Here is a 50,675-nt window from a genome sequence, read left to right as displayed (position 1 = left end):
CGATACAACCTCTCTGAAAATGCAAAACTATCACATGATTCCACCCGTTAAGTGGTTAACAACCTGTCTGACCCCTCACTCTTCTTTTTAGCAATGTCACCATGTTTCTAAACCTCAATAGTCAACTTGGTGAATATAATGTTAATATAACTGAGAGAAAGTTTGGCAAAGTCCAAGCAAACAAAGTAGTAAACTGGATTTATATTGGCCCTGGAGTCAAATTCTCTTTAGCCATAAAGAAGCGTTTGATCTTGTAGGTTATCCAGGGACATGGAAGTCACTAAATTGGAAGATTTCAAAGTGTTACATCAAACAAAACTAGCGTGTGTCACTAGTAGAAAAAAATAGTACCCAAAAAAATATCCTTTTAATGACTGAAGTAATGGATTTGGCTTTTATTTTAAAACTGTATTCAGCTATATTACATTGTAATCACACACATTTACATATTTTTAAATCATTTTGAAGATTCAGCAGAAACAAAATATCCTGCCTTAAACTAGTTCACGTCTGTAAAAAGCTGCATCATCCCCTCCAGGTTTTATTAAAAGCGGCCTGTTGCCGTGGCAGCTCTTCATCTGGACTTTTAATTACAGCTGCCCCATCAGATCAGGCAGTATAATTCTCCTAAACGCCAGCACAGAGTGCCAAAATGTGTATGTGTCATCCTTCCTCTGTCGTCACAGTTGTACCAGAACAGTCTGAGATGTTTGACAGATTTACAGTCTTCACTGCGACCCTGACGTCATCCAATACAAAATCACAATTACTTTTGCTCCATTGACTGCAGTTATTTTGTTAGGTGTAGACTTTTAAAATGGTGGATAATCTTAATGGGAAATCTATTCTTAGTTCAATATTCAGTATCTGTACTTTTTATTTCAGTCTCTCTCTATCTTTATTTTGAGCTCACGTTCATCAGTAATAGCTGAGAGTTGCTGCGTGGATTCTTGGCCTTGTGATGCCTCAGCTTTCCCCTTCCAGCTCATTGCGATGGCTGAGATGTTGACAGCAGGGCACAGTAATGAATATCAACCCCACACTGCATGTAGTCCTTGTAAATTAAATGTAGTTTCGTCATAGAAGCACCCACACTGTTTATTTTCAGTTGTTCACTGGAAAGAAACTCCACAACGATAAACAGAAAACAAAACACTCTAACCGATTTTCCACTATATACAAAATATATCTAATTTTAGGCAAAAGTGAGACCTGGATCTGGAGAAGGCGTATGACCATGTTCCGCAGGTGATACTGTGGGAGGTGCTGCGGGAGTATGGGGTGAGGGGGTCACTTCTGAGGGCCATCCAATCCCTGTACACCCAAAGCAAGAGTTGTGTCCGGATACTCGGCAGTAAGTCGGTCTCGTTCCCAGTGAATGTTGGCCTGCGCCAGGGCTGCGCTTTATCACCAATCCTATTTGTGATTTTCATGGACAGATATCGTGGCGGAGTTGTGGAGGAGAGGGGTTGCAGTTCGGTGACCTGAGGATCTCATCGCTGCTCTTTGCAGATGATGTGGTCGTGATGGTGTCATCGGTCTGTGACCTTCAGCAGTCAATGGATCGGTTCGCAGCCGAGTGTGAAGCGGTTGGGATGAGGATCAGCACCTCAAAATCTGAGGCCATGGCTCTCAGCAGGAAACCGGTGGATTACCTACTCCAGGTAGGGAATGAGCCCTTACCCCAATTGAAGGAGTTCAAGTACCTCAGGGTCTTGTTTGCGAGTGAGGGGACGATGCAGCGAGAGATTGGCCGGAGAATCGGAGCAGCGGGGGCGGTATTGCATTCGCTTACCGCACTGTTGTGACGTGTTGCTGAGCCAGAAGGCAAAGCTCTCGAGCTACCGGTCGATTTTCATTCCTACCCTCACCTATGGACATGAAGGCTGGGTCATGACCGAAAGAACGAGATTGCGGGTACAAGCGGCCGAAATGGGTCGAAATGCGTCTCCCTTAGAGATAGGGTGAGAAGTTCAGCCATCCGGGAGAGACTCGGAGTAGAGCCACTGCTCCTTTGCATTGAAAGGAGCCAGTTGAGGTGGTTCGGGCATCTAGTATGGAACCACCTGGGCGCCTCCCTAGGGAGGTGTTCCAGGCACGTCCAGCTGGGAGGAGACCCCGGGGAAGACCCAGGACTCGGTGAAGAGATTATATCTCCTCACTGGCCTGGGAACACCTCGGGATCCCTCAGTCGGAGCTGGCGGATGTGGCCCGGAGAAGGGAAGTTTGGGGTTCCTTACTGGAGCTGCTGCCCCCGCGACCCAACCCCGGATAAGCGGTAGACGATGGATGGATGGATGGATGGATGGATGGATGAATAATTAAAGCATTAAGTCACTAACATTCATTAGGACTTGTAGTAATGATGGGGGCTGGACTTTTTGGTCAAAATCAATATCATGTACAAGCCATAAAATAAAATAAAGAATTCCACTTTGGCTCCCCCGGTGGTAGTATCAAAAGGTTAGCTGTTGATTTTTATAAATGACCCTTAAAGGTTCAATGTGTAATTCCGATCCATTCTATTCTAATGTATTCTTTATATTGTGTATTGCATTTAGTCCTGTGTAATGCCTGTCGGTCAGTCAGTGAGCAAGAATACCAAAATTCAACCCAACTGCTGAAACTGAGAACCAAAAAACACTGCTGTCTTATAATCGTCACATGGGGCTTGTCCATCTGCACTAATGTTTACCTGGGGCTTCTCTCGTCTTCCCGGTGGCAGCGCAGCCAGGAGAGCAGCCCATCGGGGGAGGAGAGAGGTCAGCAGCCGCCTCCGTCAGACGTCAGTCAGCGGTCAAAGAGACTTGAGCTCAGCCAGAACAAGCCTGGACCTGTGTAACAGCAGCAACAGGGAGTCTGCAGTTCCCCGGTGTTGTGACTGAACTCCAGCTAACTGCTAACTAAAGCTACGCTGTTTCCCGGGGCTGCCGACAGCTAGACACTTAGAGAAACAGCCTCCTAGCAGCTGTGAGGACGAGAGGAGATGTCGGGTGGCTTTCTTGTTTCTATAAAAAAACGGTTTAACCCTGAAAACGGGGCAAGAAATAAGCAATGCAGTAACATAATCTTGACTTTTTATAAAGTTAACTGTCACTTTAAAAGTTGTATCGACACCTAACTGAAAAGATTAGAAAATACTTTTTCAATAAATTACCAAGAAGTGAGGTGCTGATATTGGGCAGTCTTTCTTGGCAGAAGTTGCAGGCTTTACAAAAGAACAGTAAGAGTTAAGGCTTGAAAGCAATCATACTTTCTGTGTCTGGTTTTAGAGTCACAGTCTAACAATGGAATACAATTGTCCAAGAAGGAATGAGTCATTTCACTTTCAGTTTAAGGTTTCAGAGCCAAAAGTAAATGTATTGTGGGGAGGTGGAAATATTGCAGGTAAAAACAGTCACATGATGAGTCTGCAAGCACACGTTATATTCTCAGACAAACATCACCATGACAACGTCACCTCGCCAAGAATATTTGCAAATGCAGCACTTTACTCTGATCACAGTAAAATTGGTGATTCAGATTTAGTCATTTAAAGTCAGTGAAGAGATGGAGAGCATGTGGGTGTATTGGGCATGGAAGAGAAAAAAAAGTGATGGAGGTAAAGAAGAAAGAAGGATGGGAGTTAAGAGATGATGGAAGAAACAAAGACAGAGAGGGAGGATAAAACCCAAGCAACCAGGGATGCTTTCCAAATAAAACTTGCCAAAGAGAGTGAAGGAATGGAGGGATGAAGAGGATGAGGGGGGAGGAGGGTAAAGTCTATGAGTCATGCTGAGAGATGAGGACAACGAATTCAAGCAGAGAAGATTTATGGGAAATATGAGCTTCTGTAGGAATAAAACACTTGAGATGGAGAGAAAGAGGGAGGGAGGGGTCTATTAGTATTCTGGCTGAGAGTGGAGATGAAAGACAAGAAAGAGAAGAGAGTTAGAGGAGAAGAGGTAAGGTGAGAACAGAGAGAGAAAGAAGCTGGAAACAGAGGGAGCTGACAAGAAGGAGAAATGTTATGTATATGCATATGAAGACAAACACGTAGCTTACTATTTATAGCTTTGAATGTTTGTGTGTGTGCATGAATGCATAATTGTACAGCTGGTTGTGTGTGTGTTTGTGAGGAGACGTATGAGGACAAAAGAAAAAGATGAAAGGCTCTTCAGTGGACAATAGTTGTTAAATTGCTTTTTAGTTTAGTTTCAGTAAAACAAAGAGGGAAACCTCATGAAGAATGACGATTTAATCTCTGTGTTGAAGCAGTGTCCAGTTTGTTTTTGTCCTTTCTTTATCCTGCAGGCCAGTTGTCCTCATAAGGATAGAAGCCTTTATAGGACTGAGGTAAGACTGGTTTCATTCCTATTATTTTTTCTTTTCAACAAATCTTACAAAAACACCAAAACCAACAATGTGTTTCTAACTTCCTGACTGTGGCTTTCAGCTCCAAGTCCATTAGTTCCTCCTGAGGATGTAAATCTTTAAAACGCCTCACGCATATACAGTTTAACATTTAAAAATAGACTCAGCAGGTCACTGATTAGTCACTGTAGTTGTATTTAACAAACAGGAGGAAAGTGCATTTGTTGGGGACTATTTTCAGCAGCAGATTAATCCACATTTGGTGCTCTAGTGAGTATTTGGCTCAGCAGGACAGTGGATGTCAGATTGAGTCAAAATAAACTTCAGAGTGTGTGTTAATGGTAATGGAGGAACATATCACACAGTGCAACATTAAGGTTCATTGATGGATTTTACAATAGAGGTTGCTTTCAGTTTGATTTGGCCTCTATTAGCTTATTGCACTGTGTGGTTGAGTTTTACCACTTATAACCAAAGCATAAACGACCTCCTCAGCACACAGACACAGTTAGAGACTAGCTGCTGAACATAGTGGAGCATTTAGTAGCTAAAGAGCCAGATATGTGTCTCAGCAGTTGGTGGAGACCAAAGCAGAGCTAAAAGGGAACCAATATTAGACTTACATTCATCAGGTGGTCAGAAACGAGGCTCAAAATTCATGATGACTGTCAGATTTTGTTCATTTTCAAACACAGATTTTAAAAAGTGACAAGGAGGACTAAATGTTATATTTCAAACAATGGTGGAAAACGTTATGCACTCAATACTTTATTTTGTAGCTGTATTACAATTACTCTTTATTCAAATAAACTAGCTGACAACCTTTAACTGAGAATCAAGTCAAATAGAGAAAGAAGTGTAGAAAATTATAAATATTGGCACAAAGAAAGTAACTATTTAAAGTAACTGATTTATTATCATGATTTTAACACAAAAGTAATCTAACTTGCTTAACTTGGTACAAAATAATATATTAACCCCAATCAGCCTCCTAACCGTCTCTTCCTTTTGGTTAATTTAGTTATTAATCATCACAGAATGACTTACTGACAACTAAACTCAAACAGTGACCTCTGGCTGCCATGTGGCAGCTTTAAGGTTAGCTTTAGGATTAGCTTCAGGTTATGTGGTGTTGAGCGTCCTCAGAAGTATCTCTGTGCAGATGCGTGTGTGGATGGCGGCCGGATCAGGACGATGTGACGGCAGCAGTGCGGCCGTCCACTGGGTAATCCTGTCCTTGGCAGTCGTAGAGGAGGGCTGACTTCTTACTGCTCGCCTGGTAGGGGCGGGGCAGAGGCACAGAGTTACATTACATAACACAATACATATACTGTGTTACAGCCACATCTGATAATGGAAACATACAATATTAATAAGGCTATGAAGTTAGCTCACTTTGAAAAGCAGAAGCTCAAAGTCTTGTAAATAATGTTTACTGTTATCCAGTGGTTTAACCTCTGTACCTGCTGCAGTGATGTAGATGTTTAATCCAGGGTGTGACAGTACTCTGTGACATCACTGTTGCAAAAGGTGAAAATATTTACCCTTTGACGTTTAGTTGGGATCATATGAAGATGGATGTGGTCCCAGCAAGAGGGTCGAGGGGGCCATTAGACATTTATCCCCAGGCCCGATTTGGCATTGTGGTTGGTGTGATCCCATCGCAAGATGGTCTCTAGTTGTATCGTTTGTTTATTCTCTAAGTGAAGCTAAATAGTGCTGATGTGTGACAATCCTACACTGAATTAAACATGTCACCAGGTGTCTTTGTTGTTCAATCCTTTAATTTAAAGGTTTGATAAACTTTATTGATACCATGCAGGAGATTCAGCAGTTACAAGAAATACTATATACAATACTAAGTATGATACACAATGAAGTATCTATACTATACATGTTATGTAATATCAAAAATAAAAAGACCCAGCAGATAAGTAATGACAAAAAATATATATTTATAAAACTGCAGCAGACTAAGGAACAGATGGGATGATGAGTCAATAGTAAATCATATACAGCCGCTAATATTGAGAAAATATTGCATCTCCCACCTTTATTGACAACCAAGCAGGTCTGTAGTCAAGCCAATTTAATCGCGTCCGAGTCAATACCGAGTCCAGAGCATATCGCGTCCTGTTCAAGACCATAATAGGAAATAATATTTTTCCAATGATAATCCTCTGCTCTCCTACGTAACGCACGCACACGGCTTGGATAATAGCTCATTTTGGTTAATGCAGACAAAATAGTAGATAACAGACTAGTTGTAACAAAAGGTATAAATAGTAACTGTAGCGTTGTTAATAGTAGATTACTGGCCCATAGTACCACAGGTCCAAGACAACTCCAGGACTTCAAAAAAGAGGAATTGGATCCGAGACCAGACTCAGATACTACAGCCCTGCCACCAGGATGGCGGTTCAGAGCGCTACTCCTTTGACCCGCCAGTTATCAGCAAAGCTTCAGCAGATGCAGAAGAGGCAATGAGAGTGACAGGATAGGGATGGGGATGAGAGAGAGGAAGGAGGTTTTGGTTGCACGCTTTGTTTCTTTATTCTTTAAACACAAAAGAGTGGGTTTAGTTTTAAATTACTCTTCAGTATTGTGAGTTTGCAGGACAGAATATTTCTCTATTAATTATGAAAACGTCCACCGTTCATCACCATAAAGGCTGTTGCTTTAGTTCAACCTTCACACAAAACACATGACACATGAGCGCTGCGTTTTCTCGTCACGAGTCATTGGAGCATCATGACATGAATGATGATTTTCACACACACAGATCACACAGTCACATACTAACACACACACACACACACAGACACTGGGGGCTTCACAGAGCTCACAGTAAATGCCATAACGATTGATCCCACACTTGAGTCCAGCTGAATCGATACTCTTTGTTTTCTGCTCGCTGCTCGGATCCCCGCTGCTGTCTAAAGGCCTCTGAAGCCTCATTTAGGCTGCACGTCAGGCTTCTGGTATCAAAACAAACGACTCCAGTTCACTGCCTCTGAGCAGAGCAGGAAAACACAGCTATGTATTGTACACTGAGAGCATTATCTGGTCAGAAAAAAAGCTACATTATTTGTCCTGTTCTCTAGCTGCGTCATAAGAGGGTTTCATCTACAGCAATGGTTTCCAATCTGGGGGTCCCGAACCCCACTGGGGTTACCAAAGCTTCACGGGGGTTTGTGAGGCCTTCTTGATTTTATGGGGTTTTTGGTTTACTTAAAATACTGCCATAAAAAGCATACTGATAAAAATAGAATATATGAAGAATTTTCCATATCTGCTACAGAGGATTTATTTCTCATGTTGTCCTCTCAGAGGCTGAAGCAGCGATCAGAGCGACGGCAGTAGACCTCAGACCAGCCTCTCTGTCGTTGGAGGAGACAGCAGATAAGCTGTGGAGGTGACAAGCTCCTCGTCGCCTCAGCAGAAAACTCTGACAGAGCCTGAGACAGCACAAAGCCCAGGTGACACGTACAGAGTGGCAGTTAGAAGTTACCAGTGTGTCTGTGTGTCAGTGTGTGTGTATCGTATTTTAGGGAGATGATTTAAATGAGATGCTTTGACTCTTCGTCTGTAGTATGGAGGTCTGCAAGGTGTTTTGTCTTTATTTGTCCCTCTGCAGAAATAATACATTAGTAACAATTATATTTATGTGGATAAAATAAATGTTCTTCTTTAACACTTGCAAATGACATAATATTAAGCATGCATTATTATTGCTTTTCTTCAATTTAAAAATAGTCCGATATTCTGGAGAAAGATTTGAACTCAAAAAAAAGATTTAGCGTCCCTCTCACTCCACTGCTTTTCTCTTTATACTTATTTGGCATTTCTCCTGTGCTGGCTGGAATAGTGTTGTGTGAGCCACTTTGTTTCCCCATTTACAGAGCCAGTGCTGTGTATCAACAACAGATTTGTTTACAATGGACACACAGAATGGACAGCTAGTCGCTGAACTTGAAAAAAAGTGTATTGAACTAGAAACGCTGATTCCACCTTTAGGTCATTTCTGTTTCAGAGTCTAAAAAGCCTTATTTTCTGTGAATATTTTGACATTTTAGTCTACATCTCATAAGAAATAATAAAAAGAAAAGAATCAAGAAAAATTAACCTGAGCACACTTGAGCCAGTTAATAAGACCCAATTAAGAAGCTCCAGAAAAAGCTGACAAGTAAACCTTTTCAGTCAATATTTTTCTAACGTCTATCTTTATCTATAACTGACCATTCAGTAGAACTGCAAACAGACACCTGAGTAGAGGCAGTCCGGTTATACTCTCTGCTTACTAACATCCTTGGTATGTTACACCTGGTGAATTTCAGTAGCTTTCATAACGAAAATCCAGACAAAAGAACTTCCCTTTTTCTGAAAGACATTTTTCCCCACAGAGTGCCACCCTCCCTATCTTCTGCATCAGTCGGTAAGAAGCTTTTCCCCTTCTCTTTTTACCGTGTTGAATTCATTCATGAAGAAAAGGCAGAATTAAATTGTTTGATAACCTCATGTAACCTAACATAACCTTAAAAAAGGTCAGCCTCTTAAATTAAAAAGGGACTTAATTAATAAAAATGATGAATGAGTCGACGGAAGACAAATAAATCAATGAAAGAAGAAAGGAAGATTTAAAAAGTTGTCATGACAAAACAGTGGAAAGAAATGTGAACTGTCACTCCACGGAAAAGGTGAAGACCCAAATGCAGAATGCAAGACGATTTTAACAATAACGAGAGCTTTATTTAACAAAGCTTACAAAATAAAACAAGGTAACAAGAAAAACTGAAACCACAAACCTGGGACGCACGCGGAAACATGGGTCTAACATGAATGACGATCTGACAAGGACTAATGAGACAGACAGGGATATACACACAGAAACTAATAAAGGGAACGAGACACAGCTGGAGGAGAAGGCAAGGATACAAGGGCAGGGTGAATGGACACAGGAGGATCAAATCAACAATCACAAAGGGAGGGAAAACACACAGACAGGAAATACAACTAGACATGACACAAGGGGAGTGAACCTTACAAAATAAAACAGGAAACACAAAGCCAGAATCGTGACAAGAACGTTTTATATGAGAGAACAAGAACAAAATGTTCCAGTGTAGATGGGTTTTTTAATTATACGTTTATTTAAAAAACAACTAATAACTTTTTTATCCAAGTACAACATCCCTTTAAATATCATTCTGTGTATTTTTTTAAACATTGATTCAAATACACAATTCTTGCAGTCTGAACTACTAAACAACTCAGTGACTCAGCCCACCTCAGCCTACCTCAGCAGCATCTCATTTACCTCTCCTCACCTGGTTTCCTGCCAGTTATCCCAGCATCCTCTCTGCAGGGCTGATTAGAGGCCCCTTCCTGTAACAGAGGACGAGACAAGGACAACACCCTCTCCGTCTGCCAGGAAAGCTCTTAGATTCAGTCGCTGTGGCCGAGGGAAAGGCAGAGGCAGCAGCTGGATGAAGACGGATGGTCTAATCCTGCGAGGAGAAGGTGGGTTAAAATGGCGGCCTGTGAGGTGACAGTCACACGGGACATGATTTAATGAGATAATCACAAACCGCTGTAGTTATATTCTTTTTTTGCTCAAGTCGAGCATGTTTGTATGACCTTTGGAGCATTTCTTGCTTTACACCAAATACTTTCTAAGTGCCACCAAAGAAATGATGTCAACAGCTTTACAGTTTATTAGGAGTGAGAACACAATCCGAACGGACCTCTGGAAATGATACCAGAGAGAAGAAAATGGTTGTTTACCTGTTTTGCTGAAGCAGATTCTCGTTTGTTTTCACGTTTTTCATAAATTGCTTTGAAAGCCAGTGAGGAAAGATTATGGCACACAACTCACTAGTACACCACATTTTATTCACCTCACCAAACCTGTTTTGCTATCTCGCCTTCTTGCTTTGTCTGGTTGAATAAGTTTATTTATTTATTTACTAAAGTAATAGTAGCAAATACCACACTACAAATACAGTCACAGGTCAAAGTACAGAAGTGTTACCAGAAGAATGTACTGAATACTTGTTGCAGTGACTGGTTTTGTTCGGTCGTTTGAGTCAATTTTGTTACACATTCTGTTTCTAAAAGCCAAGGATAAGCTTCCATGCTCAAACTGTGTGTCACACACCACTCCAAGTTATTGGGGGTGCAACCCACAAACAGTCTGACCTGGTCCCTTCACACCCCCTCACTGGTGAAAAAGGCACAGCAGCGCCTGCACTTTCTGCGCAGGTTGAAAAGAGCACAGCTCCCCCCTCCCATCCTCACCACGTTCTACAGAGGCACCATAGAGAGCATACTGACCAGTTGCATCTCTACCTGGTCTGGAAACTGCAACACCTCAGACTGGAAGTCTCTGCAGAGAGTGGTGAGGACAGCGGAGAGGATCATCGGGACGTCTCTTCCTTCCATCAGAGACACTGCTAATAAACGCTGCCTCACCAGAGCCCAGAACATTATAAAAGACCCCCACTCACCCCCACCACGGCCTGTTCTCCCTGCTGCCCTCTGGCAAGAGGTTCCGCAGCATAAAGAGCAGAACTACCAGATTCTGCAACAGTTTCTTTTCCCAAACCGTCAGACTGTTGAACCAGAAATAACTTTTCTCCTGAGCAATGTGAACTCCACTCTAATACTCCTAAATGTATATATTTTATACAGTGTATATATGTTATTTATATAAAGTACATTTATATTTTAAGTACACATTTTATATTTCTGCATCAGCACCACGACACTTTTGAATATTTATTCAGTCACTTTTACAGTAAAAGCCAGTACAAACGAAATTTCATTTGAATTGTACATTGTATAGCTCGAAATGACAATAAAGTTTTTTGATTGATTGATTGATGTTCCCTGATGTCTTCACCGGAGGGCGCCACACGGCAGTGAGACAGTACACAGTGCGCTGTACTCCACTTCTTTAACTGGACTGTAAGGATTTCTTTCTCACTGAAGGCAAAGTTTAAGTGTCAAGTTTTGCTCTTTTTATATAATTTCTTCTCCTGACAGTTCATTGATCTCTTCTTCTTACACCTCTGCTCTCTCTCATATCTGTCCCTGGACGTCTTCTCTCTTCATCCTCCTTTGTGAGATCAGTCCACTCACTGCGTCTTTAGTCAGTTTGTCTGACATGTACACACTGAAGAAGAAGTTTGACCAGTCAACACACATGTCAGCTATGAAGTCAAATAAAATCTTTGGTGGAGAAGGAATATTTATTTTGCTTTGAGTATGTATAAAATATCATTTCTGCATCAGATTATACCTTTCATTTTCTTGAGGCCATATCCACACTGGAACTGGAGCAAGTTAAGAGTCTGATAATGAGAATTGCAAAGCAAACTTGTATTTATTTAAGTCACAGATGATTAGTTTCAACTCAAAAGCATATCTTATTGCATTTCAAAAGTGCCACTTCCTTTAAGACGGAGAAGTGATTAGAAGATGCTAAACAGCCTCGTCCTGGTGGCTCAGCAGGTTTTATCGCCCCCTCCCTTCATCTGCTTCTTGACCTTTGTGGTGCATCTTTCTTTTTCCTTTCTCCCACATCCACTGTCACATCAACTGTTTAATGAAGAAGAAACTATAAATGTCATCAGCTTAAAATGAAATTATAAAAGGTCATCTCTATAAACAGTTTGAGCCTCCTGCGGCGAATCAATCATTTCAGAACGAGAATGGTGAAGAAAAAACACAATATGAATAAAGTTCAGTTGATTTCCTACTTTGTGGCTGCAGCTTTTTGTTTTATATGATCCTTGTGGAATTTTATAAGTACTAGTTATACTAGTATACTAGTATGAGGTTAACCTGCTTGAAATAGATCTGCTGGAAGTAAACCTCACAAACAGCATTGTGTCATAGGTATGGTTTTCTGTTTATTTATTTAAGTGTCCTGCACCTATTGTCTTTGATTTACACAACGGAAATGTTCTATTATGAAGGATACAGCGTACAGTACTAACTCAACATGTGACCTTCAGACAACCAAAATCAATCAGGATTTGGCCGGTATCACTCAAGTCATTTATACATTTGCAGAGACTATGCCATCTTGAATTCTAGCAAATGTCAATAAATGGTTTTCAAGTCATTCAGAGTGGACAGATCTCAATCAGAATCTAAGCAGTAGATCATTTGATCATGTGATCATTTTCAGTAGCCATACCGTGTCTTCTGACCGTCAGAGGTTTCATAGTATTACTAAACCAAGACACTGCTCACAAGACTATAAGAATATAATGAATGATATGATAAAGAATACCTCCAAAACCAATTAAAGATGGATGAAAAAAGAAAAAGCCTTCATCTGTACCTTCACCAGGTACCTTGAAAGGTGTTATATGGTGTTGTAAAAATGATACACATTTATTGATTGAGGAAATCAATAAATTGTGTCACAATCATAAATGAACTACTGGTTCTTTAAATTAATTCAGTTTTCTGCGAAGGTCCAAGGTCCAATACCACAGAATTTGACAAACGGGTCACTTTCTAGGAAAAGTACAGCGGCACAGTGTCACAGGATATACATTCAAACTTGGTGAAAGGTTTTATCTTAACTGAAAACTGACAACCAACAGTAAGAAATACCAGCCTCGGGTAATGGAAGAGCTCTGACTTCATTAGGAAAAGTCATAAAAATGTCAAAGCCAGAAGCCAACATGTTCACACAATCTGAGCAGCAGAAAGACAAATATCAGACGGGCGAGGGCGAGACTTGAATTAGTAACCAGCTGTGTAACCACAGGGGTTGTCATAGCAACCCTGTTCCATTTGTTGTTCTGACAGAGCGTGGTTGTTGGTGATCATGGGAATTATCAGTGCGGCTGGAGTGCACCCATGACCAATGACAAAACATTTCTCGAGCTAGATCTTATATAAACCGCAGGTATGTACACCATCACATTACACCGTCACATGCATGTGCACACAATAGATGCACATTTATCTAATGTTGTGGATTAAGGTTACAAACATTCAAACTACCCTCTAACCTTTGACCCCGATGTCTGGTTCAATGTGTCTTCCTGCCCCTCGACATATTAACACTATATGAAGAAAGCTCAGGTTGGTGCATGACAAGGCTAGATGTCATATTTATAGCCTGACCTTTCCTTCACTCTGCACCGGCTGACTTAAAGAACTGTATGTTCATCAGCCCGAGCATTGTGAGAACTCAAAATGTTTCAGTTTTGGATCCCACGTATGACTCATGTTGCTTTTCGACAGAGGTGTAGACGTAACTCTTAGACTCAGGTCTAATTTACAGGACAAATCTGGAAATATTCTATAATTTTCCCAACAATTATTGTGTGAATATCAAAGCCTGATATATCGTTTTCCTCTGTGCCATAGTGCTCAATTGTTGTCCAAAAACTATTAAAAGAACATCAATGAGCTACACTGTTGCACTGGGTGGTATGTTCCTTCATTACCATGAACTCACACACTGAAGTTTATTTTGACTCATTCCCACATCCACTGTCCTGCTGCCCCAAATGCTCACTAGAGCACCAAATGTGGATTAATCCACCGCAGTAAATAGTCCCCAACAAATGCACTCTTTCCTTCTGTTTGTTTGATAAAAAACTACAGTGTACTACTGTTTTAGGAAATGACTGTGCATTTTGTTTTAAACAAAGTAAACTATATAGTTTTGTTTGTAAAGATGTATGTCTTCAGTAGGAGCCAATGGGCTTGGAACTGAGAGCCACAGACAGGAAGTCATAAAGATTAAGAGACATACTAACACATTGATGGTTTTCGTCTCACATGGGAAATCATAGAAACGCAGCTTGTAAATGTAATTATTAGACCTATTGAAAAAGTGTAATCTCAGCAATATAAAAAATGTTAATAACACAGGAGAAAACTATTTTTAGATGTGATGTCATTTTAACAGTCAGCATCAAGGACGTTTCCTCAGAGAAAAAGAACTTGAGACTTGAAATTTGACTGACATATGTTTCATGATGGACTTTGGTTGCGTTGAGTTCTGCGTTGGCAAAGGGAGAACATGCCAGTAAGTAAAGTAGGTGAAAATGGCTTGGGATCTTTAACTAAATGTTGTGTGTAATAGTGACATTTTGTTCTGTCATTTGTTTTGGTGCTCGGGCCAGTCATGTTGCCTAATAAACTGCCCTGCACACACCATCAATAATAGACTGGACAGATGTTGCTCCTTTGTGTTTGAACAGCGCGTCGACAGAATATAATGAATGTGAGTTATGATCTGTGAGAATCTGGCCTGCAGATTGATTATCCAAGAATAGACTTAGACAGTCTGTCTGTGAACGATACACAGGAGAGTTCAGAGAGACAGGCGCTCTCAATCAACAGACACATCACAACATTTGTCTTTATTTGGTTTTGTTGAAATAAAATGAATGATATACTTGTTTATGAAATCATTTTGTAGATGATTATTCAAACCAAACCAAGTGTAACTACGCATGGATTTGGTGATTCATGAGACAAGGATATAGGTTAAAACTAGGCTAAATGTTTTTGTCTTATATATTCTGTTGTAATATAATATTTATCCACATTTAGCCCAATTTCACCCTCAACAATCACCTCGCTTGTTGTAAATTGGGAAAGTGTGCTTTTTTGTCAGGACTCAAAAGAGGTAAAGTATGATCTCATAATAGAGTATTGTGTTCAGTCTTATTCTTTTGTGTCACTTCAGAACTGTTTTCTACTGCTGCATGAGCAAAAAATTAATACGCTGATTGTGATTAAATGCAGCTTATTGCAAACCAGGGGAGCCAAGTTTCTGCTCTCACTGCTTCTTGATTACAACACACAGAGACTGAGCTCCGTCAAACACACCCAGCAAAAAACAATTGCCAGAAAGTGAAATATTTATTCACTTTATATCACTCATCTTTTCAAAGTCTATTGATTTGTGTACGAAGGAAAAAGGAAAAGTAGAAACTGCAGCTGTTGAAGTAATTATTTAATCATTATCACCAACTCTGGTCAATCCCGAGCCAATATAATACATTGAACAAACTGTTTTATTGCTGTGGGACTAAATAATGTACATCCTTATTTTTTTGTGATGCTTTCTTGTACATTCTATAGCTGTTATTAGACTGTTTGATACAAATATTAAAAGGAGCTACATGACCTACAGTGGGATAACATTATAATGACTGAAGCAGCTCAAAGCTTACATTGACCCGGACATGACATTTCCTCTCCACCTCTGTGCCTGCTGTGGTTCACATAGCAGTGGGCTCCACAGCATCACATGACCAACAGTGTCAAACAGTGACCAGTAAACCAGGACCAGTAAAAAGTTCAGCTGCACTGAAAGCATCTGACTTTAAATCTTTGTGAAGTAATTAATGTACAAAGTGTTGTGTTGTCAATAACTTTTATTTCTTAATCAATGGTGCTAAAACTAATTGGTTGCTTGTAGCAGCTAAATGGGGAGTTTGTGAGAATAATGCAGCTACAGTGATAGATGTGTGTTGTGAAATAAAGCCCAAATAATATAAATATAATATGATCAAATAAATTAATAAGTACATACATTACTAAATAATAATTAGACAAATAGGGCAGAGCCAGTTATGTGATTGGTTGTCCACTCATTTAAACCGAAGCATAACCTTTATGGGTATTATTGTTTCATTCATGTTATTTATTTACTTACTTTTTTTTTACAAATAGCAAATATATGTTTAGGATCATTTAGAAGAAAGTGTCATTATTACATAGTACTTTATATACAATATCTATAGAAAGATTGCTAACATCAGCCACCTGAGGCTGTAACAGCAACATAATATTTAACAAGGTGAGGTTTGAATTCATCACTTTACTTTTTAAATGAATTAGAAATCTCAAACCACCACCGAGGAACAGTGTGATACTTAGCTTTTGTCGCTTAGCAACTCCATTGTTTACCCTCTGCACTGGAACTACTTTCTTGTCGGAGGTTTGATCTTTTTCAGAAAATAGGCCATTAAAAACACATAATGTCGAAAAAGGAAATTAAGCAGTCAGATTGATTTTACTGGAACTCGGATAAATGTGTGTCTTTTGAATATAGAAAGTGCAGAAACACCTGTGAACCTCTTTTCTCCTGGTTTAAATAATCTCTGACAAGCAGCTGCACGCGACCTTGAAATTCTGAAAGGGGCGTGCCCGGCGTCGCGTGGCGGGGATAAAAATCGGTGGCACCTAAACTCGTCCCCTGCTCTCTCTTCTCCCCCTGAGGACACACCGTCTGAGGCGCATTCACAAACGGTACATTTATATATTCTCCTTTTCACTTCGACTAAAGTTGTCAAAATGTTTGAATTGTGCGCGTTAAACTCTGATTATTATTTTTTTTTACGACAAACTGTCAATAAACTGAGTTTTTTTGAGTCCTTATGGTCTGTTGACCTGATCTCCGTCTTCTAAGTGATTTGCTTGCTGCTTTTAAAGTTTTAAATCGGTTAAAATGTCTACGTGTTTAGTCTAATTTTGTAAGTTTGGACATGCGTTTTCTGTATTCCTTTTTGCAGCTTCATACCTTTCCATGGTGCCCCTTTTTGTGTCGTTTATATACATTACATGTGTCTTAACCGTGTATGTTCCCTTTCAGTGAGGACTAAGACCATATCAGACAAAATGGTGAAGATTGGAATCAATGGGTGAGTTGGTGCTTTTTATTTAGATTCTAGTCACTCAGAAAAACTCATCTACAGTTTTTGCCTTTGTGTGTGTGTAGTGCTGTCCTCTGGCATGGGTTAGTCTTCAGGACAGACTTGGATTAGTTTTCATTAGGCGATCTAGTGCATAAGAATCACTGATTATGCAAAGCTCTCCAAAGGGCAGTAGATTGTGTATGGCACTGGAAAACTTTAAATGGGATGTAGAAGACTCAGATCCGTAAGCAGTATGTGCAAACCAATAAGGTGGCTTTTATTAATACACATGAATGAAATGGGAGGAAATACAACTTTCAATACATTTAACTTTTCTTGGTAGGAGTATTTGAGGGGCAATGAGCTTCTAGGCCGCATGTATAAAAATAAAAACACTGTCTGCTGCATCCAAAATCCACAAGTTTACCCTCTTCCATGTCTGAAGAACCGTGACACTATGGTATCCTGTAGGCCCATTGGGTGGGGACTTGGAGGTGTCTGTGCTGACAGAACCTGACAGAAACACAACCTCTCTGGTTATCTGGACTTTTTTAAAGCCACTTTTCCAGTTCAGAAGAATGTGATAAGAGGGCAAGCGTAGAACATTTTTCACTAATATTATAAGCATCGGGTAGCTGAGTGTATATTTCTTAATAATAAAATGTTTTCCCCTTTTATTTGAGACTCTTTCTTTGTCTAAATGCTGTTTGTGATGGACAGGACCCTTCTATTCTCTGGCTATTTATAGTACAGTGGTGTTGTGTTGTCACGGTTGGCATCCCCTCTTCTTCCACACCCGCATTCAGACCCTCAATCCCCTTCTGTCTATCGCTGCCCTCCTCAGCTGTCACATTCCTTTTCATTCTCCCCTCGTCTATTTTTAACCCTCTAACCTTTCTGCTGAAGTTCAGAGATCATCCGGCCGGCGGTTTCTAGGCGCTGCTCACACCAGGAGATCACCAGTGAAACGTTTCCTCCTCCTCTGTGAAGCAGCTGCTGTCGAGCTGCAGGGAGATTTAGCTCCGTGATTCTGGCCTCACCCCAAAGCCCACACTGGGCCTCAGAAACAGAAGATGGGCTCTGGTCCATTTTGGCCTTCTGGCTGCTTGGTGGCTTCCCAAAACAAACATTGTGAAACTCTAATGTCCACTGACACTCATGTCATTCTTCCTGTAAAGGAAGGCAGAAATGTAGACAATGAGGTTTTATCACTGACAAACTCGTTTGCATGTTCTCCCATTAATCGCCCCCTGCAAAGATATGCAAGAAAACTGCTGCTGCGCATGAGCAAGGCAGAACAGTAGTTGGTCCTCTGACCTCTGACCTGTGGCTGTCCACTGCTACTAAATGGTCTGCATGGTTTAAAAATAGTTTAAAGCATTTATATAGTGTCAGTAATTCACCAGATTTATTTTTCTACTTTTTGAAATGCCTAAATCTTGAGACTAGACTCGAGTGCAAACCTCAGATAATTCTCCAAATCAAAAAAAGCATTAACTTAATTAACTTTAAAAAATGAAAATACAATCACTGACCTTCCATCGTCAGTTTTAACCTCCAGGTGCACTTTGACATTTCTATCTTAGATGGAGACAAGGGCTCTTATTTAGGTGTGTGATTGTCTGTCACAGGGTTTAGTTTCAAACGGTCCCATGGTAACTTGCAGTAGGTATATAATGTGAGTGCTGGAGATGTGATGTTACATAACGGGACTCAGTCAGCGCTGAACATGAACAGATTGTATACCACACAGTGGAGCCCCCCCCCTCACTGCTTCAACCTGCTGTCCGCTTGATTATTATACATAGAAACTTCCTGCTTCACCAAAAAGTCCTATAAGCTGTTATTGTTATGGCAACACAGAGGGCTGCAGCTATCGCTTTATATTAGTATTCAATCTGATAAAGAACGCTTACTCAGCGTTAAAGAATTTGCATGATCTTTAGTAATGGAGTTACTTGAGTCTCCGCAGGAAATGTTTTGACTCTAGCGACGCAATGATTTCTGGGACATTTACAAGTCATGCTGGCAGTTTCACACAATCTGAATAATTGCAGTTGTGTAGAAGTCATTTACACACGTACAGTGTTGACTGAGGTTAGTTCAACCTGCCTGGTTCAGTACTTATTTTCACTGAAAAGTACTTTCTGCGAGACTACAGCAGCCTCGTCTGTGCTCTGAAAGGTTGTACATTATGTTCATAATAGATTTCTGTTGTATGGACAAACTAATGTCACCATCAGAGCTTTGTTATGTGGCAACTCTTCTCTCTGTACTTCTGACTGAATTCATTTATTTGCATGAAAGCGCTCAGGCATAGTCAGTCAGACCGTTGCAAAGAAGCAAAACCAAATGAGCTTTTAGGATCATCTCCTTTTCAAAGACATAATTAAAAGTTGGAGGATGTATTAACAATGCAGAGTTGAGAACTGTGTAATTTCTTCCTTAACTGACCTTTAAAACATCACCTGCCTTAGGCTAATGCTAAAGTCACTTCAGTCTATACAATATTCTCTTAATCCATAGTGGGCAGTTCTCCTGCAGTACATTTTATTTTCCTGTGGTTAATGTGTGACCTTCTTTAAAAGTCAATCTGTGTCTGGGAGGTAACATCGCCCTTGTCCACACGTCTGCTTCCTCCTGTAAGTTGAAGGATGTTGGAGATTTCTCCTCTGATGATCACTCATTATCAGAGCGCTACTGTCTCATCTTCCAGTGAAGTGGTTAAAATAAGTGTCCTAACGGCTCCGTCTGCTCCGCTCTCCAGTGTCAGGCCTCTCGCTGTTTGACCTGCTGTGACTGCAGCCATATTAGGCGTAAACAGGCTTTCGGCTGCCGGTGCCAACCATTGTTATCTTCAGTCAAGGTTGGCGGGCCTTGTAGGGCCTGCTGTCCTTCGCTGTGACTGTCTTATTAGCTGGCTTTCAGTGCCACCTGCTGGCAAGAGAGGGACAATGTGGCGTGAGGTGTATGAAGCAGTGTTGCACAAAAGCTGCTCTAAAATAAAAGGTTTTTAAATGATTTAGTTTTTACTTGATACTTTGTTCTTTAATCCATGTTGGATGTCTGGTTGTCTCTGAATTCTCTAAACTGTAAAATAAAATGGTGTTTACACACTGCCCCCGCTGTGATTTTGCTGACTACATCCTTCTGAAATTCAGATTTGGACGTATTGGTCGTCTGGTGACCCGCGCCGCCGCCTCAGGAGGCAAGGTCGAGGTGGTGGCCATCAACGACCCCTTCATCGATCTGGACTACATGGTGAGAGGACTGCCGGTTTTGTTTTTCCAAATGCTTAAAGATCATTTTATAATTCTCAAAGTTAATTTTGGTCATGTTTAGTGAAATATGGGCGCGCATGATCCTGTAAACTAATGGCACGTTAAAGGCGGTCAAGTTTAGTAAGATTAGTCTGCAAATACATCTTTGGGTAATGAGGAGTTGCAAAATGATTGGTTTTAAAGCTTTAAGCGAGCTAAAGGTTTGAAAGCCGACATGTTGCAGCTACACAATGATTTAAAGACCCTATTTGTTTTTTATTCTAATGGGTATTTTACTGTGAGATGCAGGTGCTAATACTTTTGTTTTTAAATGTTCCTCTCATCCCATCTTCCCCTCCTGCAGGTTTACATGTTCAAGTACGACTCCACTCACGGTGTGTGGAAGCACGGAGAGGTGAAGGCCGAGGGCGGCAAGCTGGTCATCGGCAACATGAGCATCATGGTCTTCCACGAGTATGCACACTTTTAGATTTACATTTTTTAACACGGCATATTATCAGCTTAACCTTTGAGTCTGTTTCAGCGCAGACTAACCTCTTGTGTGTTGTGTGATGTATTTAAACAGGAGGGACCCCGCCAACATCAAGTGGAGCGACGCGGGAGCTGACTATGTTGTGGAGTCCACCGGCGTGTTTACCACCATCGAAAAAGCCTCTGTAAGTTTAACAACTGCCAGGGAGATGATAAGAATGGATAGTTTCAGCAAAAAAACATGAAATGGTTGTTCAAAAAGATTATTGAAGTAAATATTCACATGTTTGTCAGTAACAGAAGTCTGTATAAACTTCTCTGTATTTAATCTATTTTCAGATTTTATGTTCTTTTAATATAATTTGTGCTCCATTACTGCAAACTGTAGGTGAAATATTACCCTGAAAAGATATAATGTAGTATATTGTTTTATTCTGGGGCATTAATGGAGCTACAAATGACTTGTATAGAAATAATGACTCATTTTAAAGCTCCGTCATGTCGGTCTCATTTGACATTAATTTCCCGACCTTTGACCTCTGTGTCCCTCTAGGCTCACCTGAAGGGCGGTGCTAAGAGGGTGGTGATCTCCGCTCCCAGCGCTGACGCTCCAATGTTCGTCATGGGCGTCAACCACGAGAAGTACGACAACTCCATGACGGTGGTCAGGTGAGTCGCCGCCGATTCCAAATCTAATCGGTTACTTTTCCGATACAGTAGATTGGTTTACTTTGTCTGTTTTTAAAGTTGTAGTCTGTTTTAGTTTATGCTTTATTACCTTTTATAGTTTTAACAGATTGATAATCAGAAGTGAGAAGTCCTGTCGGTGTGACGCAGCAGGTTAAGTGTTAGCAAACTTGGCAACAACACATGTGAACATTTGGATGCTTTTCAATGCTCTGCCAATGACAAACCAAGATCATCTCTTAACATATACTGAGTGTCTGCACTTCTGGTATAAGTAATGCCTTAACTTTGCATAGGTAACATATAGTCCCTTGTCTCCATAGCAACGCTTCCTGCACAACAAACTGCCTGGCTCCCCTCGCCAAGGTCATCAACGATAACTTTGGCATCGTTGAGGGTCTCATGGTAAACAACTCAGACATTTTAATAATTAAGATTACTACATTAGAGCATTTAAGGATAAATGGAAAAGAGCTTGAACGTTTGAAAATTGAAGTAATTTATCGATTCCTTTTATGAATAACTTTCTAATTGTATTGACGTCACTAACAAATGTTGACTACAATTTATCAGAGGGATTCCCTGTGATGACATTACTTTGTCTGACCAGCAGCCATAAAGCGAAGGGAAAAACAAACATTTATGAAGATGAAACTAGCAAATGTGTTTCTTACTTGACTAAAATGCTCTGATATGGTAGAATAGTTTGTTGCTACAACAGCATTGCCTAATTCATAGGATGTAATCTAAACAATTTTATTCAACACATAAATCACAAATCTGTCTCCTAATGCTGCCCTCTGCTGCCTCTCCTCCAGAGCACAATCCACGCCATCACCGCCACACAGAAGACCGTTGATGGTCCCTCTGGTAAACTGTGGAGGGACGGACGTGGTGCCTCCCAGAACATCATCCCCGCCTCCACCGGAGCTGCCAAGGCCGTGAGCAAGGTCGTCCCCGAGCTGAACGGGTACGATTCACATGATTTCTATTTAGGGCTGTGACCAGGGTTATTGTGAAGTGGAAAATATGTTGTAAGATGAAACTATTAAGAGAAAAGTACAGATAAGGCCATGTAAAAAAAGCTATAGAATATCACTACTGAAAAATGGAGACTGCATACATTTTCGGCAACTCTCGTGACATTGAAGCACAGAAATTGAACGGACTTGACATTCCAGAAGAATTGCTCCACATGACTTTAATATTGCAGTCGATCAAATGCTATCTAACCAAGCTCTTCAGCTCCGGTCTGATAACCACTGGGGTCAGTATGATTGAGAGAGGAGTGTGGTAGTAAAAGAGTACTCGAGTTGATTCTCTAATCAAAATATTTCAACCTTACGGCCTTTTCTACAGTTCTCCAACCATACATTTCATATGTATATGTAGCTACATACTTCTGAGACATTATGGATGGCCCTAACAAAAACCTGAATAACTGAAACTAGCAAAGTCACTCTGAAAACTAACTCAACTCTAAACTGAAATTAGGTGAAAACTAATTGAAATTATAAAAGTATCAGAACCTTTTGACTTGAGTAAGCAGATCCACATTCAGCCAGAGGACATTGTGTCACCAAGCAGTGCTGTTTACCAGCTGAGCTTGACCTCTGAGCTTTATGGAGGAGATGATTGAGAAGAGATCAAGGGGAATAAAACGCAACTAAAATCATCTAACGAATGCGTTTTGATGTTTGTACTCCGTATCTGATTGTTGACTGTCTTCTTACAGAAAACTGACCGGTATGGCTTTCCGTGTCCCCACCCCCAACGTCTCCGTCGTTGATCTGACCGTCCGTCTGGAGAAACCCGTAAGTATCACCTAACCTTTTATAATGTATAAAAGCTTCACTCTGGAACCAATATACAGCTGATGATTAACCTTTTGTTTTACTGTAAATGTGGGGTTGATGGGGAAGAAAATCTTGCGCTCGACCTTCCACTGAATCAAGACTTATCTTTTACTCGTAGCCGTCCGTCGTTTTGAGACATAACACTGTTATTGGTGGTGATGGTCTAGTGGTACGGCTTCCAAAGACAACACCAGAGTTCAATACCAGGCTGCCACCATTGTGCCCCTGAGCAAGGCACTTAACCCCGAGTTGCTCCAGGGAGACTGTCCCTGTAGTCAGCTCACTGTAAGTCGCTCTGGATAAGAGCGTCTGCTGAATGACCTGTAATGTTATTTAGACTCGCACTTTATAATAAACACTTAAAATCTAGCTGCCACTTTTAAAACCCACATTGAACCCTCAGTTTAAATGAGTTGATGCGTCTCGTCCTTCAGGCAAAGTACGACGACATCAAGAAGGTGATCAAGGCCGCTGCTGAGGGACCCATGAAGGGAATTCTGGGATACACCGAGGACCAGGTACAGAAAACAAATGTCTACATTTTATCTACATTGTATGAACAAGTGTCAGATATTATATTTATGCGAGTTTGTGTAAAGCCATACACGAGCCACTAGATGTCAGCAAATCTATAATAACATGGCAGATCAAGGTGTCCGTGCAACTTAAACTGATGAAGTATCTCTAAAGTTAAAAACAAATCCACTGAATTTATAATCTAAAAAGCCAAATATGCAGATATTTGCACATTCAATCATTCATGCCTGTGTTGCTGCAGGTCCTGCCTGCTGCCCCTCATGTGTCCAGAATCACAAATGACATCCTGCAGCTTTATCTAGTTTCTTACAGTCTATGTGAACAGCTCTATATTTACTGCACCGCTGCATGTACAAACAGTTGCGTCTGCCTCTTTCTGCTCAGGTTGTGTCTACAGACTTCAACAGCGATCCTCGCTCCTCCATCTTTGACGCCAGCGCCGGCATTGCACTCAACGACCACTTTGTCAAGCTGGTTTCATGGTGAGCGAACAGTTTGCAGCGTAGCAGGTTCATTAATGTCTCTGAACACTGATCAGCTGAGGATGCCCTGTGTGAATTAAAGTGTGTGTGTGTGTGTGTATACAGGGAGAAGTTCTTATTAACTGCACAGGTGTTCTGCTGAGTGAGTACTCGGGTCATCTGGTAGCTTTGTCGCCACAAAGAAATTTTCCATGTCAACAAAAGAAGATGCTTTTTTTCATCCTTTGGGAAATGTGCTCTTCATGTTGTATCTTTACAAGGACGAGCATTTAAACAGCCCATTTTTATCATGCAAAACAACAATCTATCTATAATCCATGCTCATCTCTGATGGGACATATTTTTCCAATCAGTAATATCCCATATTTCCCACTCTCTGTAACCTCAATCTCTGTTCCCGGTTTGTCTGCAGGTACGACAACGAGTTCGGCTACAGCAACCGTGTGTGCGACCTGGTCCTGCACATGTTCTCCAAGGAGTAAAGTCTTGACTCATCGTTCCTTCCCATGATTCCCTCATACTTCACTGATGCTGTAAATGTATGCTGTGCCATCTGCCCCCAGGAGCAAACCGCTTCTGACAAACTGCTACGTCTAGATGATTATGATAATAACACGTTTGTATATGATCACCTCTGCTCTGTCCAGCAGTGAAGGCTGCACTAAGCAGTGTTTGTAGAAACTGAAATGTATTGTACTGAATGGGCTTGTTGCACACTGGCTCCTTTGCACTTGACATGATAATAAAGTCCTCAGTTTGTGGAAAGATATGCAGTGTTATGATTTTATTTTGTACTCCCTGTGATTTAGTGTGTGTATACCTGCCTATCTCTAGATAATGGGTCTGCTATTCATTGAATTGAATGTGTTCCTGGTGTCTACCCATATGCTGGTACATAAGCTTTCAAATAAAGGTAAATAGTGTTGTCTTAAACGACACACAAAATCTTAATTACTCAGGTTTGACTTTGTCTGAATACCCCAAAATAAAGACGGGTGACAAATATTCAAACGGTGAGCAGTTCCAGCTAGAACCTGTTAACGCTGTTAAATTAGTCCTGCCCAGACAAGTGACATTGAGTCTGGTGCGGCATATGAAATTAATTTCTGGGAGAACAGCCAACATCTAGTTGGGCAGTTACTTTGTCCAATATCAGACTGAAACCAAGAGGAAGGATGGAAGTTAGGAGGATGCTGTACAGGAGGTGTAGTTTTCTCAGGAGACATGTCACTCCTCATTGTATCTAAATCATGTCTCTTGATTACCTTTTTTTTAAAGATGGATAATGACACTCACCCCTCAAACTATGAGAGACTCCCTACTTTGTGGTTCACTTTTAATTCAAATCATTAGGGGAGAAAATATCACCCAACATTCAGTCATCTGATTTGCTGAATCAGTTGCGGGTGTCATACAGCGAGGCTCAGCTTTATTGTCATACAGGATTTCACAATGAAATGCAGTTGCAGCCCGCTGACATGCTTCAGATATTGAACATTTTAGAATAGAATAACACAAGATGGAACAAAGTGTGTGTGTGTGTGTGTATATGTATATATATCTTTTTTTTATGTATTTGTGCATTTACAGTAATCTAGTCAAAACACTTAATTTAAACAGTGGGCTATTAAAATATATTTTCCAGCCAGGATTTTCCAGCTGTTCTATTAGACTTGCCAAGACAAGTGACATTTAGTTTTGTGCAGAATATGAAATTGGTTTGAGGTTTCACCCAGAGAAGATGGCGGTGGTAAGTGGAGCGTTTCCGGTGTACATAGGGAGACACGAACCCCACTAAAGTCTGACCCCTGAAATAACTATTGCCACAATTGTGTCCAATATGTTTATAAGTGAGCACATTTCTTTGACTTTCGGAAACCATTGGTTGTTAACTATTAGTTAATGTTTTGGACGTCAGCCGGTCACTGTGATTAACTCATGGATTAACTGGGTAAAGTAAAGTTAGCGTCAGCTAAATTATGCTACCTAGGAGGGAGGAGGCAATTAGTTAGCTGTTAGTTCATTAGCTGTAATTGACCACTGTGAGTATGAAACCGTTTGGGAAAACAGGGTAGACATTTGTCTGTTAGCTCTTATTTTTGAAAGGTGCACTTAACTGCATTTTAAAATACTTATTTTTTACGAGTATGTAACATTACCATCCATAAAATTAATCCAGGAAGTTTTAAAACCCTCATATTTGGGTGACTTTAGCACAGGTGCACCTTTACTCTGGTCACTACGGTAGCTGAGACAGACCGCACGGTGCTCACTGCTCCTCTGTTACAGTCAGTACGGTCTGTGAACGCTGCAGTCAGTCACTTGTGTTTATCGCTGAGCTCTGCCGCACCGCTGCTCGACACTCTGCTCGGACTCATTTCACCTTATTATCTGGTGCAAAACTTAGTACTTCCTCCTCTGCCAGACAGGTACGGTGCCTATATTTTCGTTAAAGCTGCAAAATATCTCATTAGCGCTTTATTCTAAGCCTTAGAATATACATTTTGTGATAGTGCGCGTCCCCACTGTCTCGACTAGAATTTTAGTCCTGCGTAAAAGTAAACTCAGTCATCTCATTTTGCTGCAACGTGTCCGAGAGTTTTTGTACTTTATATAATATTTATTCCTCAAAGTGTATCGATATAGATTAACTGTAATATTATGCTAGCAGTTTGTTATTTTGCTGCGACTTTAGGCCTGTAAAGCATCCTTTACGTAAAGCATCCGCATTATCTGACTTAAACCCACAGCTCCTCTGCTTAAAGGTGAGCATCTGGTGAAACCAGGTGGGGGGGTCTAAAAAAAACAAGGCAGCTGGGCCTGATTGCAGTTTGGGACTATAATTGGAGTATAGACGGAATTATTTACCGAGTTGAAAATAAACTGCAGAAGTCTGGGTTCATGCCGGATTTTGAGCACTTCAGATTTTCCTATTCGAGCATGAATCCGGTCCTGGGGGAGAGTGGCTTCCTGGCCCCGCAGCAGCAGCACTACCAGATGACGGGCCAAAACGACTCCGCCATCATGGAGCCTGGCTACTTCCTGGGGGACCACGGCGGGTTCGGTCCTGATGGTTTGTCCGGGTTGGACCTGGGCGCCCTGCCGCCGTCGGGCCTCGCCTACCTGCACCTGAGCAACCCTCTGCACCGCGTGCCCCCTGCGGCCGCGGCGCTGCGCAATGACCTGGGATCCAACATCAGCGTCCTGAAGACTTTGAACCTGCGCTTCCGCTGCTTTTTGGCCAAAGTGCATGAGCTGGAGCGCAGGAACAAGGTGTTGGAGAAGCAGCTGCAGCAGGCTCTTGATGATAACTGCGGAGGGGATGGACACCAGAAGCCGCTGACTAAAGAGATGGGGGTCCAGACTGGATTTATTGGGCCTATTCCAGCCAGACCGGGCCTCATCCCCCTCCACAACGTCCACAACTCTGCCTACCTGCCCGGCGGCCTCCTCTCTCCAACTCTGAACCCTCCTCCTATTTTTGAGAACAAACACCTGCTGGGGAACAACCTCAACCCGAGCACAGTCTCCACCGATTCAAACTCCAACCTCACCACCTCCGATTTCTCCGTCAGCCCGGCCCGGAGTCCCACCGACCCGTTCAAAACTATCACCAACATCAACGAGAAATACGCCTCTCATGCCGGGACGAACACCAACAACATCCCCACTCCTCCCTCGCGCTTCCTCCCCGGGACGATCTGGTCCTTCAACCACAACCGTCGGTTTGGCACCGGGAGGGAATCATGCGTCACAGGCCCCGGGGTCTCCTGGACGCAGCCGGACGGTGTCGGTGTCCAGATCGACACCATCACACCGGAGATCAGGGCCCTGTACAACGTGCTGGCCAAGGTGAAGCGAGAAAGAGACGAGTACAAGAGAAGGTAAGGTTTTTTTTATATACATGTTTATCATAGTTTTAGTTTTTTTTACTTTCATGTGGATGATTTCTAAAGCATCGTGAAGTCACTGTGTTTCCTGCTGAGGTTCATTAGTTGTTGTGAGCAACTGTTTAAGGCCTTAATGTGCCATTGTTGGTCTATTTGGAGGCAATTATCACAATAAGAAGAAGATTTGACCCATATTGATCACTATAAGGCAAAATCAAATACAAATTAAATGCAATAAAAAAAATCAGTGTGGTAATCATTAATAACACAATGTGATCATATTGTCACGATACAATTCTACTGAGACTATAATATTGAAATATTGGCCAGCTTTATGATGACCTACCACACATATTCAGAGACGCAGCAAACTGTTATCCCATGTCATGTTTCACAGACATTTTCACCATGACATGCAGTCACTGATATTTATTAAGGTCCGTATGTAAAAGGAAACCGATATCCTGGTCGAGCCCTACTTTGTATTATGTGCTCAGTCAAATACGTGTGAGATTTGAGTTTTCCACAGGAAAAGGTAACAACGTGTCAGATTGCACTATGAGGATTGTTTTACATAATATTATTCTGGATGGTCTGTGGCACAGAGGATAAAGACGATAGAAATGTAGGTTTAAGATGTCGTAAAAGATGAACTCATTACGCAGGACATGTTCCGGCCTCCCAACAGAGCTCCTCCACTGCAATGACTCAAACCTGCAGTGAAACTAAGAAGTATTGACCTCTGTTGGATGTCTCTGTCGGGCTGTTAGTCTGTAACGTCAGGTATTTATCTCCAACAGGAAATATTCAAGCGTCACAGCAGCAAAAGAACGTATAAAACATATGTATAGTATAAATAGGCTAAAAACTATATACCATACATTAGAGATGGGATGATAAAAATACTCAATAAGTTGATCGTGGGGAATTTCCATACATTCATAAGAAACCTGAATATCCTGAAATAAGTGACTTGAAAAAGCTGTCATGTCTCTATCATGGTAGAGAAGTGAAACATACAGGAACAATAATGTAAGAAAGAACACACTGGTGACTGATGTTGATCCTTTATTAATACAGGGAGAAGTTATGATTGTTTACTTTGCACTGAAAAGGATGTTCACTTAAAGGTGTCCTATCTGTGTTGCAATGAAAGTATTTGTTTCTTAGAAAATGTAAGGTCCAGAGATTCCACTACGTTTCAGTGCCATTTTTGAGTTGAGTTTTAAGCATATTTTGATTTATCAGGATAGTATTGTGAACCACAAATAATTTGTCCAGGATAATCTAACATGAAATCCGTCCTATGACTAGCGCATATACTCTGTTCAGGGAGTGCCATAACTTGTATAGTTATCATACAGTACAGTATGGTGTATGTACTACTTTACTATATAGTACTTATTTTTCATGCTTCACATTGTAAAGATGGTGAAACTATACACTCAGTTACCAGTGACAGTGTTTTATTGAGACGTACCAAGCTTTAGCTCCTGCTGCACAATGTATTTTAGCATTGAAGGGTTTATCCATCGATCTCTCTGAAAAGTAGGGTTTAGTGATTTTGAATTTGTCCCCCCACAAGGATTTTGTCAAACAGTTTTATGCTGAGGTAGCGATCACTTTCGCTGCTTGTATTGAGTCATCGAGGGCAATGCTGCAAAATGCTGAGCACGCTTTATGGCAAGCTTCACAGGATTCTTTTTTTTTTTCACAGTACGTGACATTCATTTATTATTATTATATATATATATATATATATATATATATATATATATATATATATATATATATATATATATATATATATATATATATATTTTTTTTTTTTTACAGCAGGATCTTACATGATAGGTATGAAAGAACAGCATATAAAAGAAACAAAAGCCTTGTTTGTGCAGAGCGGGATGTTATAAATGAATGATTTGTGTTAATTTGCAGCGTTGGTGTTGCTTTGAAGCAGATGTATTAGTCTATGACATATAAACCTCTATTTTGTCTGTGAAGGGCTTTGCTCACACCCGAACACTTTAACACATTCTGCTGCTTTATGCTAAAAAGCACCGACCTCACTACTTTGCGTCAGCCTGCTGAGGCAGGATGCCACTGCAGGACAAACGTTCAGTCACTTCGATTTCAGAACCAGCAGGAACTCACACTCTGGCCTGTGTGTTGCTGTTCTTATCGTTTAAATATAAGTGCTGCACTAAACTACATTCAAGTTTTACATGTTTGAAAGTGATCTTGAAATGGAAAATATATTTCATCCAATTAAGCAGTATTTTCAGAGCATCCTGCATCCTCAATGGGATTTCTTCTCAGGACTGGAATGATTCATAAGCATTAAAGAGATGTACATCAGTGAAGGAGAAACAGGACGTTTGATTTGATGGGAAGTGAGGAGGGATGAGACTTTATTTGAATGCTTGTAGTTTTTATTTCACTTTGCAAAGACTGGCAACACTGAAGAATGTTCCCTTTAGAAAATGTCCTTTCTGTTTCCTTAACCTCTGCACCTGATGAAGAGACAATTTGGGCTCAGTGGCAGCTAAGGCTCATGGGTATTATAGTATTTAAAGCCATCCATGTACTACACTGAACATTTGAACTGAGAGCCATAATCTGAACCTGTGATATTCTTGAATTGTCCAGGAGCCTCCCGTGTTTCTATGCAGGGCTGTATCCAGGATTACACAAGATGCCGCTCTACACCCTCAGACAATTTGGACCAGAAACCAAAACAGCCTTCTCTAAACTGCCAGCGTATAATTCTGATGGACAATTGCAAAAGTCTTGTATTTCTCTTTTTCTGCTGGAAAAGTAATCAAATTTAAACTCATTCCCCCAGTTATTAATCATAGGATGTAAACTTCCTTAAAGTTTCTAAAAACTGCAAATTCATAATAATAATAATAATAATAATAATAATAATCATAATAATAATACTGGGAGAGACGACCACAATGCCCTTGACTGTAGCTAGAGCTGTGTTTCTTTGTATTTATATAGTTCCCAGAACCACTAGCTGCTCCCACATCACAACTCTATTGGAGACATTCTCTGCTTGTTTGTCTGAAGAACTGTCTGGGGAAACACAAGCTGTTGTTTTCCTGTCTCATGATTTCTCTCACACTGCTGGCTCCCATCTTTCCCTCCTTTCTTTCTCGGTCCTCTTCATTTTGTCTCTCACTGCCTTTACCTCCTCCTCTCAGCTGGGTTTTGTCCTGGTACCTGCAATGCAGCACTGGCCTGTGACCGCCAACAGTGATGTCACCCAGTCTGCCATCTCTCCTCTCCGTCTCCTCTCTATTTTATCTTTTACCCTCTGCCTCTCTCTAAGTCTCTCTTGTTTTATCTCTCTCTGCATATCTTCATATGTCGCTCTCTCTCTCTCTCTCTCTCTCTCTCTCTCTCTCTCTCTCTCTCTCTCTGCAGCCTTGTTTCTGTCTCTGTCTCTCTCTGCAGCCTTGTTCTATTTTCTATTGAACTGTTTGCTGCTGTCCCTGTTGACTCCTCATCCATCTCTGCCCTTCTGCCTGCACTCACCTTGTTCCACCCCCTCCCCTGAGCCTCTGCAGCGTCATGCAGGCGCTGACATCATCATTAACATCACGCTATCCCCAAACCTCACAGCCCTCTTTGGACTTCTTTTTCTCTTGCACTCTCAATTCGATTCAGTCCAATGAGACATTATTATCAGAAAACATTTAGCCAAAAGCATTAACCCTACATAGCCAAAAGTATGTGGACATTACACCCCTAAGCGTTTGATGAATATGTGATTATAAAACTACATGCATTAAGCTGAAGCTGAACAGGAGGTAGTGTTTGAACTTACGTCGTCCTCTCCGTGACGCTCTAGTTTGCTGACATCGCAGCTTGAAGTGCAGCAGCCTAGTGACGGGTAAAATCTCATATAAAACACACAATGTCTTTATTATTCAGATGGACTCTTTGCTACATTTTAACACACTTTTGCATCATCCAGCAGTCATGCAGATAAACCAGCTCCTGTGTACCCAGTCAAACATTGTGACAGCCAGCAAGCCTCACCGCAGAGCCACGTGTGGAGACTGACAAACAGATGAGAGCAAGGACATCCGCTCTCTCACTGACACACACCCACTGTGTATCACACCTGTGTCTCTTTCTCTAGAAATTAAATCAATTTTGATTTTATCCTCCTCATATTCAACACACGTGTCACTCAATGCATGTAACCTACACAAGGCTTGTAGTTGAACATGGAGACAATTTGATCTGAGGTCATCCCCCAGAGACATGATGTCATAGTTTCAGTGCGCCAGCAGCTCCAGCTGAGCAGTGATGGTGTGAAGGACAAAGAGGATACAAAAATGGAAATGAGCCAGAATAGCTGAGATGATTTGAGGATTGTATTTAAGAAAATGCACCAATTCAGTCCAAAGCCAGACGCATGAAGAGTTTCAAAGCGTTTCGAACAAGTAGGAGAAGCAGCAATAAATCAAAAATAGCAGGGCATGAAATTAAAAAGCTTGGCGTGACTCGGGTGGCACCAGAGGAAAAGATGTTGTTACCTTAATTAAAGGGGATTTCCTGGTGTGGGAGCCACTTTTAGCCTCAGCTTGTCGGGCACAGCTCTACACTGCGTCATTGCTCAGCTTGATAAGTGTATGATTTGACTTTGTCAGCCTCGGATCTATTCAGCTCTGCAGCATGTCCAAGTCACTGCTAATGTTACCATTAATGTGAGATTACAGCTGAGACTGGTCATTAGTTTTAAATGTATATTTCTTAAACTAAAGCGTTGGAATAGTGTAAATTCTAACCTGTTGTTGGCACAAGAGGAAAGTCCCGGCATCACCAAAGTACAGATATACAAATCTGATACTTGCCTCCATACAGTGGATCAGATCAGCCAGAACATGACAGATCCACATTTACTTGTATGGCTTCTTTGTGAATGTCACTATACAGCTCAGTGTCTTTTTGCTATCAGTCACATTCATTAAGTCACAGCAATATGGGAGAAAGAGCACTGGTATAATCAGAGACACTGAGTTGAGCTGTTGGAATTAGTATCGAGAGACAATTTGATTGGTGCATCCCGACCGCAGTGACCGATCAATTGACCTATCGCCCTTTCTTGTGCCACACTGCTAATGTGGCTTGAAAGTGGTATATTTAGTCACATTGGTTTCTTTTAAATATTGCTTTGATTTTCATATTTGTATTTTGATATATCACAATCAATCCGAAAGAAAAAGAGTTGCATTTCAGAACGCTTGTAGTCCTGCAGTGTGAACTCGGCCTCCTCAATCTTTCTGTTATTTCTGTCTTCTCTCCTCAGTGCACTACATGCACACTGCATTGTCTCCCCTTATGTAACACCTGCTGAGTAATACTAGTGGTGGTAGGAAGTGCCTTGATGCTGCACAGTGTAGGTCAGTCAGGTAACCTTGGTGGCTTTTCCTTTAAAGTTGCACATCACAGGCTGGAAGTCTTCAACAATTTCACCTGACCTGAAGATGAGGCCACGTTAATATCCCGCCAGACATTCAGATGTTGTCTGCTGAGAATGTAATTGTTTGTGACAACCAAATTATTGTTGCATCTCCTATCAGTGTAGAGGTCCGCTGGAAAATTATAATGAGCCAAGATAACACATGAAAACAGACAAAGAAGTACAAATCTGTGGATATTATGTGATCATCTTGTTGTTCTGCCACAAAATGACTACTTTGTGTGTGTTTTGTAGATGGGAGGAAGAGTACACAGCCAGAATGGACCTGCAGGAGAAGGTGGCTGAACTGGAAGAGGTAAAGTGACCATTGGACCATCTGTAATAAACCTTTCTCCAAATACAAGTTTTTATATTTTGAAGGCAATCAGGGGTCTGAGTAATAGCTGCATCTTTAGTTATTAACTAACTTATACATTTGGGACAGAACTTCATACTCTCTCTGTGTGCGTGCGTGTGTGTGTGTGTTGCAGGACCTGCAGGAGAGCGAGGTGTGTCAGGATGAGCTGGCTATGAGGGTGAAGCAGCTGAAGGCCGAACTTGTTCTCTTTAAAGGACTCGTCAGCAACGTAAGTCTGCTCTGAGCTGCGTTGAGCTTTAATTTTTTTAAATGTGTAAAAAAATATATATATTTAGAAAGGTTTTTGGATTCCAGTTTTTTTCTCATTTAATCCATTTAGTTTGCTTTTGTTCTGCCTCCGCACTGATCATGGCTGCAGGCATTATGTTTTCAAATTCCGAATGCGATATCCCAGAAATGCCTGCAGGGAATTTCAAAGGTCAAGTATTCATATGCTAATTATGACTTTTTCACACAAATTTATAATAGGATAAAATGATGAAGGGAGGACATTTTGAACGGACATGGATGTAAACTGCAACTTGACTGGTTAGCGGAGGCAAACAACGCCGTCATTAATTCAAATCTTATATTACAAGCTCTAATCAGAGATCATTTAGGATGTGCCGCTAAGAGTGCTTGCTGTTTCCTCGGCATGTAGAAGAAAGATGTTTGTGGTCAGAGTGCGCTGTGATTGACGGGTTGATCAAAACTGTTCTCCATGGTTACAAATTGCTTGACATGTTGCAGCCATAACAGTAAACTTAACTAAACAAAATGGCTTTACATTATTTAGATGAATGGAAAATACAGTCCATTCTATCTTCATCAGAACCTGTCAGATCTGGACAGTAAGATCCAGGAGAAGGCCATGAAGGTGGACATGGATATCTGCCGCCGCATCGACATCACCGCCCGCCTCTGTGATGTCGCCCAGCAGAGAAACTGTGAGGACATGATCCACATGTTCCAGGTATGTTAGTGGTGATACAATGTCTGTCACAAATCATCCACCTTCACTTTAAATAACACGTGTCCTTATAGCAGGTGGCCACGCCCCCCTGCACTCTGAGTGGCCGTGCCAGAAAACAGAGCGGACAGTTGGCAAAGGGCGGGGACGGAGACGAACTGAGCATGTCCGAGAGCGAGGGAGGCGGAGGTAAAGACGAGGAGTCGTGCAGCACGTCGGCCAATCAGATCAACGAGCAGATGCAGAGGATGCTGAATCAGCTGTAGGTGTTTTGGCTAATAATCTTTGAAACACTCATGTTAAACCATGTAGTCGACATGTCTAATGTGTGTGTCGGTCAGGAGGGAGTGCGAGTTTGACGATGACTGTGACAGTCTGGCCTGGGAGGAGACGGAGGAAACGCTTCTGCTCTGGGAAGATTTCCCAGGATACCCACTGGGAGTGGAAACACAGGGAGAGGTGCGTACACACACATTATCTTCACTAGTTACACCTTTTACTACAAATACAAAACGTCATTAATAAAAGTATTCTGGCTCTTTTATCTTTGAGATACCGTATCTCTATAAATGACTTATAAAGAGTTAAAACTAGTCATCTTTGATACATGTGGGGCTGCTACTAATGCTTGTTTTCTTTCCAATAATGAAAACCAGCAAATGCTCATATTGAGAAGCTGAGACCAGCAAATGTTTAATCATTTATCACTCAAAGATTGATTTCTGTTGATTCATGAATTAATTAACGAACCGTTCGGCACTAGTTTTGTATAGTTTGCTTTATGTCTTTCCAAACATTGTACAGCTCACTATAGTAAAGCATTCTGCAGCTGATCGTTAAAACGTTCTCTGATTGAACACATCAGACAGAATGCTGCAAATGTCTGCTTCAATTCAACATATGACTTTTATAACTCAAATTGGCGAGATGAGTTTGTGAAATAATAAATAATATAATAATAATAATAATAATAATAATAAATAAAAGCCTGTGGTTGTATATTAGCTTTTGTGAACCTGTGGAAAATGAGGATCTCAAAATAAACATTAAGGTTACACAAACACTGAGAAAAGTGCATTTTAATCTTAGTACAGATTTAAAGCAGACGTCAGAATTTTGTTTGTCACCCCCAAAATATCAAAATCTTTAAAAGCAAGTCAGTCGGTATTAATCCGCAGCACTGCATGTAGCTGGCAGTGTCACCATCCAGCCGTACATATCCATTTCCCACCCGGGGCAGTTTTACTTTGTCCCACTTCGCTGACCTGGTGGACTGCGAGTTCAGTCTGGTGACGCCCACGGCTGCAGTCTATCCTGGTGACCTGTAAGCTGTTCGTAACTAGATTAGCCAGAGAGGCTAGTGAAGAGCTGGAAGAAACCAAAAGTGATTAACAGACTTTTCACCTGTGGTGCACTCACACAGGTTTCTTATTTTCGCTGCTGAAACTTCAATCTCTTCAGGATTGTGTAGTTTGTGGGGATGTTGGATTTTATTAGCCTATATTATAGTCTCTCCATTGTTTTTGGTGTCTTATTTAAAAGTTTAGGTAACACTATCTGTCTGTCTACAAGTTGTTTAGAGTATTTTGTTGCCTTTCAAAAGCTTAGTAGTTGAGATTCAACTGTTTTGCTTTGACTGTAGATGTTTAACAGATTCTCTAGAGTAGGTGTCAATACTTAAACTACTCACTCAACCTATGCTGTACAATTAGCATGGGTTGAGGGAGTAGTTTGAGTTCAGTTAAATGTGGGTTTGTTCATGAATCGGCACTAAGAGGCTTTTGAAAGGCTACCCTAAACTAGACTTTCCATGTAACATGTTAGCACAGTTTGTCAGCTAGCCTGCACTCTGTAGTTGTTAAGGTTTAACTCAGAGCAGTTCGTCTTTACAGGTGTAAATGAACAATGTTCCGTTCTCTGTTCCCCACGTACACTCCCTGTATCCAGCTGCAGCAGCAGGAGGAGTCCATTGAGGAAGTGATTAAAGACACAGAGTGTCTGTTCAAATCCAGAGAGAAGGAGTACCAGGAGACCATCGACCAAATAGAGGTGAGTGCGTTTATTATGTTACATGTGTTCATTGTGAGGATTCACCACTCACAATAAATCCAAACACTGGTTCCCACAAAGTGTTTTTATTAGTAGCTTGGAGGTCTCAATGTAGTTGCTTCTATGCTTGTTAAAGTATCAGTAATAAGAGTCGCAGCTTCTGGAAGTATTTCCCCCACTGTGTTGTTGTTGGTTTTTTTAAATGCAGTCCATCATTTTGGCGGCGGGTCTAAATACCATAATACCCATGAGCCTCGGGCCACTGTTGCCATGAAGAAGAGGCCAGTCGGACACATGAATCAAAACGTTTTGGCATTACAGTTGAATTGAGCCAGAATTTAAAAGTGAATTGATCTTTAAACAGAATTAAGTTTGTGATTGGATGTTTCTTGCCGAACCTTGGGCGTTAAAGTTAATATCTCCATTTAATTTGTCCCCAGGCTGGTAGCTTCAACTTTCTCATCAAAGAACCAGATATTCCCTAAAGCAGTTCTTGTACTGATGATTCAACAGGAGAGTGTCATGTTGAACACTGTCGAAGCCACTTAACACTGTCTGAGGGAATAATGAAAGGGATTTCAACTTCAGGAATCAAGGCCGTTCATTTCACAAATGTATAGTATTATTTATTGGAGTAATAAGAGTTAATGGTGTCAGTCGTGTTAATTGATTTGTGTTTTCTGTCCTGGTCAGCTGGAACTGGCTACAGCCAAAAGCGACATGAACCGTCACCTGCACGAGTACATGGAGATGTGTTCGATGAAAAGAGGGCTGGATGTTCAGATGGAGACCTGCAGGAGACTCATCACACAGAGCGGGGACAGGTAAAACACACACACACAAAATGACCCCTAATTGCAGCGTTGAAGGAGGCAAATGTATGGTTGTGTGGGACCACGACAAAACACTCAATTGCACATCATTAGGTAAACCTAACCTTTCAACTGTATGATCATCGTGGAGCCGTCTGTGGTGCTGTTGAACTTTGTTGCTTTATACAGAGAAGTGTTTCATATCTTTTTCAACTTCTACCCTGGATTGGGTGGACTAAATATCCAAAACACCTCTCAGTCTAACTTAATACAAATCATCAGCACCACAAACTACAGCTGTCAAAATAACCATAACGTTGAGTGAACACCTTTACGCAAGTGTGTGTGTGTGTGTGTGTGTGTGTGTGTGTGTGTGTGTGTGTGTGTGTGTGTGTGTGTGTGTGTGTGTGTGTGTGTTCGGTCAATAGGGCTGAAATCTTAATGACATTTATGATTTTGGTGTTCAGGACTCTTGTGCTTTCCTTACTCTCACCTAAATGAAACGGAGCCATTGTTAATGTTATCAGTAACAGCTGTGAGTTTCCTGCTATTAGTCACTGAACCACGGTGGAAAATCACATCCATGCCACACGACCTCCACCAGAAACAATACATGTAACATTATCTAGTTCATGTTAGTTATATTGAAATATTAAGGCTGAATTGTTTACCTTGGTGTTAATGGTGGAGGTTGTGTGGCTTATTCAACAATAATGAAAGCATGCCGTTGTTTCCTGATAGTCTGGTGTACAACATTTCAGACTTTAATACCTGCTTGGAGCTCTGCAGCCAGTCCCTTCTCGGCCCAAAAGCTTTTTTCCCCCCCCGAGTTATGGACACAGATAGAAAATATCCGTCCTGCGGACAGTAATGTAAACTAGTTAGGGCTACTGGCTACAAACACTATGTTCAATGAAGTTACGGTTGCCTCTTGTATTATTATTATTATTATTATTATTACTACATTCGAGTCACAGAGCTAAACATCCGTTTCTCTGAAGTGTAAATCTCTGAAGAACCCAGGAGATATTTAAAGGCTCTTTTAACCATCGCAGTGAAACATCCATCTGCTGCGTGATACAAATATATTCAAACCTGTTCCACAGTTCCACCTCCACTTTTTAAATCCAAATACAGATGGTTGCTGAAAATGTTGTCATTTTGCAGAGCACAAGAAAAACAATATAGACAAATAACACTGAATGTTGGGCAAGTGATGCGCTTGTCTGTCTAACCTTTGTTTTGATTACAGATTGGGAAACCACCACAATTTGGTAAAAATGTGGAAATGCATTCAAACCAAAAGTTTGAGTTCTTTAAAGATTTCTAGTCCTAAATTTGTTAAGTTAAAGGATAGTTCAGATTTTCTGAAGTACTGATGCAAACAAATATGTTTTGCTGCTGCTTTGCTCCCGTGCTGGTACTCCTGTGTGCTTCTCCAAACGCCATCTACTGTAGCTAATAGACTGACTATGGATAAGTACTTCATACAACATTGTATCACACTATTTCGCTCCGATGGTCAACACTTAAAGATCCCTTTAAGTGTTGACCATCGGAGTGAAATAGTGTGATACAATCGAAAGCTCAGAGCAGCTAGTGAATGAACCTTGTGGTGAATATATTGATACTACGTGAGCAGCACACTCTGGCGCGAGGTTGAGTTCTGCCTGTGCCTAAACATAAAAGGCCAACATAGTGGAAAAGTGCAAAGTGTAGGAATCCATTGCGCAGCAGACAGAGTGACAAATGCTAAAGCTACAATATGTTGTCTCCCTCTACAGGGAGTCGCCCACACACATCACGCTGACTGTGGACGACTCAGACAGTGAGGAGAAGAAAAAGCCAGCTCTCCATGCCGAGTCTGAGACTAGCAAATCTTACTGCGACGCTGCTATCCCTACCCTGACCTGGAGAAAACCCTAACACACACACACACACACACACACACACTGCTGGTAAATAATGTCATACCTATGCGCTACTCTTCCTCCAGTGCTGTTTGAGAGTCTAAAAAGGTGGTTGGTTACATTTTAGGCTCTTAATGAGGCTGCTGCACACCTAAAAAAACAAACAGTTTTTTGTTGATCTAAAAAGGTAGAAATTATTCTAAAACCAGCAGATGCGAAATGTCTGTTTCTGAAAGCAGCCAGTTTAATGATGTTTGGTCAGTTTAACTGGATGCCAACCTGACAGCAGGTCAATTTGAGCAGAAAAAAAAATCAGAAAAACTAGAATTTGCTTGCGAAGCTTTTACTGTATAGTAAAATATAGAAAGATTTTAGCTTCATAAAAAAAGGCAATACTTCTTTACTTGATTTTCAACCGCTGCCCTCCCGTGGTCATCAGCTGTAACTACACCTCCGTGAAGGTCAAACGGAACAAAACGGCACTTTGAAAAACATTTAAGTGATTGTGTTTGTCGATGAGATGAAAAGGACACGTTTTATTTTGCACACTGACTTGCTGTCTAGAGCCGATTATTTGCACAGTTTCTGTAATAATGCCTTTCAGCTGCAGGTGCACAGAGAGGCAGCAACGCACAAAGAAATAGTTTGCACTTAATTATTTATTATAATGACATGCTTGTTTTTATTGTGTGCAATCCTGTCATGCGCAAGTATTGCAGAAGTTTAATTCCTAAAATTTGAATGGCCCGGTTGCCTTTTTGTGGGATTTTACTGAAGGTTAAGTAACTATTAAATGAAAAGTTCCCATTTAACAGATCTTGAACTATCAAAATCCAACTTGCCTTAAACTGATACCCAACATTTGAGAAATATGACACCTTCTCTGATAAAACATTGTATCTGCATGAGTGTTAGTCGGAGCACTATCCTGAAAGTTAATCTTTTAAGCGTTTCAATGTAATGAACATTTATTTAATTTCTGAATCTGAAATTGGGATGTCTTTATCAGCAGATAAAGGCTTTAAATTAAATATCAGCCAGAAATGATTGTTTCCTCTGATATGACCCCTAAAAATAAATATAGCATGCATGTAACCTAAGTTGAAGGAGTTTTCTGATCTTTCCCAGTGAATGTGTACATTTTGAGAAGCATTGCATTTTATGTCTGCATCTTCCAGTGGGCCATCACTGTACCAGCAGGCATAATGTTAATGCCACTACAGGAGGGACTTGAACTCTGCAATTAGGGGGGGAAATATATAAATCGTGCATCCCTAACGTGAAACAGATTATTTGTAGATAATGTTACTCAGAATCTGTCTCTCAAACACTGATCTAATTGTTTATGTAGAAATATAACCTGTATAAAGAACAGATGTCGGGCTGTAACTAATTAATACTTTCATTGATTAATCCTGCAATTACTTTCTATAAAAAGGTAAACAAAAAGTCAACAGCCAAAAGCTTAGGATCTTCAGTTTACTACCATAGAAGACTAAAACAAGCAAATATTCATACTTAAGGGGCAAGAATCTGTGAAATGTGGGGCATTTGTTTTAAAAAGTCCAATTAATCAAAAATGCTGGCTGATTAATTTTCTGTCATTTGTTTAAATAACTAATTGTTTCAGTTCTTGACAGATCAACTTATTATAGAGGTCTGTGATAAAATGTAAATATAGCTTTGAGAATCTCAAAGCCAGGGTTATTCTCTCAATTTTTAAAAAAGGGAAGGTGTCATATTTATACGCCATCAATCACAAGCCTCCTTTATAGCGTTTGCTATCAGTGTGTTAGGTCACTACTCTTAAAGTCCCATGTGACACATTTCTACTGTAGAAATAACAGATTTGTTTGAAAGACCTCGTCTGTGATTGAGACCGTTGGCAACAAAATAAATTGAAGGGCATTTGTTTTGTTTTTCTTTTACTAAAGTAAAAACCTATTTTAAGAATGTACAGTTTGTAAAGGCTAAATAACATTGTATCGAATGTACTTAATAAGGCTGCGTCTAATGCTGCAAGCTTCACGTTGTAATGATGTACATTTAGCCGAGATCATTAAGTTGGACATCTTAGTACAGCTGGCATTAGTATCATTTTAAGAATGGGTCGTCTCGATGATTAAAAGTATGAGTGTGTACATGTGTGGAGGAAAGAAGACATTTTTCAGGAGATGTGCTTAAAGAATAATTGGTTGTTTTTACCTCGTTTGTGCCAGTTGTTCTGTCTTCTTTGTTGACATGAATGTGTCACAGTTCAGCTCTTCAAACACTGAACCATCTTTCATTAAATGAATGTCTGCTTAGTCAATAACCTGCCATGTTCACCACAGAAACAGATCCATGAAAGGAACACTTTGTTTTAGTCCTGTAGTTTTCTTCTATGAACACTTTTCTAAATCAAAACCAGACCTAAAAACCTGAAGACGCTTGTTTCCATATACTGAAATCTTATTTGACCCTTTTCAGAGAGTTCTTAGTGCTCAGAGAAGACATGGACTAAAATGTAAAAGTATTCCTTTAATGTTAAGGAGAAACAAAGCAAAGCAACTGCAAGTGTACACTTAAAACAAAGTAGACTCACCTCATAAACTGTGTACAGATGCTGCTTTAACTGAACTGTTGACGTCTATATTACCAGAATGTAAATAACTTCTGTGGAAAGAGCAGAAAAACAGAAATAAATCATGTGTGAAAAGAAAATAACTTAAAAGACCTCATGAATGAGGAGATAAGGACAACAAATAAACCGCAGGAGGCTCGTCAGCATGTACTGTTTTGGATCGTATTCTCACTTCACAGGTAAAACAAGTTATTGTTGTTTTCATGAGGTCTTTAATGTTTTGTCTTTCCATCACAAAGCTGTATGTTTGATCAATTTACTGCTAAATGAAAATGTTGCACAGAATAAAATACATTGAAAGAGTCTCTGTTGTGAGTTTGTTAACATGGTATTGTACTCTAGTACTGGACTAGAACATTTAGATCTTTGTTTCACTATGTTTTCACTGGATTGGCTACTTTATTCTTGCATTTCACTACATTTTAAAAAGTATTGTCTTGTACATTTCACTGAACAACTACAGTTCCTACACAAACTAAAATTGTCACTGTGGAGGGGGTTGGAGGGGGTGAGACATGTTGTCCAATAGAGAGGACAGCTTGGCCGTCATTCTCCTGTCTCCCACCACCAGTGTCCAGCGGGCTCCGCTGACAGAGCTGGCCTTCTTAACCAGTCTGTTCAGTCTCTTCCTGTCAGCAGCCGAGATGCTGCTGCCCCAGCAGACCACTCCATAAAATATAGCTGATGCCACGACAGAGTCAAAGAAGTTCTTAAGGAGCCTGCACTCCAAAAGACCTCAGTCTCCTCAGCAGATAAAGAGTTATCTGACCAGTCCAGTTTATTGTTCAGGTGAACGCCCAGGCACTTGTAAGATTTTACAATCTCAATGTCTGTTCCCAGGACGTTCACTGGTGTTGGGGGGGGGGGGGGGAAGCACCTCCTGAAGTCCACCACCAGCTCCCTGGTCTTCCCTGCGTTGAGCAGGAGGTGGTTCTTCTGTGTCAAAGTCCTGTGTCAGCTCTCTGTACTCCTCGTCATCCCCATCAGAGATGAGGCCAACAATAGCAGAGTCATCAGAGAACTTCTGCAGGTGACACTTTGCTGTGTTGTGGGTGAAGAGAAATGGTGCCAGAACCGCTCCCTGGGGGCCCCCGTGCTGAAGACAATCATGTCCGAGTGACACTCCCGGGTCCTCACGTGCTGTGGACGGTAGGTGAGGTAGTCCAGGATCCAGCTGGTGAGGTGGTAATCCACCCCCCGAGCACTCCAGCTTGTCCCCCAGCAGCCTGGATTGAATGGTGTTGAAGGCACTGGAGAAATCAAAGAACATGATTCTCACAGTGCCCCCAGCCTTCTCCAGGTGACAGAGGGATCTCTGCATCAGGTAGATGACAGCGTCATCCACCCCGATGATGATCAAATCTATTGAAGAAAATGTTCAAGTCATTCATGGTTCAATGTTGCGTAAATTAAATGGCTGTTTTGTTTTTTACAAATAATTTTAATAACATTACCAAACAATAATTTTGCGCCGGCTCAGCAGTAACTATACGAGTAGTACTAGCTTAGTGCCATGTTCACCTCACTGTAGCTTTAAGTAACCGATAACATTTTGAAAGGATTTTAACTGCATGAACGATTTTGCAGTCGAATCTAACCGCAAAGACCCACCAAGCACCGCAGAAAACACCAGAACTTTACTTTATATTCAAGAAAATTAAAGTTAACAAGTGGATTATTTTACTCACTGACACGCGCTGACTTCTGAACAAACGACCCAACACGTCCGAGTCAACCCGGACAAAAAGAAGAGCAATTAACACATCTGCGTCTGATTCATAGCAGAGACTAGTCTGTGAGGGTGCTGTTGGTCAGGTCAGGTCAGGTGACAAATAGGCCAACACGAACATGTACAACAACTAAACTAAACCATAAGCATAACCCTTGTGTTCAATGGACATTTAAAAAGCCTACGCTTCTTAAATAGTCTTATTTAATATTGTATTAATTGACATTTCATAATGTTGGCCTGATGGTTTTAAGATCACCTTTCCTGTTTGGCAGACCATTTACAGCTCGTCTCCTCTTTACCATCAAGGTTCATTATTGACCTTGGAAATAGCAGAGTGATAAAACAATCATAACGCGAGGCGAACTTGTTACTCCGCTTTTTTAAAAGTTTTCACCCATATCACATGGCCTTCAACCACAGACTATGTGTATGTTGTCATACTATTTCCAAAGTCAACAATTAACTTTGAGGCTTCATTTAAACCAACACATACCACTGGTTGATGATGACCATGTGGTTAAAAACTCCAGTGGTGCTCGTGCACCCCTGTGCACTGGTACCCCTTTAGCCATTGGGCATTGACATTTAGACATTGGACGACAAATACTGATTTCCGTTACCATTACAGCCACCGAAAGAGTGTGTGTGTGTGTGTGTGTGTGTGTGTGTGAGTGTGTGTGCGCGCGCGCGTGTATGTGTGTGCGCGTGTATGTGTGGGCGGGGTGAGTGTGACGTGGAGATTCTTTTTAATCTGCGCAGCTACTTCAATTGAAGTTTTTTGGTTAGGAAGAAAAAGTGAATCAAGATATTAGACAGGAAGAAGAGTGAAGTCATCCTCCATTTGTATTCAACTGGTCTCTCTCTCTCTCTCTCTCTCTCTCTCTCTCTCTCTCTCTCTTCTCCTCCCTCCCTCTCTCTTTATCTCCCTCACCCTCCCTCTCTCTCGGATTCAGATTATCTCCATCATCCTGCCGCTGAGATGTGAGTACTCCAACATATTTCATTTTTAATTATATAACTATGAGGAATATGTATTTACTATTCTTCATTAAAGTTCAATAAATCGGCTGCATGCATAACGTTAAAAAAAATAATTAAGCATGCTGTTCAAGGAAGTACAACTACTACATTTGAATTTTCTTGATTTTGACCTCTGGTTTTATTACGTGTATGTTGCTTTCAAGCGAAACTCGGTACTCTGTTTCCTTTTGGGATTTTCGGGCTGCAGCCGAAATATCACAATGACTCACAGGAACTATCCATCAATACTGTGATCGGATAAAGTGCTGTTCTACTCTTTACACCATCAAATATTTAGCATCACAAAGAACTGAATGAAACGTCGCTTAAAACTACAATAACTTGTTTTAAGAAAAGCAAAACATATAATAGAAAGGTTTTTATTTGATTTATTTTATGTTGTGGGGGAGGAGGGGGAGGTATTATTGCGTGCATGTTTATCTCCCTCTGCCCTCTCATCGCAGCCTCTCTGCACCACTAATCTTTCACCATTTTGCTTCTGGAAAACCAGCCTAACAGTTGGAGCAGAGGCAGTGAAAGTGAACTGATTTCATATTCCAGCTCTGAGAGAAAGTGTACCACACTTGAAAATACTACTTACTAGTAAAGTGAAAGTGCTGCATTAAAACTTTTACTTGAGTAAAAATACAGAAATGTTATGCTTAAAGTACCAAAGTAAAAGTTGGCCAAAATAATAATCTGAATCTGCAGCTGTCACATAGATGTAGTGCAGTAAAAAGTACCAACTAATTGTGCTTAAGTACAGTACCTGAGTAAATGCACTGTTTCCACCTCTGGTTAAAGATCACATGCTGCTTTAGTGGTTGAGAAAAACTTTTCTGTAGACAAACAAGATTGTAACCCCACAACTGTAGTATGAGGAGCTTTACTGTTTTATTACATAATCATATTTGCATATCTGTCCTATCACCAGCCAGATTGATAGGTTTGAAATCCAAACTGTACTCTGTCCAGAGATGTTGGCTTTTGGTCAGATCTATCCTCTCTATTGGATCTGTGAAGAATAAATCATCTGTACAACTCACTGATGTTACTACATTTCTGCCAAAGAGTCAAAGTTTTTGATGTTTTGTATAAAAAGCAAGACTGTAACTTTTGAAATAAGAAACCTCACATTCCTCCTCTTAGAAGTTTAATAAATAAACAATGAAATAGACTTTTAGTAAATTCAACACAATACAGTTGTTTCTGCTACAGCCTCAGTTTATGGTGAGTAATGTCGGCAAACTTAAGATAGATTTAGCTTTATAACATTACTGTTTGCTGGTTTAAAGATCCATCTCCACTCATGCTGTTACACTATGTGTTATCCCTGTATCACAGTGTACATAGTTTCCTTTTTACAATATGGTAACACAAAATACATTTAAAGACATGAAGTGATGGAGTTCAGGTGTGGAGCTGCAACAATTAGTCGGTTAATCAGTTAGTTAACTATTTTTATTATCTATTAATGGTTGTAGTGATGACACAAATGCTGTTTTCAGCATCTGGAGAGATCCTGCTTTTCTCTGTTTTACATCATATTAAAGTGAATATCTTTGGGTTTTGGACCAAACAAGACATTTAAACACATCATCCTGGACATAACTTTTTATAGCCCAAACGATCAATCTAGAAAATAATCGACAGATTAATCGATGATGAAAATAGTCGTTAGTTGCATCCATAATTCGGGTGAAGAATTCATTTTACCGATATGTTTTCTATGATGAATCGCACTCAATTTTGTGTCTCACCTGCACTCCCCGTTCTGCAGGACGACTCCAGAAGCAGCAGGTACTTCCGGGGATGGGGAGGGGGGCCCTCCGGCTCCGGCCCCAAACCTCACCAGCAACAGACGACTGCAGCAGACACAAGCACAAGTGGACGAGGTGAGGAAAGAGTCACACTTTTATGGCGTTCAAGTTCACTACAAACTATCTCAATGGAAACAAAGTTACGGAAGTAAATTTTACAACAAAATCAAATGAAAAGGGTAAATAAATTATAATTTTACTTAAAATAATCAGGCTAATAATCAAACATTGAAGAGAAAAAATAAACTTAAAACAATAAAATGACTAGAATACGATAACACTTAATGGATCCCAAGGAGGGAGGTTTTGTGAAGCTGACAGGTGTTGTTGTTCGTCAGGTGGTGGACATCATGCGTGTCAACGTGGACAAAGTCCTGGAGAGAGATCAGAAGCTGTCGGAGCTGGACGACCGGGCCGACGCCCTGCAGGCCGGAGCCTCGCAGTTCGAGAGCAGCGCCGCCAAACTCAAGAACAAGTACTGGTGGAAAAACTGCAAGGTAGGCATGTTTAGCGTGTGTCCCATCATGCATCAGCCATTCTCAGTACTACATTAAGACTTGATTTCTTTACCTTGCACCGCTGATGTTAAAAAAGAACAGAAACCAGAGTTCACAAAATTCCAGTCTGGAAAACATTAGCTGAGAGTCAGAAATGAAGCAGCGGTGGAAGAATCAGATCCTTTACTTAATAAAGAGTACTAATACCTAACTGTAAACATACTCCACTACAAGTAAAAGTACTGCATTCTAAACATTACTCAGGTTAAAGTAAGTATTATTGGTATGAAAAGTAAAAGTATTGATTGTGCAGTAAAACATTCCCTGTCAGTGTTTTACTATTATACATGAAGTATCTGGATTAATATTACGGCTACATTAATGTGTATGTTGCATCTTACTGCTGTAGATATTTAAGGTTGTGCTAATTGTAATTCCTTTAAATACTGTTAGGTAGTTTAACAGCAATGCAACATATGATCTGCTATGGAGTAAAAAGTAGAATATTACAATATTTCCCTCTGAAATGTAGTGGAGTATAAATAACTAAATATAAAGTAGAATAAAATGGTACCTAGACTTTGTACTTAAGTACAGTGCTTAAATGTACTTAGTTACATTCCACCAAGTCAAAATCCTTTATTGTCATGTGCTGTCGCTGCGGGTTTATACTGATGTGTTCTTTTGAACTTGTTCTGGATAAATTCTGAATGAGACTGTTTGAGCTCAGCCGCCATCTTTGTCCCTCGTTCACCTCCATCTCTACTTCAGATTGTCCCCTGTTCATTCATCCATCCGGCCTCGGCTGCCAATCTGTTTCTATCTCAGCATCAGTTCATCCTGCGCTCCGCCTCTGACGGATAGACAGTGCCGTTTCCAGATCATCCAATCAGTAGCTGCCGTTTAGAGAGGCAGAGGAGGATTACATGAGAGGAGAGTTTGACTGACAGCGACCAGGATGTCAGAGAGAGAAATCCCAATCTGGATTACAGTGTCAGTCTGGGATTAAAGAGCCAGCTGTGATTTTTGATGTAACTCCACCCACCTCAATACACACAAATACACACATGTGTGTGTGTATTTCTTTACTTGTGAGGACCCTCATTGACATAATGCATTCACTAGTCTTTAATATGAGGCCTAACAACATCAAGGTTGTGTCCTTTGTATAGTTTCCTGGGGACATTTGGGGTTTTGATGAGTTATAACATATATATCACCCCCCCCCCCCCCCCCCTCTCTCTCTCCCCCCCCCCCCCTCTCTCGCTCCCTCTCTCTCTCTCCTTGTTCTCTCCTTGTTCTTGTTAATCTCGCTTGGATTTATTTATTGCGTCCACACACACACACACACACACACACACACACACACACACACACACACACACACACACACACACACACACACACACACACACACACACACACACACCACCCGGCTGTGTTTGTTGTGTAACTTTGCATATTGTATCCAACAAAAATCCCCAAAACAAAAACATAAAAACACTACAACATGGTCTGCAAAGAACATTTTAAATGACACATATATTTCTATAGTATTTAGTTTATTTGTCTGTGTGACTTTCTTTCTCTCCAGATGATGATCATGATGGCAGTTATAGGTCTTATATGTTTTGGAGTCATCTTCTGTAAGTATTCAAATATCACACATATATTTTTGTCACAGACAGCAGTCAGCCTGTTAACATAAACATATGCTAACAAATATCAAACAATTCTCCTGTGGATTTGAAAAGTGGCTGTAAAATGTGTGTAGTGTGATTCTGCACAGAGTTTTACAGGTTTTTGTTTTAGAGCATCAGAACTAAAGTGTCTCCCTGACAACCACTTTTATGTAAAACATGTAATGAAAAAAGAAATGACTGAAAATGTTTTATTCGATGTCAGAAGTGCTTTGACCTCAAAGCTCTTCTAGCTTTTGGTCATATCACGTGATCTTCAACAGGAGATGGAGTTTGTAGAACTGTAATTGTTAGTATCATTTCTAAATGTTCCTTCCACATGAACTCCTCCGCTCTCCCTCCTCAGTGTATTTCTTCTACTGAGCTGGTCTTCAGGGATAGACACACGAGTCGCAGGACGAGTCTGCACCAACGCCACCGAGCCAAAACCAAGCCTCTCCTCAGCGTTCCTCCTGCTCTTCATCATCCTCTTCCTCACCGATGCCTCCATGCTCCGTGTCTGTAATGTGTTCCAGTCCTGTGCCTCCTTTTCTTCTTTCCTCTTGGGAGGAATCCTGGGTGGATTTAATGTTCTTGTTTGTGTACCAGACATCAGGACAGTTTAAATTATTAGGTCATTTAAGAAAATAAATTAAACCGACTTTTTCTTCCTGGTTTTTGCTGTATTGTCCTGTGTAAAACAAAAAAGAAGTCAGATTCTTGTAGCCAAGGGGTTTGAACACAAACTAACTATTTTTCAAAACAGTATTTGCTGCAGGCTTAACCCAGGTTTGTTCATCAGGTACAATGAGCATGTTTGGCGTGGTGCTGAAAGCATCTTGTCCATCACGTAACATGACTAATGGGTTTTCTTGGACTTTAAAACAAGTTTTGGCTGGTTGTCAGTGAAGTCTTTGTTTCCAAACAGAGCGGAAACTTAAATTTTAGAGTCCAGAAATCTAAACAGCTGCTGAAGTAACTGCTGAGTCATCGTGACATTATTATTTTTACCTTTTTTTTCTAATGCAGCACTACTTTTCTTTATTTACACTGGAATGAGCAGAAGATAAGTCATGCTGCTGGGATAAATCTCCCATTAGAAATAAGATTAGATTAGACAAGATGTAGAAATACAAATCATACTTTTCTTATGATTATAAGAAATTAAATTAAAGGATTTAGATTGAGTTTGTGAAAAATAGATAGCAGCAGATTAGGGTTTAAGACATGGTTCACATTTAATACTAACAAAAATAATCCATTTAATGTGAGTAGAATAACATGTAATCATCAGAACATTAATGCAGTTCTAAACGGATCGACACCGTGAATGTTTAGTTGCTGGTGTTTGTTTTAAAAATGTTATCGAACTAAGACATCACTGAACAGTATTTTAAACCTGAGTTAATGGATTCATGTTTTCCTCTTTGTACAGTACTTGTACAGTGTCGTTCATGAAAGCTGCCCCCTTGCTGTCAGTGTT

The 50,675-nt window shown here is 40.7% G+C and overlaps 3 protein-coding genes across 5 annotated transcripts; all 3 read left to right on the top strand.

Moving 5' to 3' along the window:
• Positions 1-16,546: 16,546 nt before the first annotated feature.
• LOC115015592 (glyceraldehyde-3-phosphate dehydrogenase-like) lies at positions 16,547-25,304 on the top strand. The gene is made up of 12 exons (XM_029443051.1): positions 16,547-16,650; positions 16,994-17,042; positions 20,198-20,297; positions 20,661-20,770; positions 20,883-20,973; positions 21,342-21,457; positions 21,799-21,880; positions 22,294-22,445; positions 23,211-23,289; positions 23,766-23,849; positions 24,253-24,350; positions 24,763-25,304. Exons 2-12 carry the CDS (start codon positions 17,020-17,022, stop codon positions 24,830-24,832), a joined length of 1,005 nt encoding a protein of 334 aa, XP_029298911.1. The 5' UTR covers positions 16,547-16,650; positions 16,994-17,019; the 3' UTR covers positions 24,833-25,304.
• A 1,056-nt stretch (positions 25,305-26,360) lies between these two features.
• iffo1a (intermediate filament family orphan 1a) lies at positions 26,361-42,747 on the top strand. 3 transcript variants are annotated; one of them, XM_029443255.1, is made up of 10 exons: positions 26,361-26,779; positions 27,101-28,234; positions 33,978-34,038; positions 34,214-34,309; positions 34,877-35,053; positions 35,125-35,312; positions 35,392-35,509; positions 36,998-37,099; positions 37,793-37,923; positions 39,696-42,747. In XM_029443255.1, exons 2-10 carry the CDS (start codon positions 27,252-27,254, stop codon positions 39,835-39,837), a joined length of 1,998 nt encoding a protein of 665 aa, XP_029299115.1. In that variant the 5' UTR covers positions 26,361-26,779; positions 27,101-27,251; the 3' UTR covers positions 39,838-42,747. The 3 variants fall into 3 exon arrangements, with proteins under 3 accessions (XP_029299115.1, XP_029299116.1, XP_029299114.1); XM_029443256.1 differs by having other exon boundaries at positions 26,361-28,234; positions 34,913-35,053; XM_029443254.1 differs by having other exon boundaries at positions 26,361-28,234.
• Positions 42,748-45,029: 2,282 nt separating this feature from the next.
• Positions 45,030-49,868, top strand: LOC115015742 (vesicle-associated membrane protein 1-like). The gene is made up of 5 exons (XM_029443277.1): positions 45,030-45,157; positions 46,977-47,091; positions 47,355-47,513; positions 49,108-49,159; positions 49,560-49,868. Coding segments are annotated over exons 1-5 (345 nt in total). The 5' UTR covers positions 45,030-45,155; the 3' UTR covers positions 49,577-49,868.
• Positions 49,869-50,675: the final 807 nt, after the last annotated feature.

This window comes from Cottoperca gobio, chromosome 11 (genome assembly GCF_900634415.1).
Source record: "Cottoperca gobio chromosome 11, fCotGob3.1, whole genome shotgun sequence".
Taxonomy (NCBI): domain Eukaryota; kingdom Metazoa; phylum Chordata; class Actinopteri; order Perciformes; family Bovichtidae; genus Cottoperca; species Cottoperca gobio.
Note: the sequence above shows the minus strand (reverse complement) of the source record. Positions and strands in the feature narration are given on the sequence as shown.

What these genes read in the sequence shown, in the direction of transcription:
- LOC115015592 (XM_029443051.1), top strand. Translation starts at nt 17,020, where the DNA reads ATGGTGAAGATTGGAATCAATGG. An exon ending in TGGGATACACCGAGGACCAG is followed by an intron (nt 23,850 to 24,252) that starts GTACAGAAAACA and finishes CTTTCTGCTCAG; the next exon opens with GTTGTGTCTACAGACTTCAA. An exon ending in TTTGTCAAGCTGGTTTCATG is followed by an intron (nt 24,351 to 24,762) that starts GTGAGCGAACAG and finishes GTTTGTCTGCAG; the next exon opens with GTACGACAACGAGTTCGGCT.
- iffo1a (XM_029443255.1), top strand. Translation starts at nt 27,252, where the DNA reads ATGCCGGATTTTGAGCACTTCAGATTTTCCTATTCGAGCATGAATCCG. An exon ending in AGGTGGCTGAACTGGAAGAG is followed by an intron (nt 34,039 to 34,213) that starts GTAAAGTGACCA and finishes TGTGTGTTGCAG; the next exon opens with GACCTGCAGGAGAGCGAGGT. An exon ending in ATCACACAGAGCGGGGACAG is followed by an intron (nt 37,924 to 39,695) that starts GTAAAACACACA and finishes CTCCCTCTACAG; the next exon opens with GGAGTCGCCCACACACATCA.
- LOC115015742 (XM_029443277.1), top strand. An exon ending in CACAAGCACAAGTGGACGAG is followed by an intron (nt 47,092 to 47,354) that starts GTGAGGAAAGAG and finishes GTTGTTCGTCAG; the next exon opens with GTGGTGGACATCATGCGTGT. An exon ending in ACTGGTGGAAAAACTGCAAG is followed by an intron (nt 47,514 to 49,107) that starts GTAGGCATGTTT and finishes CTTTCTCTCCAG; the next exon opens with ATGATGATCATGATGGCAGT.